At 39.0% G+C, this 72,089-nt stretch overlaps 1 protein-coding gene across 1 annotated transcript; it reads right to left on the bottom strand.

Moving 5' to 3' along the window:
* Positions 1-9,646: 9,646 nt before the first annotated feature.
* Positions 9,647-34,303, bottom strand: Gm21171 (predicted gene, 21171). The gene is made up of 7 exons (XM_017318801.2): positions 34,186-34,303; positions 28,782-28,848; positions 28,075-28,109; positions 13,062-13,179; positions 12,184-12,283; positions 10,036-10,134; positions 9,647-9,676 (listed from the first exon to the last, which is right to left on the bottom strand). The coding sequence occupies exons 1-7, from the start codon at positions 34,301-34,303 to the stop codon at positions 9,647-9,649; spliced, it is 567 nt and encodes a 188-aa protein (XP_017174290.1).
* Between the last annotated feature and the right edge of the window lie 37,786 nt (positions 34,304-72,089).

A 72,089-nucleotide genomic window follows, 5' to 3' on the forward strand; every position in this document is an offset into this window, starting at 1 on the left:
TGGTGCTGTGTTACCCAGGTACACTGTATGCCTACATCCTCCTCCCTTTCTATAATATTCCTTATCACCTGGAATTATGTCTAAACCCTAGTTAAATTTCTTACAGCCTTCTATCTCGTATAATTTATCTTTTTTCAGACTCTCTCTTTACTCTTTCTCTTTTTTCTTCTCCAGTCTCTCTCTTATAGTACACATTCTCTGTCTCCTTAACCAGATCTTTCAAAGATAATATTTGCAGACTCTATAGACACTGTAACCTTTTAATGTCAGAAGCAGACTGGCCAATGAAAGCCATGGCCATCGCTGCCTGCTGGCCCTCTGATGTAGGGTCAAAGTGAGTGTAAGGCCTGTATGGTTCTAAGAGGTGCTCAAAAAAAACACTGCTGGGTGCTACTTTTCCTCTTGTAGGATCCCTCTTACCTTGGCCAAATTAGTGGGGCACCTGCCAGCTCCTTTCAGCCCTGTTACTAGAGCCCAGAGGAAAACTGTCAACTGCCCCCTACTGTGAGGACTTTCAGGGTCCCAGTCAGGACTTGTCAGAGGCAAGCCTGCATCTATTTCATTCAGAAGATGTGACAGCCATTCATTGACCCCTAGCATGTTCTTTCTTGCCTCCAGCAGTATCTTTTTTTTCTCCTCTGTGGTGAAAAGAATGCTCAAATTCTGTTGACAGTTATCCCTAGTGGGCTGATGAGAGAACATGAGAGATTACATTAGATGAGTATGGCTAGAGGGATTTCCAGAAAAGGGGGCATGATATGCCTTCAAATTATAGGATCAATAGAGGAAAATGGCCAGTACTAAAGGGACTGCAGTTGTCTGGGTTCTGATGGAGGAGGGCCGTAAGTATATAAAGGCAGCACTGTGCAGTCTGTTTCCTCTAGGTTCCGAGCTCAACAGCCTCAGGTTCCAGCTGCTGGTCCCACCCCCACATCTCCAGCGGCACCTCAGACATGTTGAGAGGTCTGGGAGGGGACGAGTTGGGGATATCGTGGTAGGGTGTTATGCCATTGTGGAGGTTCTTCTAACTCTGGATATATCTTTGTGGGAGCCAGGGTTGCAGTTCAGACTCCACTATTTTTATCTCAGTTTTTTTTTTTTTTCTCTGAGTGGCAGAGAGTTAGGTCTCAGGAGTCTGGCTTTTTCCACTGAACTCAAGGTTTCAACAAGGATGGGGGGGATCCTTGGCTAATTTTTTTTAGATGAGATTCTATGGCACTTGATTTGGTTGAGACCCTGGTCCCCTCTGCCTAAACAACATTTTTAAGGGCAGAAATCACAATCAAATCAAGAGTGTCCTCTGGTGTTAAACCAACACCAAAAGCGTGCCATTCCCTAGAGCAGAAAGTTCTTCAAAATCTCTTTCTGACATCTACAGACGGGTTGTGAATCCTAGTCTTAATTTCAGTCCAAATCACAAGACTCATACGAGGGGAGTGCTAAGAGTCTGTCTCATTGTCAGAGTCACATTCAGGGAGACAAACAAGATATACACACAATAATTTACGATAACTGCAACCAGTACCCAATCAGACAGCCGAGTAAGCACACTCTTAACTTTGCACCCAGTAACAGAAACAGATGACTGAGTGAGCACACTCTCACTTGGCACCCAGTAACAGAAATGGATTGCTGAGTGAGCACCTTTCAATTGGCACACAGTAACAGAAACAGATGGTTGAGTGAGCACCACTCAATTAGCACCTAGTAACAGAAACAGACGGGTGAGTGAGCACAGTCTCAATTGGCTCCCCGATGGGAAATACCCAGGCATCCCTGGAGCTCCCTCAGACCTTCTGGGATGTCTTCCAGGTTGGCAGGCAGTTACTCCTGACACGTCTGTCAGTAACACTCCCCTCCATCCCAGACAGGGAATTTGTTGCTCTCATGTGCACAGGCTACTGTAAACTAAGAATACAAAATTCAAAAAAAGCCTGCAGACAAAGACATAGACAAAGACATAGACAAAGGCAGGATCTTACCTCTCAGCGGGGATTTCTGAGAACTGGGGTAGGCCACAAATCTCAGCAAATGAGCACCCACATGTAAGACCACCAAAAGCTGGGCCTCCACTCAAGTCCTAGGATGAGCTGGCCAGCACCCCAAAGACTCAAGAGAAAACCCCCCCTGATGCCAAATTCAAGAGTTTTTACTAAATCTAGCTGAGGACTGTCAGGATACTCTGGTGGAGTCAGCTTGTGAGGCAGAAATGCCAAAAAGCTGCTCATGAGAAATGAATTTCTAGGACTCTCCTGCTGGATATTCTGGCGAAAGCCAACTCTCCAGTTTGGATCGGTTTGTCAGGCAAAAAGCCTGGAAGCTGTTTCACGAGGATAAGAGTCCAGGGAAATTTTCCTCCCAGAGTTATGGCATCTCTTTCCCTAACCCATTATATTCAAATTTCCACCACATTAATCTAGTGTATAGATTCACGTGCACTCTATTAAGCATCACCTTATAGTAAATGCCTTTTAAGATTGTATTCTAACATAGCTAAAGCCTTTTCCCAGTGTTCTTAGATTCCAGATAGCAGCAAGGAACTTAACCCATTCAGTAAACAATTAAGCACTTGCCATTTTACTCAGCTGTTTACAGATAGAGACTAAAAGTCTCACTGAGATAGAAATCTTTTACTACAGGCTTCATTCCATGTCAAGTATAAGTTGATATACTACCCTGATAAGGAGAAACTCTCCAGACAAGATAAATTTTATTAGACCTAAGAATTTAGAGCTCTGTGATAGCACATTACTCTTAAGGCCTGTCAAGAGTTAACAACCCCCTGATGCTTTTAACCTTAAAGTGTGAAATTCTTGCCTGACATTAGGCTGATCCTAGACAGGGCTTGTTATCCCTAATATAAACATTTAATTAGTCCCTGTAAATTCCTTTCTGCTGTAACTGGTGAATTTCAGTGTATCTTGTCTTTTTGTAATTTGTATCCTCTGATAATTCGTTGTTATATAAGTCTAAAGCTCAACCAGTACAATACATTCAGATCCAACACCATTCTCCGTGTTCGACTGTCTGTCACTACATCTTATCTCTGCCCATCTACTCTAGAGACCCTTTCTTACGCAGGCACAAGAGACCAGAGGGCCTGTGGCAGAGGACAAACTCCTTCTGCCTTGCAGGGCAGGGGAGTTTGACCCTGAGCAGTAAGAACAGGGGGTTTTAACAGCTAGATGAAGAATTGGGAGGAGTTGGGAGGAGAGTTCAGAGGAGATGGGGAGAGTTGGGAGGAGTTGGGAGTAAACTTGGCTATGGGTGGGGAGTAGTCTGCATATCCTCTCTATCTCCATATCCCTATAGGTCTTCCTACAATTATCACATCTCTGGCTGTAAGGCACAGAAACAAAAAGGCTTTTTGCTGGCTATAGAGAACAAAGAGCTTCTTTCTGAATGTATTTTAGAGATTAGGGAAAACAAGGTTGGGGATTGTCCAGGGTTTTACCTTCCAGGGAGAAATGCTCTAAGCCTTGGCCTCATATTTCTCTTTTGTACCTCATCTTTCTGCATATGAGAGGGACTCTCAGCTTTTATTCCTTTCTCTGGCAGGGAGAAGCCTACTGACTTTTGTCAGTTTGAGGGACTCCTTGAAGCTCTTTGAAGGTGTTTGCCTTCCTGCTTAAAGAGCTTCCTGGATTTCTTTTGAGTTGTTTATCTCTCTGCTTAAGGAGCTTCCTGTAGGGTGGAAGGTTTCAATCCTCTGAGGATACTATTATACAAATGTATATTAAGGGCTTTTGGAGTTATAGTAGTAATAAATTCAATGTTTCTTGTATTGTACAGTTAATAATTTTATGTCACAAAATAATATTATACTAATAATTATTTAAACTGTGTCTTATACTGCTAATATGGTTTCACATATACATGGGAGTTTGGTAGCCTCAGGACTCTGTCCAGGTAGCTGGATCATGTTAATGAATTTTACACTCAGATTGCCATTCATTTTATTTTTAGTTGCCAATTTCAAGGGCACACCATTTACTTTGCGACTACCAGTACTTTAGATTTTTTTTTTTATTTTCATGACAGGGTTTCTGTGTATACCCCCAGCTGTCCTGAAACACACTTTGCACAGCAGCCTGGCCTCGAACTCAAAAATCTGCCTGCCTCTGCCTCCAAAGTGCTGGGATTAAAGTCGAGTGCCACCACCACCTGGCTAGTACTTTAGATTTCTAAATGGTCCCCTCTGGTAAGTTGGAACAGGAAGAAAATTGTACAGCTAGTCCCCAAAACACACAATCCTGATTAGGTGAGAAAAAGTATAATCGAGGCTGTGTACCCAACATATCCAGTATAGCCCACAAAGGGCATGGTACCTGATACCTGCATTGACATTTTTTTTCGGTCCTGTCAGAGATTAGAGAAACTAGACAAGGAATAGATGTTTTGTTCAAAGTGGTTTGGGAATCCACACCATTGAATTTCCCAAGTGACTGCTAAAGAATGTTTGGCCCAGGCATGTGGGGCTTCCAGCTGAAGTTTAAATCACCCTTCCATTAGGTAAGTCAGTTTTCCCCAACAACTTAAGTATTAGTTCAATTTTGGTTTTGGTTTTGTCCAGGATCTCATTATGTAGGTCAGAGTAATCTGGAACACACTGTGTAAACCAGGCTAGCCTCAAAATCACAGAGGATTCTGACTCTGGAGTGCTTAGGTTTAAACACATGTGCTATTACCACTCCTAGTCCCAATAATTGAAGTTTTAGTGAGTCAAGATTTGTAGCAGGACCGGGGAACCTTGTCTCATACAAAGGATTACAGGAATCCAGTTCTTTTTTTTTTTTTTTTTTATCTATCCAGGCCATAGTTCTTCCATGTTAGTTTTTTCACATGCATGGCCAAAATACACCCTTAGCTACTGGACTCTAGTGTCTACCAGGATGCCGCACATGCACACTGTAGTGAAGTCTGCTTGGCAGTCCAAGAGCCCTGGAAGCACTCATGAGTCAAAGAGTTTCAAAATGAACTCAACTCCTGGAGCTTTGGCATTCTCATAACCCACATATTCATACCCTATCCCCTTGTTAGTCTGGTGTACAGATCCATGTGCTCTCTTTTAGTAATATCTTATTATAAGTGCCTTTTAAGATTGATTTCTGACATAGCTAAGCCTTTGCCAGTGTTCCAATGTCCTAGAAAGTCCTTGAGCTGACCATGGGTTTGGAATTCAATGTTGCCTATTCAGTGACATTCAGAATTGCCTTTGGTATTACACTATCACTTAGAATAAAAGCCAAATCACTCCCACATACAGGAATTTACAATGGTTTAGGCAGTAGATCTGGCTGTGGTTTTAGGGTAATGAGATGGTTAGCTAGAGCCAAACTCCCTAATTAGAAATATGACTTGGGTGTGAAAGCCATTGCCCTAGGAGTGTAAGACCTCACACCTGGCTTCTAAGACTTTAGGTGACCTTAGATAGGGCTGACTTTGTCTCAGTTGTTTTATTGACCAGTTCCTGCCTGTCTTTGTGTTTACATTCCTCTGTTTTGTGTAAGAGCCATTAAGCACCCAGTAACCTCATTTGTACTTTGCCAATGTGTCACCTAACTTCCCTATTTTCTTGTGTATAAAAAGTTTGATGCTCAATTTGACAAATGACATTCAGATAGTACACAATCTCACGTGTTCATCTTTCTGTCATTCGCAGACTCTTTGCCCATCTCGGACTAGTGACTCTTTCCATGCAGAAAGAGGGACCCAGAGGGTCTGTGGCAACAGGACCAAAAACAGATTTCTTGCTATGGGAGCAATGAGAAATGGGCTAATTTTTATTTCCTCATGAAAAGAATGGAAGATCTGGATGTCACTTAATGCATGATAGAAACTCTCTTGACATTTAACACAGACCCTGTGATCGTGCCCTTTCCAATCTGCCAGCCAGTATTCTGTCAGGGGTTTCTTAAGTTAGTGATATTGAAATTAGAATGTTTCCAGGTCCCTAGTTGACAGTCTGATGCAGAAGGCTCCTTTTGAAGGAGCACCATTTTTGCACTTGTAGTGCCAGGTTGTTCATAAGATGTGCTTCCAGTAGGAAATGTAAAAATGGGCTTTAGGGGTACATCTGGCCAGAGTTGAAGGATGTTCACATATATAGTTATCATTTAGCCTGTATGCCCACTCTGAGTGCTACCACTGACTCAATGAAGTTGATCAGCCATAATCTAGGTTTGCAGAGACATATAAAATTATTGACACTGGTTGTCCTAGGTTAGAGAATAGTAACTTTTGGATCATTTGTCCCTGTCCTAAGGGATGGCTCTGGTCGTCTTGTCATTCCACTGTTGGGGAAAACTGCATATCAAAAAATAATGTCTCCCATGTTGGTAGATGGAGTATGTGATTTTTTTTTATACTTGAAAAGTGGATGTGACAAATGAAGCTGGGTCCAAGTAAATCCTTATCCCAAATGAGTCAGACAAATACAGTAGATAACAGAATTAGCAGGCTGGGCCCACAAAGCAGGGGAAGATCAGTCCAAGCAAGTAGTTAAAAAAAAAATCTGTTCATGCTGTAGGCAGCCAGCACCTAAAAGATGGTGCTGGTCTCCGGTACACCATCACAGTAAACAACACCACTGAGCAGGTGCTAGACCAAATCTGGCACCAACCCCTCCTGAGTGGGTGCATGCAAATTAACATGTCTGCAGACTGACCAACCCTAGCAGGACGCATAGCCCTCCCCAGTGCTGGGGTGTATTTAAGCAGTCCTCCCTGGGTTCCTGGGGTTCCTGTAGCATTGAGGCATTCCTGCTCTTAAGCTGTTGAAAAGAATTCAACTGTGTTGAATTCTCTTTACCAGGAAGAGGTAGGCGAAACATCACCCCAGCAATTGTGTTCCTCTTTTCTTGCCTTTGGGAGGGCCTCAGCAAAACTAGCACTTTCTGAGCTTCCTAAAACTTGGAAGTTTTATTTGCTTCTGAGTTGTAGGATCCTCCATCCTCCTTATAGGAAAAAATGTATGAGAATTTTGCTTCCTATAAAAACCCAGCAATGTTATATGTGTAGTTTTTTTTTTATTTTGTTTTGTTTTAATCTCATGTCTGTCCCCAGCTGCAGATAGTTTTTGTTTGAAATTCTAGTGATTCTTGAGAGTGAATAAAAGAAAGAGCTCCTGAGAGGACCTAGGGCAGATGCTGCTCCTGCTGCACCTGCTTTTGTTATCACAGGATTAAATGAGCAATGCTCTTGTCAATGGAGCAAGTTTGTGGATTTATTTGTGTCAAAGGGCACTGATGGACATACATTGTTGCAAGGAGAAAAACAAGTGCATAATTTAGCATTCTTAGTGATTAGGTAAGGTTAGGTTATCTGAATTTATCTGAAGGCCAAGCCAAATGAAATGTTGTTTTGATTCCTTTTTGGGAATACAAAAATCAATGTCTCAAACTAATATTTATAGATTTTGTCAGTTGCTTTTAATGTGTTAGTGTTATGAAATATTACATGGCAAGGGAATACATTTGCTGGACCCATGCATGTTGTGACCTTCAGAAATTACACCACGGAACAGACCTGGTATAAAGGGAATGATTGGGAGAGGGTAGAGGAGTGAGGAAATGGGGGAGGTATAGAGACATAGAGGCAGAAACAAAACCATTAGGTCAGAAAAATGTGGGGCAAAGAACAGATAGAGGGGTAGCTGAAAACAAAGAGAGAGACAGAGCTATAGAAACAAGAACAATGGGAACAGAGAGGTTGGGCCTAGAACAGAGAGAGGGGGCTAATCAGTCCTTTTATCCTGCCTTGAAGTTAGCAGTTTAGTTTCTTTCAAGAAAGAAATATACTTTCTATGAATTTTGTAAGTTAACAGGAAATATTTTCATCTCTGAGAGCAATGTTAATTTTAAAGTGTTTATAGGAAATTTTTGTGGGACTACTTTCTTAAGAACAATATAAGCCAGGTATGTTGTCACATACCTGTAGTAATACCTACATGGAATGCTGAGATCACCTGGAACCTAAACATTCTAGAACTTCTTGGACAATACACAACATACTATGTGCCTATTTCAAAAATGAAATGAAGTGAAATAAAATCAACCCAATGTACCTTCTTTATTTGTATCTCTTACCTTTGGAAACTAATAAGATAATGAATCAAAAAATAAATAAATTTCAATTATCTGTATGAATGAAAACAATTTTAAATGTTAAGAAGGTTAAAAAAATCACTACAGTGATGGGGAGGAAAGAGCCTGGGTGGGAAATGGGACAAGAAGGTGAACATGATCAGGTATTATGTGTGTGGGGAACATAACTGAAGTGCTGAGGAAAAGCAAAAAGAATGGAAACAGGCAACTTTTTGAGGTAGGAGGTGAGAAAACCCTCGGTTATATCAGAGACCTGGGAGGTGAGAGACCCTAAGGACTCAAAGGGAGGGACCTTAGAAGAAATGCCCTACAGTGGGGAGAGGGAACTTGTAGAGTCCTCCTCCAGTGGAGGGACAGGACATCAAGTGGAAAGATTGAGTTACCATCCCACAGTAAAAAGCTCTAACCCAGAATTGTTCCTGTCTGAAAGAACTGCAAGGAAAAAAACATGGAGAAAAGCCTAAAGAAAAGGAGATTCAGTGACAAGACCAAATTGTGATAAAGCTCAAGGAGAGGCATCAAGGCCTGACACTATTACTGATGCTATTCTGTGCTCACAAAAAATGGGCTTATCATGACTGCTCTCTGAAAGACCAAACCAGCAGGTGAAAGAGTCAGATGCTCAAATTTATATGCAACAAATAGACAGAAGCTGGGAACCCCTGTGGATGAATTGGGGAAAAGCTGGAAGAAGCTGAGGAAGAGGTCTACCCGGTAGGAGGACCAACAATCTCAAATAACCTGGACCTCCCAGGATGTCTCAGACACTGAGCCAGCAACCAGGCTTCATACACCAGATGATATAAAGCCACCAACACATATACAGAAAAGGACTGCCAGGTCTGGACTCAGTCAGATGAGGTCCATCTAATCCTCAAGGGACTTCAGGCCCCAGGGAGCAGGGAGGTCTGGTGGAGAGGGGACAGGATGGTGGTGTCATACTCTTGGAGATGGGGATTGTGGGCTTGGGGCCCTGGGAGCATGGGGGCATATAGGCAGGAGATATGGGGTGTGGAACAGTAAGAGGGGGAACTAGGAGAAGAATAAAATCTCGACTTTAAAAAAAGTATAAGAATAAATTATAAATGATTCAACTATATTAGTGTGTGGAATTTCAGTCCACGGGACTATATACCATTCACATATTCATTTAGATTTCCTTTGGAAGTTAATATAAAGATGCACTTATACTTAAACAAGAAAATGATTAAAGATATTTAAAAATAAAGAAGTTCTATTTTAACTCTAAAGGTATAACTGCTAGTTAACTTTGTAATCACATCACTGGGATTAACTTCCTTCTCAGAATCATCAGAATAACAAGGATTAAAGAAACTTTAAAACTCTGTTTCATAGGAAACAAAAAAGTTAGAGATTTTTTTATTTGTTTTATATATATATACCAGCAAGTGAAAATTTTTCATGCTTCATTTTTCTGAAGATGGGAAAGTAGAAGAGAACTTCAGATTATTCTCCATGATGGCTCTTTCAAACATAGACATTTTTTTTTCTCAGTTCACCATCTACACCAAAAAGCATATCTTAGTACTTGGTCCCCAAGTTCATCAAAACCTAAAACAGAAAAGTACCTCTTATTAAATAAATTCCCAAGGATACAAATATGAAAGATTCTGTGCAGATGATGTATAGGGTAAAGGTTAAGGTCAGGATTAGGATTAGGGTTAGTGTTAGGGTTATGTTTAATAAAGCAGGATAATTATAGTGTTATTAAAGTATGAGGTACATCTGAGGTCAAATTCCCATTTTATCATTTCATAACTTTAATAATTCATACAAAGCCATTAGGATTTTATGGATAATAGCAGTCATTTCAGTAAGAAATAATTCAAAATAATAAGTAGTTAAAACTTTATGATTATTAAAACATATTTAGATTCCTAAGGTCATTTTATGGACCATGTGCAACATACCTCCATGGACTTCTCATGCATTTCTTTAACTGCTTCCAGGGTCTGGTTCTGACTACATTTGGACAGTTTCAATGCTTGTTGTTCTTTTTGACAACTATTCTACAAATGTAAAAGGAAAACCTTAGTATAACAATTCTGTTTATTTTTGTTGTTACTGCCATGCAACATGCATGTTAGTCTAACAATAAAACACTAAATGTATATCTAATACTAAAACATTTATGTGAGCAAAAATAATTCTATATGAAAGTTAAAAGGTATAGTTTTCCAACTGATTTAAAATTTTAACAACTATTTTGACTAAATATATATATATATTTACAATAATATGAAATAACATTATGCTACCAATTGTGGGGTAGGAATTTTTTTTTAATGTGAAAGAGTTTTTCATAATGCACAGACTGGCCTTAGCCTCCCAAGTTCTTATGTTTATAGGCATGCACCATGTATACATGAACTCGGTAAAATCCTAGTCTTGGAAGCTTAGATTGGTTTTCTCTAGATTCCAATCTCAAGCAACACATAGAAGTAGTAACATAAAGTTCTCATTGTATTCTTTAGGGTTGCGCACAACCATGATAATTTGCATTTAAAAAAAAATTAAGACAAGCCCTTTACACCTTTTCACCTTGGGCTACTACAATCCTGTTTTGCCCTTTATTCACTGTGATCAATTTTTTACCTCACATTTGTACTCAAATCATCATAATTAAGTAAAATTACCTCTAATTTGCAATGCTTATCTTTAAAAAAAGTGCACCTGCATACATTTGGAGACAAAGGGTTAATATTGGGTGTCATCTTTGATTTCACAGTACTGTTTCAGAGACAGAATCTCACTAAACCTAGAGCTCATCATTTATGCTACACCTGGTGGCTACAAAGATCTGGAGATCTTCTTTTCTCTGAACTAAATCTGAGATTGGTTGTTTTAAAATGCTCACAACCACACCAACTTTTTTTTGTTGTTGTGGTGGTGGTTTGTTTTTAGTGTTGCTAGTTTGTTGTTGTTTATTTTGTTGTTGGTGGTGGTGGTGTGGGCATTCATCCCAATGCAGGGAATATAAGCTGGGGTCTCCATGCCTACACGGGAGAAAGATTACCAATTAAACCATCTTCCAGCCCTGTAAATCAATCTTATTGGGCCCACATGCAGCATATGACACATTTAGGGATCTTTTCTTCTTTAAAACTTTCCTTCACTCATGGTAGTTTTCTTTCTACCAGTGGTTCTCTTCCTTTACTGGCTCCCTCTCACCAGCTGCCATATGCAGAATTACAAATCTTGAAGTACCCTGCTGTTCTGTCTTTAGACTCCTTATTTACAGGGATGATCACTTTCCCTTGAAATGTCATCCAGAGTCCAATGTTTAAAAACTGTCTTCAATTGGAGTATTTATTATTTATCTTTAGTTCCTATCTCTTTCCAGAACTGACTCATAATGGCAGGTTCCTCAATGCCTTCTGAGGCAAGAATGAATTTGCTGTTCCTTTCAAATTGAATACTTTCCAAACTATTAACCAGTAAATAAAATAAAATGGTTAATATGATTATCGTTGTCTCAGATCTTACTTGGAAACCAGGTGATGACTCTACAGGTAGAGTAATGGAGACGTGATCTAAAATTGTTTGCTGATATTCTTCCACAGGAAAATTCTTCCAGGGCTGTTGAGATTGTTTGTTTCCATCCTCTGTTATTACTAAATCTTTACTAAATTTAGGACTGTAAGAACTGATTTACCAAATTGAGTTGGTTTTTTAATATAAACAACAGAGTCCAGGTGAAACCAATAAATAAGCTTTCTCTCTTCTTTGAACTCTGATATATTGTGGTTTTTTTTGTTTTTTGTTTTTTTTTTGTTTTATTTTTTTTTTTTTTTTGTAGTCACTGGTAATCATCTCTTGATCTTTCTGCAAATGTCTGCCTCTTGAAAACTTATGATCTGGTATACCATAAAATGCCTAGTCGTTTTCATTGATATAGTATGCAATCAATAGTTTATATCTCAGTAAGACTAGAACAGAAGCAAGGATAGATAGATAATGGAACTTAATTTAGTTTCATATGCTCAACTCAAGGCTAGTTGTTCCATTCCTACTTAGTAATACTAGGTTAAATATTAAGTTTTTTTTATGGTACCAACCACTGATTTTTCTTTTTCTTCATTGAATTTCTGTACATCCATATCAGACTTCTGAAATGTAGTTATATACTGCTCACAAAATTTGTTGTTGATGTTCTTCCTGTAAAGCACAGTAACAAAAGCAGGCACATTTCATACCAATATGAAAAAGAACACTCAGAACAAATTCAATTGAACATTTCATACTATAAAAAGAAAAATAGCAGTATAAAATATCTAATGGGAAATCATTATAGATTTTTCCCCTAACATATTATCAGAGAGGTTTTCATTTACGTTTTAGCTTTTCAAAATTAAAGAAATATAAACACACACAACACACACGTAACACACACACACACACACACACACACACACACACACACACACATATATATATATATATATATATATATACATGTACAAAATTTAATTATATTTCAATGTGTTTTTTTTTCATTATTTTCTACCAAATATAAGTTCTAATTTATTTTTCATACATTGCCTTAGTAAAGACAGTGCAAAACATGTCAAATAAAATATACAAATTGTCTGCATATGTAATTGTAGTTGTTCCTTTTGAATATTGTTAAACATAATAATCCATAAATTACATTCCTAAGACTATGTGCAAGACTTCTGTATTTCCACAATGAATGTAAATTAAAATTTAAATCTCATTAACATTGACTTAAAGCAGAAAATAAAATTTTCATAGATTTCTATGAATTAGATTTAGTTTGCTTGAAGGCATGATGTTATAGGGTTAACTGTTTAGACAAAATCAAAGCCACACATTTTTACTAAAGAATCAGACATGATATAATTTTTTTTAAACTTCAGCCACATATAATTTTTAAAATGATACACATTTGACCCTACAAATATAACAACTCTACCTCTCTCGTTCGTTCGTTTTGCAAAATCTTTCTAATTTCTGGTTGCTGCATTTGAAAGATTCTTTGACATAAGTTTCCATCCATTTTCTCTTTATGTGAAGCGTCTTATAAATGTCATCTATATTAAAAATAAAGAGTCATTTTGAAGAAAAATTAGATGATTCCATGTATTCAAGTAAAAATAGATATAGATAAATTTCATTCAATAATGCTATGGAAACTTAAAATTAAATGATAGATATCACAAACATGCTTCATACTTTAGAATACTTAGGGTTTGGTATGTTCAGATGAAGGATGTTCAACCTGTAAAGTCTACAGAAATGTTCCACAACATAGAAAAAAACAGTCCATGTATTTTGGATAAGAAATATCTAATCTTATCTGAATTTTAATTTCTGTAAGGAAAATAATTTTGAGCTTCAAGAACAGTTTTCAAAAGAACAAATGCACAAAAAAAAGGATCAAAAGTATACTTAATTCTTCATAGGGAAACACTTTTAATAAAGGCTAATTCTTTTCCAAATCTAAAAAAGATGATGCAACTGAAAGAACAAACTTGACTGTAGAACTGTTAGACCCATTGTTTAAAATATTCAATTAAAATAAGAGGGCAACCGGTCATATTGGTTCCCATGTTAATCCTAGTATTCTGGAGGAAAAGGCAGAGAGATATTTGTGTGTTCCAGGTTAACCTGGTCAACATACTGAGTTCCAGGACAGTCAGAGCTACAAATGAGACCCTGTCAGAATCAAACCTGCGTTTGATTCCTAGCACCTACATAATGTGCACAAATATCTCCAACTCCAGTTCCAGGGGATGTGATGCCCTGTTCTAAATTCTGCATGCACCAGGTACATATGTATATGACTCACAGACATACTTATAGGCAAAATACCTATATAAATAAAAATAGATAAAAATGTTAAAATCTATGTTTAAAACAATGATCTCCAAGTTTTTTTTAATCAAAATAAAATTATTTCTAAAGTGAATTGGTAATTATATTTCAGAACATATCCTTTAAAAAAACACTTGAAGAAAATTATGGTAGGAACTTTTGATCAGTAACTGCTGCAGTTCATGAAAATTGTAATGCTTCAGAAAATGTTTAGTACCTTTCTAGCATGCACAGTTAGCTTTCACTAACTAGGATGAAGCTATATTTCGGTGTACATGTTTAATATTCTCACCATACATAGTACTAGACAAAATCAGATTATTAAATGATTATTCTGCCTCCTCTAAATAGAGCAAATCCTTCAGTTGAAAAAAAATAATTTGGTAAAATGGGTAACTTGAAAGAAGCAAAATATTATTTTTTAAAAATATAATATTGTTTCATGGGGGTAGAGATATGGCTCAGCAGTTAAGAGTACTTCCTGTTCTTTGCAAAGGACATAGGTTTGGTGTCTAGCACTCATATGGTGGCTCACAACTATCTGACTCCAGTTCCAGGTATCTGAAATAATCAACTGATATCTGAACAACAGGTACACATGTGGTGCACATATATAACTGTAAGCAAAACACTAATACACATAAATAAGTCCAAAAATAGGTATTAGGAGCATTGTTTAGTAAGCCATGTAAAGATGTTTTTTTTTTGTGTGTATGATCCTAGTATTGGAAGCTTAAGCAGGAGATTTCCAGTGTAAAGACTGCATAGGTTAAATAGGAAAATGCAGGCCAGCCTGAACTACATAATGACACCATATCTCAAAGACAAGTTACTGTCTTCTGAGAAAGCTCACTTAGCATTCAGTTACATATAATTTAAAACAGATACTTTAGAATCTGAGTATCATTCTCTCATTGTTTAGTAAGTTGTCTTCCACTTACAGTTACATAATTCATTTCATAAAAAGAAAAAAAAAACAATGAAGGGATTGGAGAGATGATTCAGCAGTTAAGAGCACTGGTTCCCTTCCAGCTTTCTGAGATTGGAGTACCAAAACCCACAAGGTGGCTCACTACCTATAACTTCAGTTTCAGGGGATTCAAGGCCTTCATCTGGCTTCCTCAGGTACAAGACACACTAGTTGTGCACATACACACGTGAAAGAAAAAAAAAAACAATAACCATAACATAAAATTTAAAAATAAGTTATAAGGGTTACATTAAAGAATTCAGTTTTGCACTGTGCCATATAAAGAAGGAAGCACAGAAGACTCCTAGAAAAGAAACTGACTTAATATAAAATTAGCACTGGATCAATGAAAATATGTTTCATGTACAGAATTTTGTATACATATCACTTAGCTATGAGTACATGGAACTGTGAAATTGTTTACATCTATTTTTTTTTCCTTTTAAAATTCCTTCAAAGCTGTTACAAAAAAAGCCTCAGTAGTCAAGAGGGCCTACTGTGAAAAGAGGAGGTTCACAAAGTACTTTTTTTTGTTTTTTAAGGTAAGTAATGTTACTTCATGCTTATCAAAGGATAATTCATCAAAGATGAACTCACAATTCTGAATATCTATGCTCCAAATACAAGGGCAACCAAATTCATAAAGAAATTTTACTAGAACTCAAAGTACATATTGTACCCCATATAATAATAGTGAGAAACTTCAACACCCCACTCTGAGCAACGCAGAGGTCCTGGAAAAAAAAGAAATGAAAAAGAGACACTGTGAAACTAATGAGAAGTTATGAAACAATCGGATTCATCAGATACATATATATGTATCTGTCACACACACACAGACACACACATCCAAACATGCACACATATATTGAAGCAAATTCACACACAGTTCTCACTAGATGAAGAGAAATTATTTGAAAAAAATTCAACAAACCTTCATGATAATAGTCTTGGATAGATTAAGAATTTTAAGCACATACCTAAATATAGAAGCAAACCAGAAGCCAACATCAAATTAAATGGAAAGAAACTTGATGCAATTCCACTAAAATAAGACAAGACAGGACTAGACAAGGCTTCTTACTTTTTCCCTACCAATTCACTATAGTACTACAAGTTCTAGACAGAGCAACTAGAAAACAAAAATTGGTCAAAGGAATAAAAATTGGAAAGGAATAAATCAAAATATCACTATTAGCAGATAATAAAATAGTATACTTAAGTGACCACAAAAATTCCATCAGAGAACCCATAAACCTGAAAAACAACTTCAGCAAAGTGGCTAGATATACAATTAACTCAAACAAAACAGTACCTTTCTTCTACTCAAAAGATAAACAGGATGAAAGGCAATTATGGAAACAACACCTTTCAAAAGTCACAAATTATAGTTCCTTGATGTGACTCAAACCAAGCAGGTGAAAGATTTCTATGACAAGAACTTCAAGTCTCTGAAGAAAGAAACTGAAAAATCTCAGAAGATGGAAAGGTCTCCCATGGTCATAGATTAAGTTAGTAAAAATGGCTGTCTTCCCAAAAGCAATCTACAGATTCCATGCACTCTCCATCAAAATTGAAACTCAATTCTTCGTAGAGACAGAAAGAGCAATATGCAAAACCATTCGGAATATCAAAACTCCAGAATATCCCAAAACTATTCTCAACAATAAAAGAACTTCAGGGGGAATCATCCCTGACCTTAAGCTGTATTATGCAGAAATAGTGATACAAAAATGTATGGTAATGGTACAGAGACAATGCCTTCATGAAATGGAGAGATCTAAAATATATCATCCTGTGTGATCTCAAAGGAAAAAAAAACATGGTATGCACTCACTGATAAGTGGATATTACCCTAAAAGCTCAGAATACCCAAAATGTAATTCACAGACCACATGAAGCTGAAGAAGAAGGAAGACAAAAGTGTAGGTGTTTCAGTCCTTCTTAGAATGGGGAACATAATATTCCTGATAGGAAATGTGGAGATCAGGGCAGAGACTTAAGGAATGACCATCCAGATTCTGTCCAACCTTTGGATCCATCCCATATACAGAAACCAGGCACAGTCACTATTGTGGATACCAACAAGTGCTTGCTGATAGGAGCATAATATGACTGTCTCCTGAGAGGCTCTGCCAGGGCTTGGCAAGAACAGAGGCTGATGCTCACAGCCAACAATCAGACTGATCATGGGGTCCCCAGGGGAGCAGTTAGAGGAAGAACTGAAGGAGCTGAAGGGGTTTGCAACCTTACAGGAAGAACAACAATATGAACCGAGCAGACAGACCAGAGCACTCAGGGACTAAGCCACCAAACAAAGAGGGGCACCCATGACTCTAGCGGCATATAGAGCAGAGGATGGTATTGTCAGACATCAGTGGGAGGAGAGGTCCTTGGTCCTGTGAAAGCTCCATGCCCCAGTGTAGGCAAATGCCAGGGTAGGGAGGTGGAGTATGTGGGTGAGGGAACAGGCTCATAGAAACAAAGCAAGTGTCAAATGGAATAGGGATTTCCTGGGATTAAACCAGGAAATGGCTGATATTTGAAATGTAAATAAATACATACACACTCACACACACACACACACACACACACACACACACACACACACACACACAGATGGCTTTAACTGTGTCTTCAGGTGGGTTTACATCTAATCACAGGATGATCTAAATTTTTCCCATTCCTGCTAGTTTTTTGATAAATTAGAGTAAATGTGTCTGCATCTCAATCTCCAAATAAAACCATAGTTGCTCTTATCACAACCAAGCTCCTCAACCTTTTTCATCACAATACAAATCTAAGACAAATCTTAAATATAAAATTCTTCCTGGCTGGACAAATATTTTACTGCTACAGCAAGAAGCTCTGGTTTCAATCTTCAGGAATGAAAAATAAAAACCCCCAAAATTTAGATATAAAAAATAAAGAAGGCATGATTCCTCGGGCCCCATTACATTTCTGAGGCTGAGGACTTCAGGTACAAGGCCAGTCCAGGCTGCAATTGAGGTTTCAGACAATCCTGAGATATAGAGCTAGAGGTTACTTTCCTAAACCAAAACAACAAATAAATAAAGACAGCCTGGTCTGAATTATGTCTGAATTCCCAGCACTTCTGAGGCTGAGAGAAGCCTCTAGTATTTGAGGCAGTTTGGAACCTATATATAGAAATTTCGGCAATGTGGCATTTTCACAACACGTTAAAATGTAGACTGGTCTTCAGTTTCTTTTTAATAAATTCCTGGTGGGAAGCAGTTGCACAGAAGAGGGTTTTGTCTGTTTCATCCACTAAGTGAAGTCCAGTTTACTCACACCTCACATCCCCAGTCCCCAAGAATACTTTCAGGGTCTCCATTTCCTTGGCCTTCCTGATTTCTGCTAGGAGCTAGTCTGTTCAAACTCTTGCACTTACAGTGAAGTTCTCAGTTTTTCTCAGCAGAGGCCTAAGTGGGAAAGGTCGATTGTGAACCTGGAAGTAGCAACTTCCTGAGTCCAGTGAGGGTCACCTAATCTCATTACTCCTGAAGAAACACCTCCAAAACTCCACCTTCATCCCCACCCAGACCCCTAGCTGAACCAGGATTAACCAACAGACAATTGACTACCTCCACTGAGACTTCATCCTACCATGATTCCTCAAGAATTTTGCTTCCTCAAGAACTCTTTGTAGCCACCATACTGGGTAACAGGGTTTGAACAGCAGGAAAATAATCTCAGCCAAGCCCATTGCTGATTGGCTGTGTTTGCACATGAGTACTAAGGGTAAGAGAGGCTCTTTCAGTCATCTGTGATTAAAGCTTCAAAAAGCGGGTAGTATTTTAACTTCCACTACTACCCAGAGGCTTTCCATTTTCTAAGTTTGCAATACTAACTTGAAAGTTAAAATAAAATGAACTCCAAAGACGACTCTCCTACTTTGTTTCAGATGAAGGGACTGTTCTATGTAACTCTACATTGTTTTTTGGTTTGTTTGTTTGTTTTGTTTTTTTGTTTCTTTTTTTTTTTTTGGTTTTTTTTTTAAACTAAAGTGTTTTTGCATGTTTGTATTTATATAACATGTATGACTAGTTCCCCTAGAAACTAGAATAGGATGCCAAAATCCCTGGATCTAGAATTAAAATGATTTTGAGAATTATGTGGGTTCTAGGAACTAAACCTTGGTTCTGTACAAAAGCAACAAGTGTTCTTAATTTCTAAGCCATCTTTCCATTCCTATCCTGTGTGTGTTTTAAGGTGTGCTGGACCATTTCTCACGATAGATGTTTAATTTTACTATATAATGGAGAGTATAAAAAATGACTTTGTTAATGTTGTCTATTTCCAGAAACAGAAAAACAAACAAACAAACAAACAAAACAGCAACAAAAAAAACATAATTTTAATGGATTGTGTAAATCATAAATAGTTTCAGGATAAAAATGGAGTGTATACATTTCAGTATATGGGTGCATAAGGAGGCCAGATATAGACATCTGTTTTATTCTCAATTATATTCCAAATTTCTTTTTCATTTTCAGTTTTTTTTTTTCAAGTCAGGGTTTATCTGTATAGCTCTGGTTAACCAGGAACTCACCCTGTATACCTTGGTGGCATCAAAATCAAAAATCTCCCTGCCTCTGCCTCCCAACGTCTGGGATTAAGGCATGTGCCACCACTGACTGACCCAACTTAAAACTTGAGATAGGTTCTCTCTGAATATGCAGCTAACCAATGCCACTACCTCGGCTAGCCAGCAAGCTGTCTCCACCTACTCAGCACTGGTTGGCAGCCTGCATTTTAGAAGTGGATTCTAGGCCCCCACTTTTATTTTCAAGAAAAACATTTTACTAAAACAGCCATCTCTCTAGCCACTCTTCAAGGTTTGTTCTGTTGCTATAGACACTGCAATTTTTTGTTTGTTTGTTTTTTGTTTGTTTGGTTTCTTTTTCTATTTCTCTAATCATGCCTAAGTTTAGGCTCCAAAAATGCTTAGTGGTGGTTTTGCTTGTTTCCTTACAACAGCAAATTGGTTTTCTTGCTCACTTTACAATTTGCAGCTAATTTGGCACACTGGACGAACTGACATTTCATTTACTAGTCTTATTGCTGTGTTTTGTTTCTCTGGTGCTTTTTTTTTTTTTTTTTTTTTTTTTTAATTTGCTGGGTTTGTTTTTTTTTGCTGGTTTTTTGTTTTTGTTTTTGTTTTCACCACTGAAGATGAAATTTATAACTTTTAATGGTGCTTTACCACTGAGCTACATCTTTAGTTAATCTTTAGTTTTGAATGTTGGATGAGAAGTTATCTGTGTGTATTTTTTAACGAAAACTATAATTTCTGTGAAGCCTACAATTATCCCCCTATGCTATAGGTTCTATAGAGATCTGTTTCCCTCGTTTGGCCTCTTCAAGAAACAGGGAAATATTTCTAAAACACATACCTCCAGATTTATCCAACATACTGCCTACTTCATGTCTGTGAAGACAGAACAATAAAAAATTAAAGCAAGAAATATAGTAGACTGGTAGGCCATTTTTTTTACCACACACAAAACTTTACACAGAACCTTCTTTAATTTTTTATAATAAATATATAATGTTTGGTTTGGAACAAATGTCATATGCATATAAAATATATGGTGGACTACCAACTTAAACTTGGATTATTTACTTTTAACAATTCATAGGTTTACACCCCACAAGGAGTTTATTCATAACTCTCCCACAATTGCCAAGACCCTTTTTTCCCCCAGATAGTCCCCTACTTATTTTTATGATGTTTCTCCTTTTCTTTGAGTGTGTCAAAGATCACATGCAGGTGGTCCTATTGTATGAGTTCCTATGTGTTTGTGATCACAAAGTCTAAAGGATCCCAAGCTGGGCTTGAACTTAACATATATCAGCATCTGACATTGAAATGCTGATCTTCCTGAATCTAGTTTTCCAGTGAAGGTAACACAAACACTACTTTTGAAGTACTCTATTGAACTGGCAAAAAAAAAAAAAAAGAAAGAAAGAAAAAAGAGAAAAAAAGAAAAAGAATTGAAAATATTACCCCATGTCTTCATCTCCTTTTACTTGAGGCGATATATTTTCATCTTTACCAATTGCTGGATTATTTACTGTATTGACAATAGAAAATGTAAACATTTGAAAGTATGCAATATTAGTAATAGTTAATAAAGTACTATCAATTTGAATTTCTTTGGAAAAACTGCCCATTTTGAGTTTTTGAAACAGATTTTAAAAATTAAGTAAAATTAAGTACATCCAGGAAATCTAGGACACAAGGAGAAGAAAAAACATAAGGATAACAGGTGTAGATGAGAAGTAAGATTTCCAAATTATAGGGCCAGTGAATATCTTCAACAAAACTATAAAAGAAACCTTTCCTAACCTAATGAAAGAGATGTCCATGAACATACAAGAAGCATGCAGAACTCCAAATAGTTTGGACCAGAAAAACAACAACAAAAACAAAAATCCCTGCCATCATATATTAATCAAAGCACCAAATGAACAAAACAAAGAAAGAATATTAAAAGCAGTAAGGTAAAATGGTCAAGTAACATATACAGGAATTCCTATCAGAATTACACCTAACTTCTCCCCAGAGACTATGAAAGCCATAAGATCCACGGTAGATATCATACAGACACTAAGAGAGCAGAAATAAGAGCCAAAGCTATAATATGCAGTAAAACTATTTTACCATAGATTGAGAAAACAAGGTATTCCGTGAAAAAACAATATTTACACAATACCTTTGAACAAACCAAACCCTTCAAGGGATAATAAAGGGAAAACTCCAATATAAGGAGGGAAATCACATGCTAGCAAAAGCAAGATATTAATCTTGAAGTAAACCTAAAAGAAGATAGCTACATGAACAAAATTCCAACAAAAATAACAGGAAGAAACAAAGACTTTGTCTTAGTATCTCTTAATATCACCATATTCTATTCACCAATTAGAAAGAAATAGACAAACAGACTGGATGTGTAAGCAAGACCCAGCATACCAGAAACAAACCTCAGGGACAAAGACAGACATTTCCTTACAGTAAAAGGCTGGAAAACAATTTTCTAAGCAAATGTTCCAAAGAAACAAATTTGGAGTAGCCATTCTAATATCAAATAAATTTGACTTTCAACCCAATGTTATCAAAAAAGACAAGGAGTGACACTTCATATTCATCAAAGTTAAAATTTACCAAGATGAATTTTCAATTCTAAACATTTATAGTCCAAATGCAATGGCATCCATATTCATATAAGAAACTTTAGTACAGCTCAAAATGCACATTGCACCACACACAATAATAGCAGAAGACTTCAACAACCCTCCTCATCAATGGAAAGATCCTGGAAAGAAAAATTTAAAAAAAGACACAGTTAAACTAACAGAAGTTATGAAACAAATACATTAGTTGATATCTATAGAACATTTTATTCTAGAACAAAAATTGTCCATTCTGCTCAGCACCTCATGACGCCTTCTCCAAAATTAACAATATAATCAGTCACAAAACATGCCTCAACAGATATAAAAATATCCAAATAATCTCATACATCCTATCTAATCACCAAGGACTAAGGCTGATCTGAAATAATAATATAAATAATTGAAAACCCATGTACACGTAGAAGGTGAACAAAAATCCAGTCAGTGATAAATCAGGTAGGGAAGAAATAAAAAAAAAATAAATGTAAGACTTTTTAGAGTTTAAAAAAAAATGAAGTTACTACATACTGAAAGTTGTGGAACACAACTAAAGCAGTGTTAAAGGGAATCTCATAGCTCTGAATGCCTCTAAATAGAAACTGGAGAGAAGATACAGTAGTAGGTTGACAGCACACCTAAAACCCCTTGAATAACAGGAAGGAAATTCACCCAAGAGGAGTTGAAGGCAGGAACTAATCACACTCAGGGCTGAAATCAAACAAGTGGAAACAAAGGAACTATAACATAAAATCAAACAAACTAGGAGCTGGACCTTTGAGAAAGTCAACAAGATAGATAAAACATAAGCCAGACTAATTACAGGGCACAGGGAAAATATCAACATTAACAAAACCAGTAATGAAAAGGGAGACATAACAACAGATACTTAGTAAATCCAAAAAAATCATCAGATCCTACTATATAAGCCTGTAACTTAGCAAAAGTGGAAAATCTGGATGAATTGGACAATTATCTAGACAGATGTCAGGTACTAAATTTCAATCAGGTTGAGATAAACCCTGTAAACTCTCCCATAATCCCCAAAGAAATAGAAGCAGTCATTAAGAGCTCCCCCCTCAAAAAAAAAAAAAAAAGCCCCGTATCTGATGGGTTTAGTACAGATTTCTATCAGGCTTTCAATGAAACACCAATACCAACAATCTTCAATCTATTATGCAAAAACAAAAGAAAATGAACACTACTTAATTTGTTCTATGAAGCCACATTTACTCTTATACCCAAACCATACAAAAACCCAATGAAGACAGGATACTTTAGACCAATTTAACTAAATAAATATTGATGCAAAAATACTCAATAACATCCTGTTAAACACAATCCAAGAACACATCAAAATGATCATCCTTCATGATCAAGCGGCTTCATCCCAGGGATACAGGAATGGTTCAATATATGGGAATCCATCAATGTAATCCAATATGTAAAGAATCTCAAGGAAAAAAACACAGTATTATCTCATTAGACGCTGAGGAATCATTTAAAAAAAAATCAACACACCTTCATGATGAAGTCTTGGATAGATTCAGAAAGCAAGGCCCATAACTAAACATAGTAGCAAACCAGGATCCAACATCAAAATAAATGGAGAGAAACTCGATGCAATCCCACTAATATATGACAAGGCTTCCCACTCTCTCCCTACCTATTCACTATAGTACTAGAAGTTCTAGCCAGATTAAATAGACAACAAAAAGAGGTCAAAAAGTTAAAAATTGGAAAAGAACAAATGAAAATATCACTATTAATAGGTAATAAGATAGTATATTTAGTGACCCCAAAAAAATCCTCTAAAGAACCCTTAAGCCTGAGAAACAACTTTAGCAAAGTGATTGGATATACAATTAACTCAAATAGATCAGTAGCCTTCCTCTACTCAAAGGATAAACAGGCTGAAAAGGAAGTTATGGAAGCAACACTCTTCACAATAGTCTCATATTTTAATACCTTGGTGTGACACGAAAAAAGCAAGTCAAAGTTCTGTAGGACAAGAACTTCATGTCTCTGAAGATAGAATTGAAATTCTCAGAAGATGGAAAGATCTCCCATGGCCATAGATTGGTGTCCCAAATAATTTAGTAAAAATGTCTATCTTGCCATAAGTAAGCTCTGATTCCATGCCCTCTCCATCAATATTCAAACTTAATTCTTTATAAAGATAGAAAGAGCAATATGCAAAATCATTTGGAATAACGAAAATCCAGGATATTGTAAAACTATTCACAACAATAAAAGAACTTCAGGGGGAATCATCCCTGACCTCAAGCTGTATTATAGAGAAATAGTGATAAAAATGTATAGTGACCATAAAGAAAAAATGACTTCAGGAAGTTCACACGCAAACGGATATGTCTAAAGTATATCATCCTGTATGAGGTAACACAATCCCAAAGGAAAAAATATGGTATGCACTCACTGATAAGTGGATATTATCCTAAAAGTTCAGAATACCCAAAATGTAATTCACAGACCACATAAACCTTAAGAAGGAAGAAAAAAGTGTGCATGTTTCCGTCCTTCTCAGAATGGGGAACAAAATACTACTGGGAGGAAATATGGAGACAAAGTGCAGGGCAGAGACTGAAGGAACTACCATTCAGAATCTGCCCCACCTGTGGATCCATCCCGTATATAAACACCAGACCCTGTCACTATTGTGGATACCAACAAATGATTGCTGAAAGGAGCCTAATAAGGCTGTGTCCTTAGGGGCTCTGCCAGAGGTTGGCAAAAACAGAGGCTCATGCTCACAGCCAACAATCAGACTGATTATGGGGTCCACAGTGGAGGAGTTAGAGGAAGGACTGAAGGAGCTGAAGGGGTTTGTAATCTTACAGGAAGAACAATAATATGAACCAAGCAGACCACCCCCCTCCCCCCAGAGCACTCAGGGACGAAGCCAGCAAACAAAGAGGGGGACCATGGCTCCAGCTAAATACATAGCAGAGGATGTCCTTGTCAAACATCAGTGAGAGGAGAGGTCCTTGGTCATGTGAAGTTTGGTGTCCCAGTGTAGGCAAATACCAGAGCAGGGACATGGGTGTTGGTGGGTGGGGGAACATGCTCATAGAAGCAGAGGGAGGGTGGAATGGTAAAGGGAATTTCTGGGGTGAAACCAGGAAATGACTAATATTTGAAATGTAAATAAACACACACACACACACACACACACACACACACACACACACACACACACACACATAATATGATGGCTTTAACTGTGACTTCAAGTGGGTTTACATGCAATCACAGGATGATCTAAATTTTGGTCCCATTGTTGCTAGGGTTTTGATAAATTAGAGTAAATGTGTTTGCATCTCAATCTCCAAATGAAATCATGGTTGCTTTTATCATAACCAAGCTCCTCAATTTTTTTCATCATAATACAAATCTAAAGCAGATCTAAAATATAAAGTTTTTCTGGCTGGAAAAATATTTTACTGCTACAGCAAGAAGCTCTGGTTTCAATCTTCAACAAGGAAAAAAGGAATAAAAACAAACAAACAAACAAACAAACAAACAAACAAAAATTTAAATATAAAAAATAAAGAACACATATTTCCTCAGGCCCAGGTACATTTGTAAGGCTGGGGACTTCAGTTTCAAGGCCAGTCAAAGCTGCAGGTGAGGTTTCAGACAATCCTGAGATATAGAGTTAGAGCTTACTGTCCTAAACCAAAACAACAAATAAATAACAACAACCTGGCCTGAATTATGTCTGAAGTCCCAGCACTTCTGAGGCTGAGAGGAGCCTCTGTATTTTGAGGCAATTGGAGCCTATACATAGAAATTTCGGGAATCTGCCCTTTTAACAACAGGTAGAGGTAAATGAAGACTGGTTTTCAGTTCGTTTTTAATGAATTCCTGGCAGGCAGCAGCAGCTAAAAGAAGGTTTTAGTCTGTTGGCTCCACTAACTGACTTCCAATTTACTCACTCCTCACCTCCCCAAGCCCCAAGAAGACTTCCAGGGTCTCCAATTCCCTGGCCTTCCTGCTTTCTGTTAGAAGATAATTCTGTTCAAACCCCTGCCCTTAGCGAAGTTCTCTGTTTTTCTCAGCAGAGAACTAAGTGGGAAAAGTTGATTGTGAGCCTGGAAGCAGTACCTTCCTGAGTCCAGTGAGGGTCACCTCCTCTCCTTACTCCTAAAGTAACACCTCCACCCCTCCACCTTCTTCCCCACACAGGCCCCCAGCTCAAACAGTATTAATCATCTTTCAACAGACAATTGACTACCTCTACTGAGACTTCTCCCTACCATGCTTCCTCAAGAACCTTGCTTCCACAAGAACTCGGCTTGATGACTACCACAAAGCATACTGGGTAACAGGGTTTGGATAGCGGGAAAACAATCTCAGCCAAGGCCCTTGCTGATTGGCAGTGTTTGCACATGTGTACTAAGGGTGAGAAAGGCTCAATCAGTCATCTGTCATTGAAGAGCAAAAAGGAGGTAGTATTTTAGCTGCCACTACTACCCAGAGGCTTTCCATTTTCCAAGTTTACAATACTAACTTGAAAGCTAAAATAAAACGGATCCCAAACAAGACTCTCCTACTTTGTTTCAGATGAAGGTGCTGTTGTTTGTAATTTTCAATTGTTTTATTTATTTAAGTAATTTGTTTTTGCATGTTTGTGTTTATAAACATGCATGTGTGGTGCACATAGAAACTAGAAGAGAATTCCAAAACCCATGGATATAGAATTAAAAATGGTTTTGAGCCATTGTGTGGGTCCTAGGAACTAAAACTTGGTTCTGTCCAAGAACAACAAGTGCTCTTAATTTCTAAGCCATCTTTCCATCCCTGACTTTGTGTCTCTTAAGGTGTGCTGATCATTTTTCTTGAAAGATGTTTATTTGTACTATACAGTGGAGATTACAAAATTATAACACTTTCTTAATATTGACAATTTGCTCATAGAGAAAAAACAAAAAGACAAAAACCATCATTTTAATGGATTGTGTAAATCAGATAAAGAGTATTGTAAAAAACTGATGCATATACATTCCAGTATAAGTATGCATAAGAGGGCGACAAATAGACATTTGCTGCATTCTCAATCACATTCCAACTTCCTTTTTTTTTTTTTTTTTTTTTTTTTTTTCAAGGCAGGGTTGTAGTCCTGGACCTCACCCTGGTTACCAACTGCTGGGATTATGGCATGAACCACCTCTGACTACCCAAATTTAAAACATGAGACAGATTCTCTCTGAATCTGCAGCTCACCAATGCCACTAGCCTGGCTAGCCAGCAAGCTGTCTCCAACTACTTTTCACTGGGTTGCAGCCTGCATTTTTAAAGCCGATTTAAGACCCCCTCCTTAATTTATATACTTTCAAATAAAGCACGTTACCAAAACAGCCATCTCTCTAGCCCCTCTGAGAGGTTTGTTCTCTTGTGGTAGCCACTGTATATTTTTTTTTTCTTCTCTAATCATGCCTAAGTTTAGGCTCCTAAAATGCTTATTGCTGGTTTTGCTTGTTTCCTTACAAGAGCAAACTGGGTTTCTTGCTCATTTTACAATTTGCAGTTAATTTGGCAAACTGGACAACCTAAAATTTCATTTGCAAGACTTATAACTGTGTTTTGCTTGTTTGGTAGGATTTTTGTTAATTTGGTGCATTTGTTGGTTTGTTTGGGGTTTTTATTGTTATTGTTTTGTTTTGTTTCTTTGTTTGTTTTTGTTTGTTTATTTTTGCCACTGAAGATGAAACTCATCACTTTTAAATGGTGATTTACCACTGAGCTACATCTTCAGCTAATCTTGCATTCTGAATGTTTGCTGAGAAGTTATCTCATATGTGTTTTAAAGGAAACTACAATTACTGTGAACCCAAAATTATCCCCTTTTGCTATACAGTCTAGAAATCTGATGCCCTCTTCTGACCTCTTTATAAAACAGGCAAATACCTCCAAAAACACATACCTTCAGATTTATCCAACATACTGTCTACTTCATCTCTGTGAAGAAAGGAAAATAAAAAATTAATGCAAGAAATATAGTGGACTGGTAGGCATTTTTCTTACCCACACAAAACTTTAAAAAGAACTTTCTTTTAATTATTTATAATAAATATATAATGTTTGGTTAAGAACAAATGTCATATATATATATATATATATATATACATATATATATATATACATATATATATATGTATATGTATGTATATATATATATGTATGTATATATATACATATGTATATGTATGTATATATATATGTGTATGTATATATATATATGTATATATTACATGGTGGAGTATCAAAGTGATCTTGTATCCTTTACTTTTACCAATTCATACATTTACACCCACAGTAGTTTATTCATTACTCTCCCACTCTTGCTGAGACCCTTCTTCTTGCCAGATGGTCCCCCTCTTATTTTCATGATTTTTCTCCTTTTCTTTGTGTGTATATCTTGGAAGATCTCAGGCAGGTGGTCATATTATACTAGTTGCTATGTGTTTGTTATCACAAGGTCTGAAGGACCTCAAGCTGGGCTTGAACTCAACATATAGCAGTGTCTGATTTGTATTGCTATCTTCCTGAATCTACTTCTCCAGTGAAGGTAATACAAACACTACTTATGAAGTAATCTATTGAGCTGGCAAAAAATATTGAAAATGTTACCCCATATCTTCATCTGCTTCTGCTTGAGGCGATATATTCTCATTTTTATCAAATGCTGGGCTCTTTACTGTATTAACAATAGAAAACAGAAACATTTGAAAGGATTCTATATAAGTAATAGTTAATAAAGTACTATCGATTTGAATTTATCTGGAAAAACTCTCCATGTAAATTTTTGGAAGAGATTTTAGAAAGGAAATATTTACACCGAGAAAATCCAGGACACAAGGAGATGACAAAACTTAAGGATAATAGGTATCAATGACAAGTAAGTTTTTCAAATTTAGGGACAGTGAATATATTCAACAAAATTATAGAAGAAAACTTCCCTAACCTAAAGAAAGAGTTGCCTATGAATATACAAGTAGCCTACAAAACTCCAAATAGTTTGGACCACAAGAGAAATTTCTTCCATCATATAGAAATCAAAACTCCAAATGCATAATAAAAAAAAAAGAAAAGAAAAAGAAGAATATTAAAAGCACTAAGGGAAAATGGTCAAGTGACTTATAAAGGAAATCCTATCAAAACTATACCTAACTTATCCCCAGAGATTATGAAAGCCATAATATCCAGGGCAGATGTCATACAGACCCTAAGGGAAAAGAAATGCCAGACAAGGCTACTAGACGCATCAAAAAATTTTACAATAGATTGAGAAAACAAGGTATTCTGTGAAAAAAAACGATATCTACACAATATGCTCGAACAAATCCAGCCCATCAAGTGGATAATAATGGGAAAACTCCAATATAAGGAGGGAAATTACACTCTAGAAAAACCAAGAAATTGATCTTGAAGCAAACCTAAAAGAAGAAAGCTACATGAATCACATTCCAACTCTAACAACAAAAATAACAGGAAGCAACAACTACTTTTCCTTAATATCTCATAATATCAGCGGACACAATTCACCAATAAAAAGACATAGAATAACAGACAGGATGTGTAAGCAAGACCAAGCATACTAGAAACAAATCTCAGGGACAAATACAGATATTACCTTAGAGTAAAAGGCTGGAAAACAATTATCCAAGGAAATGTTACAAAGAAACAAGTTGGAGTAGCCATTCTAATATCAAATAAATTCGACTTTCAACCCAAAGTTATCAAAAAAAAAAAAAAAAAGAGGAGGGACACTTCATATTCATCAATGTTAAAATTTGCCAAAATGAATTCCCAATTCTGAACATTTATACGCCAAATGCAATGTCATCCACACTCATAAAAGAAACTTTAGTAAAGCTCAAAAACACACATGAATAGAGCATTAAAAGAAACCTTGACTAAATTGGTTTTAGAGACCTGCAGAAAAGATTATGCAGCTCTTTTTCCCTTCACCTTGTTCTGAGTATGGAACACCACAGGGAAATTTAAACTTACACCATTCGAACTCCTCAACTGGGGACCCCCCCCCCCTTTAACAGAAGCAGGTGGAATGTTTGACCCTCATGTTTCTTTTTCAGAACTCCCACTAGCTCACTTGAAGGACCTACAACTGGTCAGAAAAGATGCCTTGGAAATGTTGAAACACAATAAAAAACTTAAACAAAAACAAAAAAAAACAAAAAACTTACGAACCAGAAACCATCTTGGTGCCACATAAATTTCAAACAGGAGTACCTGTCCTGGTCTGGTGCCACCATTCTGGCAAACTTGAACTCAGATCAAAAGGACTTTCCCTGATGATTCTCACAAGCCCTGCTGCCACACCTCCAGCATGTGCCCAGTTCTGGCATCCAGCCTGCCATGGCCCACTGGCCTGGCACTGCTCACACACAGTGGGCACTGCACAGGAACCTCCCTCCCTCCCTCCTCCCAATGGCAAGAGGCTCTTTTGTCTCATTCAATGGGCTTCTGAGGTTCTCAATCTTACATATCCTAAAGCTGTGACCTCATGTTGGCTTTGTTTGGCAGCTGGGCCAGAGGTTTAATTTTCTAACTTATAAGATCAGAACTATGTACTAGAAGGAGTGGGAAATGTGAGACCACAACTTAGAGCGTTTCTCCCTGGAAGGTAAAGCACCTGGACATTCTCCAAGATTGTTTTCCCTGATTTATAAAAATACAGCCAGAAAGAGACTCTATGTTCTCTACAGCCACCAAAAATCCTTTTGGTTTCTGAGCCTTACAGCTAGAGATTCAAAATTGGAGTTTTGACAAGGACATCTGGGCAGAGAAGAACACTCCTCCCATCTCTTCCCAACTCCTCCAAACTCTCCTCCCAACTCATCCCAATTCCTCAGCTAGCTAATAAAAACCTTCTTCTGTCACATCTCAGAGTCATACGCCCCTGCCCTGCACAGTGGAAGGAGTTTGTCCTTAGCTAGCTGATAATAAAACCTCTTGCAGTTTGCATCAGGTGTGGATTTCTCTCAAGTCATTGGGGTGCTGGCCAGCTCATCCCGGGACTTTACTGGACTTGAGAGGAGGTCCATCTTCGGGGTCTTACACATGGAGACCTAATACCAAAACTCTTCAAACTATTATGCAAAATCAAAAGAGAAGGAACACTATTGAATTTGTTCTATGAAGCCAGATTACAATTATATTCAAACCATACAAAAACACAATGAAGAAAGGAAACTTCAGACCATTTTCCCTTATGAATTTCGAAGCAAAAATACTCAATAAAATCACTGCAAACCAAATAAAAGAATACATCAAAACGATCATCCATCATGGTCAAGTAGACTTCATCCCTGTAATGCAGGGATGGTTTAATATATGGAAATTTGTCAACTTAATCCACTATAGAAACAAACTCAAAGACGAAACCAACATGATCACCTCATTAGATGCTGAGAAAGCATTTGACAAAACACAACACCCATTCATAATAAAAGTCCAGGAAAGGTCAGGAATTCAAGGCCCATATCTAAACATAAAAAAAAAATACAATAGACAGCAAACGAGTAGGAAACATTAAACTAAATGAAACAATCTCATTAAAATCAGGGACTAGACAAGGCTGCCCACTTTCTTCATACCTATTGAATATAGTAGTTGAAGTCCTAACCAGAGCAATTAGACAACAAAAGGAAAACAAATGAATACAAATTGGAAAGGAAGAAGTCAAAATATCACTATTTCCAGAATATATGATAGCATGTATCAGTGACCCAAAAATGCACCAGAGAAATCGTAACCATATATATGACTTCAGTGCAGTAGGTGAATATAAAATTAACTCAAACATATCAGTGGCCTTTCTCTACTCAAAGGAAAAAGAGGATGAGAAAGAAATTTGGGAAAACTCACCCTTCACAATACTCACAAATAATATAAAATAGCTTGGTGTGACTCTAACTTAGAAAGTGAAAGATATATATGATAAAAACTTCATGTCTCTGAAGAAAGAAATGAAACAAGATCTCAGAACATGGAAAGAACTCCCATGCTCATGGATTGGAAGGATTAATATAGTAAAAATGGCTGTTCTGCCAAAAGTAGTTTATAGATTCAATATAATCCCCATCAAAATTCCAACTCAATTCTTTACTGAGTTAGAAAGGGCAATTTACAAATTCTCCTGGAATTTGAAAAAAACAAACAAGCAACAACAACAACAACAACAAAAAACCAACAACAACAACAACAACAAAAAACAAAAACCTGGTATAGGAAAAACTATTCCCAACAATAAAAGAACCTCTTGTGGAATCACCATGCCTGACCTCAAAGTGCACTACAAAGCAATTGTGATAAACACTACATGGTACAGGTATAGTGGTAGACAGGTAGATAAATGAAATAGAACTGAAGTCAGAGAAATAAACCTTTAGTCACTTGATCTTTGACAAAGGAGCTAAAACCATCTAGTGGAAAGGAGACAGCATTTTCAACAAATGGTGTTGGTTCAATTGGCAGTTCGCATGTAGGAGAATGTAAATTGATCTATTCTCATCCCCTGTGCAATGCTCAAGTCTAAGTCGATCAAGGGACTGCACATAAAACCAGAGACACTGAAACTTATAGAGGAGAAAGTGGGGAATAGCCTGGAATACATGGGCAAAGGGGGGATATTCTTGAAAAAAAATACTACCAATATCTTGTGCTATAAGATTAAAAATGGACAAATGGGACCTCATAAACTGATAAGGTTATACCCAGAAGTTCAAACTTGTAATAAGGAAACATGCTTCACTTTGTCCATAGCAGCCTTTTGTATAATAACAAGAAGCTGAAATGAACCCAGATGACTCTCTTTAGAGGAATGTATATAGAAAATATGGCACATTTACTTAATGAATTACTACACAGCTATTAAAAACAATGAATTCATGAAATTTTTATACAAATGGATGGATCTGGATGATATCTTCCTAAGAGAGTTAACCCAATCACAAAAAACACACATGATATTCACACATTGATGAGTGGATATTATCCCTGAAGCTCAGAATAACCAAGGTAAAATGTGCAAAACCCATGAAACTGAAGAAGGAAGACCAAAGTGTGGATATGCCGTTCCTTCTTAGAATGGGGAACCAAATTATCATGGAGGGAGTTACAGAGACAAAGATTGGAGCTGAGAATAAAAGAATACAGAGACTGCCTCACTTGGGGATCCATCCCATATACAACCACCAAATCTACTGAAGATGCCAACAAGGGATTGGGTGCAGGAGAATGATATAGTTGTCTCCTGAGAGGATCTGCTAATGCCTGACAAATAAAAAAGTGGATGTTCACAGACATCCTTTGGACTTAGCACAGGGTCCCCAATTATGGAGCTGGAGAAAATACCTAAGGAGCTTAAGGAGTTTGCAGGCCCATAAAAGAAAAAACAACATGAACTAACAAGTACCCCACAATTCCATGGGATTAAACCACCAATCAATGAAAACAAATAATGGGATATATGATTCCAGCTTCTTATGTAGCAGAGGATGGACTAGTCAGGCATCAATGGGAGGAGAGACACTTGTTCCTGTAAAGATCCTATGCCCCAGTATGGGGGAATACCTGGGTTAGGAATTGGTAGATGATGTGTTGGGGAGATGGGGGAGAGGGGAGAGGACAGGAGATTTTTTGGAGTGGAAACTAGAAACGGGGATAATATTTGAAATGTAAATAAGGAAAAGTTATAATAGAAAAAGAAAGGAAATAATTTATTTGCAAGTTTTATGAAATAAATTCATGTTTGGCAAACATATTATACGAACAATGTTCATGTCTTTTCTTGAGGCGAAATCAAGAAAGTTCTTCTCTCTCAACATATGCTGATATAGTTCCAAGAGTAGGTTTATGTGCTGCAAAACCTTGTATATAGGAATAGAGAGATATAGGTAAAATTAGAAATGAAGTATATGTAAACTCTTAACAAAGACTTCTTCCATTTCAGGTGACTAGGTAAAGTCTAATGAACTGCAGGACACAATTAATACTGGAAATGCGATACCTTCCGAAAGAGCCTCCTCTGAAACTTTTATGTCATCGTCCTCATCATCAAAGTCCAAAAGTAATAAGTAACCTTCCTTTGGTATCACCTTCAATTTCTTAAGAGCCATTCTTCTCATAAGAACACAGTAGTCTTCTTAGTTTAAAAAAAAAACAATAAAAATAAAAAGGAAAAAAAAGAACTTAGTTACCTGATTAAAAATTATCATTTAAAAAATTAAAAATAACAAAAAATCAAATAATAATTTTAGCTCAATGAAAGATCATTTCTTTTTTTACTTAACATGTATATTTTTAATCAATTGCCTTTATCAGAGAGTTCTGTGTACATATTCAATATGGTGATGCATATATATATACACTTACCCGTACCATTTCCTCCGTGTATCCCATTTATCATGTCCCTCTCCCTCACAACTTGTTTTAAAAACTTCTTTAACTCACTTCTTTAAAAACCTCCTTTAGAACCTAAATTATTAGTCTGCAATTTCTCAGTTTAAAAAGAGACAAAAACTGGCCAACCTTCAACCTATGAGTCCTCCCCTCCTCCCAAAAAACGATGAGCAACATCCTTTAACCTTTGAGGTATCTGAATTTTGGTCCTATCTCCCACAGAATATTTTTAAACAAAACATCAGCAATTCTGTTTACCAGTTTATCTCAGTCTAACGTAAACTCACAGTTCTATCCAGAAAGATAAAGAACATGGTAACTGTATATTCATATCAAAAAGATCCACCACTAAGTCTACAAAAAAACATGAACTACCACCACCACCCACACAGAAAGACCTTATATTGGAGAAATTAGGGATTTGGGGAAGCCGAGGATTTCAAACATCTGAAGATTGTAAGTTCAAGGCCAGGCCAAGCCGGGCCAGCTGAAACTACAAAGATAGATCCCATCCTACAGAAACTAAACTGAGAGAAAAAGCTGAACTTGGTGGTGCAAGTCTTTAATCCCAATACATGGGAGACTGAGACAGAAAGATCTGTGGTCAGAATCCATCCCCAATGACTTATGAATCTCTTACAATTATCTCCTCTTCTTCTTTTCATTCATCTTCCTATGCCATTCTACTGTCTGCAATGTTCATACAGTCTATACCAAAGGAACACACCATAGAGAAGACAATGAGGAGGGACGAATCCTCAGTGTGTTTCTAAGGGATCCTGAATATCACACAGGACAATCGCCAAGGCATCTCACCAATGGCTCCCTGTTCCCTGACCCACAGTCCTGCAGCTGGTTCTCTGATCCTATCCCCAGGCCCCAAGCTTTTCTCTTCCAAGGGTTCCCAATTCTCTATGGCCCTGACCTGTTCGATCCTCTTCCATGAATACGGTCCTCCACCTTCCATTCACCCTCAGATTCCACAGAAAATGGCGATCAGGAGGCTTTTCCTCACATAGTGGCCTCCTGGGCCTGAGATTCCCCACCCTGTCACACCTCGATTAACTGTCCAACAACCCTGATCAGGGCAGACTATCACTTAAAGCTCATCTAAGAGGAGAACACCTTCCAAACCGCACCCTTCTGTGCTTAGCTCCTCAATGGCAAAAAAAAAAAAAAAAAAAAAAAAAAAAAAAAAAAAAAAAAAAAAAAACCGTTGTCAGGGGCCACACCCAGACAGAAGCCTCAGAGGATCCTTTGTGATGCCAGCTGGAGCAAATAGGTCTCACCAAAGGACTGTGCTGATTGGCTGAATACACCCTGCGCATGCGTTCACGGAATACCAAGTACTTTGAAGGGAGTTTTTAGAAGGTGGGAGTAATCTACTGGCTTTAAGACAAATGATTTCCAGTTTGTTGGTTGACAAGTGCTTACAAACTTGAAAATCCAGAACAAATATGTAACATATGAAATACAGCAAATGGCTCTACTTAATTTCAGCTGTAGAGGCTCTTGTAAGCATTTTTGGTTTTTTATTTATTTATGTGCATAAACATTTAATAATGTGGACTTCTGCATGTACACACGCACACCAGAAGAGTCTATGCTGCCCTAAGAGTTCAGAAGGGAACATGCAGATTTCCTACAACCCCTGGTACTCTCCTTTCTCTACTTTCCTAGTCCTCAGCTTGATAGAAGAGTGTGCTAGGCAGTGCAGGCCCTCTCTCTCTCACTTATGTGCTTGGCCACTCAGGCCCACTCTCTCACTTAGGAGTTAGGCTGGGCAGGTCCTCTCTCTCTCTCTCTCTCTCTCTCTCTCTCTCTCTCTCTCTCTCTCTCTCTCTCTCTCTCTCTCTCTCTCTCTCTCTCTCTCTCTCTCTCTTAGGTGCTAGGCTTCACATGTCCTCTCTCTCTCTTATGTGCTAGACTGCCCAGGGCCCTTCTCTCTCTTATGTGCTAGGCTTCCCAGGACCTCTCTCTCACTTAGATGTTAGTCCTTGCAGGCCCTCTTTTTCACTTATGTGCTAGGCTGGGCAGGGCCTCTCTCTCACTTATATGCTTGGCTGCACAGGTCCCCTCTCTCACTTATGTGCTAGGCTGAGCAGCCCCTCTCTCTCATGCCTCTGTTGCCTACAGACGCTGCAAGAGAGCACTGTTTCTCTGAAACTGTGATTGTGCATATGTTATGAGCCACAATGTGGGTGCTTTGTGCCTGGTCCTCTGCATAGAATAGGTGCTTTTATTATTATTATTATTATTATTATTATTATTATTATTATTATTATTATTATTATTATTATTACTAAATTTCAAGACAGGGTTTTTCAGTGTAGCACTGTCTGTCCTGGAACTTACACCAGGCTGATTTTGAACTCAAAAATCCTTGTCCTCTGCCTCCCAAGTGCTGTGATTGAAGGCATGAACCACCACTGCCTAACCAAAAGTTGCCCTTAACAGCTAGTTTTTCCATTTTTTCAAATAGTCTAGTGTGTATTTCATGTACCCAAGAGCATTCCGCCCATTAACTTGCAGTGTTTTCCTACTTGTGCATTAGATTTCCAAGGCTGGTTTGGTGGAAAGAAATGAAAGGAAGTAGTTAGACACTTTAATAATAATAATAATAATAATAATAATAATAATAATAATAATAATAATAATAATAATAATAATAGAAACATTTTAATGTGTTTAAGTCTATCATTTTTAAAATGTATGAGTCCTCTTTTTATGGGTTCACCTTCATGAAAGAAGGGGTCATCAGATCACTTTATATATGGTAGTAAGCCACCATGTTGTTGCTGGGAATTGAACTCAGGAACTGTAAAAAATAGCCCGTTCTCATAACTGCTGAGCAATCCCACCAGTTCTAGAAATATATTTTGATTTAATTTTTATTGCATTATGATAAGAAAATATACATAATTTCAATTTATCTGAATTTGTTAACATCTAAAAACATATTTTGAGTAAACAGACTTACATCACATTCTTCTTTTTATTTTGTACCCCAACTCCTCCAGCTGATGCCCACTCAAAACCTATCAAACCTTCCATTTTTTATCATGTTCCTTAATATTTATAAAATATTGTAACAATAAAAATGAATATTAAAAATGTTGTTTGATAGAAACAACAATCAATTTATATATTTGTCTGCAGCAATACTGAAAATACTATTTTCTCATAAATTATAAATAACTCCAAATATATTAACTGTATGATATATTAAAATAATATATCACTATTAGTTTTTTTGGTGAACATAAATAGTCTTTTGGTTTGTTTGTTGTTTATTTGTTTGTTTGTTTGTTGTGTTTTTAGGAGATCTTAAAATTCTTGACTTACAGATTATGCTAACAGGACCCTGAAGTTGTCTTGTGTGAGGATAGTCCAGTGACTGGCAAATACAGAAGTGGATGCTCACAATCATCTATTGGATGGAACACAGGACTCCCAATGGAGGAGCTAGAGAAAGTACCCAAGGAACTGAGATGGTTTGAAACCCTAAATAAGAACAACAATATTAACTAACCAGTACCTCCAGAGCTCATGTCTCTAGTTGAATGTGTAGCAGGAGATGGCCTGGTAGGCCATTTGTGGGGGGAGAGGCCTATGGTTTTGTGAAGGTTATATGCCTCAGCTCAGGGTACTGCTAGGGAATGTAGGTGGGAGTAGGTATGTTGGGGATCAAGGAGAGGTAAGGGGGGAGGCGGGAGGGGACTTTTGGAATGTAAACAAAGAAAGTATATAATAATTGTAAAATTAAAAAAAAATCTTGGCTTACTGTGATACAAAAAAAAAAAAAGAAAAGAAAAAAAGAAGAACAATTTATGGACACTGGATTTCATTGTAATAAGGCTGTACTTGAATGTCCCTCACATCACCAAAGTATTTTACCTCCATAGTACTAAGGGTAGAGTTGACATATCTGCTGTGGCAAGGAATGAACTGTAGGCATGATTTTTGGATACTAATTTCCTGCTATGTTCAAAGCTATTTGATTTGAGTGATTGTTGTCATTCTCAGGCCACATGTAACAGGGTACATTCACTTATGGAATGGGTGTTTATTAAGATGGTCTATCCATGAAGTCATTGATCAACTGTTTCAATGAAGAATTGTTCTGCTTGGAGAGTGTCACAGAAGTTAGTTGATGATAGAATTCAGTTTTATTGGATGTGATGTTTTTTCAAAAGCATTCACCTTAGAATAATAGTAACTTATAAAGTCCTCTTCAGAATTTATACAATAATAATAAATATCAAGCAAAGCCTTTAGTCTCACTCTTTGCTGTTCTCTTATAAGCCACCTCCCAAATTAATTGTCTACATTTATTTTGGTTTATAAAGAGTTTTGAAAAATTTAAGCTGTTCTGAAAACCATAGTATAGTGTAAAAATATCAAATAAACAATCCTACTAATACAGAGGCTGAGATAGGGGAACCATGTTTTCAAGACCATTATGTGGCACACAGCAATACAGTGTTATGTATAAACAAGAAGAAAGACTATATGGATTATACAATATTGGACTTATTAATCCTATTTACCAAATTAGGAACAACATAATGAAAAACGGACAATTTCTAATTCCTCATATTTTGAATTTCATTCAATTAGGTTATGATGGTAATATTAATTTTCATATTAATAGATATTAAGGTAAAGTGATTGTTACTTTCTATTAGTTTTATTCTTAGAGGTGGAAGCATGTTTTTGTGGATTTGTTGTAAGATTACTTTCTTGTTTCTTCTATGGTGTAGTTTCACTCCCTGTGTTGTTGTATTCCACCTATTATTCTTTGTAGGGCTGGATTTAAGGAAAGATTATGTGTAAAATTGGCTTTGTCGTTGTATATATTGTTTTCTCCGTCTATGGTGATTGAGAGTTTTGTTAGGTATAGGAGCCTAGGCTGGCATTCATGTTCTCTAGAGGTGGAATAGATGCTGGGATTAATATCTTTTTTATGAAAATACATCCATGAGTTGAGAGAGGAGGACTTCCACTGGCCTTTGTACCCTAGTGCCATGTTCTAGGTGCTGCTAGTGAATGGGGAAATAAGTGACACCCCAGTGACAACAGAAACCACCTCTTTCAGAATCCAACCTAAGAATGTCAGGCAGAGTTTATTTTGGCTGACTCATGGTAAACAGATCTTATATAGAGAGGTTGGGACTCATGTATCACTTCAGAAAATGCTTTTAAGTTTAGTCTTATATATTTTACAGAGAAGGAAAAGAGAGAAATAACTTCATGAAGGATAACACCCAAGAAAGCAAATGATCAAGGCAGCTTTATAGCAACACACAAATCTGCCCAACAGTAGTGTTTACGAGTGGTTTGTTGGTGTTAAAAAGCCATGGAGGCTACTGGACCATAGAGGGGCTGGAGAAAGTCAGATTGCTTTTTTTTATTGTTTTATTTTATTTTAACATTTCCCTTTTGAATTCAGGCAGTCTCATTTTAGATTTTTCCTGCTGCTAAGACCACTAGTGTTCTCTGGTACATTCAACCTTACTTATCTCCAGGCGACTAGACTTGTCAGGATCAGAGTGGAAACTGGATATTTTACAACCAATTATCTGGTCCACTTGCCTACCTCTGGTTATCCCAGTTTCTCCACCTAAATTCGTTACTGATAATTTCCTCAGTATGCAGCCTGCCATGATTCACAGACAGGTACAACAACTGCTTCTGACTCAGTATTAAATTCAAGTCCTTTCTCTTCTTCAGGAATGTTAATATTTGACGATATACAAATTTATTTATCTGAGGTAGAATGGGCTATGCTAACCCATGGAAGAAGACACTCTACAGTGTTGTAATGCTGGCCATCTACAAGCTAACCACCTGACTAGTTTAACTGGTTAACTATAACTCCTTTCCTTTGTGTATACATTGTGTAACCTGGACTGTAACAGTGAAAAATATACTCTGGGAGATATTGCCTTTTGGATTATAATTGATTTAGATTGCTTCCTCACTGTTGAATCAGGAACTGCTACAGAAAAATAAAATATTTTCTATGTTATTTTTTGTTTTGGGGTTGTTTGTTTTCTTTGTTTTTTTAACATACAAGTTCTCTGCATAACCCTGGCTGTCCTCAAGATCAATCTGTACAGCAGGTTTACCACAAACTCACCTGCCTTTGTGTCCCAAGTTCTGGGTTTAAAACACACACCACCACCATCCAGCTCAGCTGTTTGTTTTTTGAGAGAGGGTTTCTCTGTGTAGACCTGGCTGTCTTGGAACACACTCTGTATACCAAGCTGGTCTCAGACTCAGACATTCTTGGCCTCTGCCAACCAAGTGATGAGAATAAAGACATAAAGCACCACTGCCCAAACAACAGTTGCTCTTATCAGCTAATTTTCCACTTTTCAACTAATCTAGTGTGTACTTCATGTATCTTTAGGGCATTTCTCCCATTTAATTTCAAGGTGGAGGGTGTTTCCACCAGAACAGGGACCCAAAGTGGGATCCGTGGCACCATGGCATGGGTGTTTATTGTTACATGCCAACATTGAGAAATCCATCAAGAATCATTGGAACAGACTTCAAATGAATCACGTGAAAGAATATAAACAAGAAAGGGGGTAAACACAGACTGGGGGAGATGTATAATTAATCTGGTTTACCAAAGTTTTATTGAACCCAGTGATCTCTACTCTGATATTAGTATGTCCATAAGAATCCTGGGAGGCATCATGTATTCCCCAGTGCTGAGCAAATCTTGAGATGCCAGTAAAAGAAGCCTTTACAACTGCTCCTCCCTGGATAAAAATCAAAGGATTGAAATCTGTACAATTGCCATTGACTCCTCAAAGCACCCACTTGTGAAAGGAATGCATTCTAAAGTCCTGAATGAAAAATCTCTTTTTCATAAAAAATTCATTCTTTGGGTCATCTGTCATGTTGGAAGAAAAGGAAAATGTTTTACTCTGATCTGCCCAACAAGTGATGGAGGATCGACAATCAGACCAAGGCAGGATCAGACCTTCATCTTCCAAGACACAATGAGGGGCTATTTTTGGGTGGTGGGGACGTTCTTTGTCTGAAAAGTTAGGTGGTACAAATGTACCATTAACCCAAATTGCATCCTGCCAAAAGGTCCGATTTGTAAAGGTTATATCTACATTAGAAGTATCTTAGGTTGTGCTCACCCAACCTCCTCGGTGCTCATTAAACCTCCCTAAAGCTCAGGCTGGGAGGTTGATACAATGTCCTTGTCCATTAATTTGAAAACATAAAAAACCCTGTTCTAGTAAGGAGTGATTTTCTCCTAATGATAATAACGAGTTGGATCATAGGGTAAATATGGCAAATCTACTGTTTGATTAGTAGTAAAGAATTTTGGAAAAACTATAGTATCATGGCGAACTGACATTGGTTTAGGGAAAGTCGAGAGAATAGCACATATCTGTTCACCCATTATACTAGGAACCTGAGACAAGTTCAGCATTGTCAGGATCAGGAACAGTCCTCAGGAGGTCAGCATTTTTGCACCATCCTTGATGAATATCCTGCTGGTGAGTCAATCCGGCAGCAAAAATGGGTTGTCTTCACTCTGTGGAAAAACACAAACAGCTCCCCGGGATCTGATTAAGATAGGATCCGGGCCTTTCCAGAGACTAGTTAAAACATCCTTCCGTTTGACCATTTCTTTTGGTCTATCAGGGTCTGAGCTATGTCTCTCAGCTGCAGAACGTCCCTGCTCATCAAGATTCAAAAAATTAAGTGTAAAGAGTGACATAGATACTGCTACTCTTGGCACTGAGGGCAGAGTCTCATCAACTCCCCCTTTTTGTTTTATAAGACAAGACTTGAGTGTGTGGTGGGCACATTCCACAATGCCTTGTCCTTGAGGATTATAAGGAAGGCCAGTCAAGTGAGTGACATCCATTTAATGACAAAATTGTTGAAATTTAGTAGAAGTATATGCTACTCCATTAACCGTTTTAAGAATTGTGGCCTTGCCCCAGCACTCCACACTTCTAGGCAGTGCTGTATAACATGAGAGGCTTTTTCCCCTGTTAAAGGTGTGGCAAACATTACAGCATTGCAGGTGTCAAAGGAAACATGTAAGTACTGATTTCTCCCAAAGGAGGAAATATGAGTGTCATCCATTTGCCAGACTTGTAATGGCCTGATGCCTCGAGTGTTTACCCCTACATGAGGTGTAGGCAAAAATTGACAACTACCTATGCACATAAGGCAGAGGTTCACTAGGACACTGAAGCCAACAATCCCGAGACCGAGCAGCAAGCTGGCTTTCACCAGTCGTTGTTGGACTTTTTCTGCACTGAGTAGCTTGTATTTTATCTTGCAGGTACCTTTCTCCCTTATAATGAACTGCTTCCTCCTCCAAGTCCGTTTCTTCAGAGGAGCTAAGCCCTTCATCAGATTCTGAGCTACTAAGAGCTAGCTGCTTAAACTCATCTAGTGGCAGGTAGAGGCTCCTTTCCTTATGTGCCTCTCCACCTGGATCTCCCTTCTTCTCTCCCTTTCCATCCCTTTTCTAATCTCTCCCAAGGCATTCTTTTCTTTTTATATCTTTTCCTCGGGATCAAGGCTCATGAAAAGGCCTAAATGACCCTAAGCAAGCATACCATGGTGCCACATTGTCTATCTCCCTGACAAATCCCTCTAAGGTATTAGTGGCACATTTTAGGCCACACTGCTTCCGGACCGAGTGTAAGGCCACTATTATAGAATGCGAGATTCTCATACTGCCGCTATACAGTCCTGACTGTGACTGAAAATGGATGCTGTCCAGGCACTGTCCAGTCCTGACCGTGACTGAAACTGGTCGCTGTCCAGGCGCTATCCAGGCCTGACCGTGACTAAGAACCAGTCAGCAGTGGAAGCAGTGGAAGAAAAACGAAACTGAAAGGAAAAGTGCAATCGCTGTGCAAACAATCAAAAGGGTGTCTAACTCTGGAGAAATTTCAAAACTGTATGTACCTTACAGAGCCTTTCATCCCGCAGTTCTGATTCCGCCCCGCGAACAAGGGATCTTCCTTGCACTGGTGTGATGGTATAAAGTTCCCGGGTTCCTCGGTGCCACTTATTGCATCCCACTCGACCGGCAAGAAAGAAGCAACAAACCGGAATCTTCTGTGGCAAAAGATTTATTGCTTACTTATCAGGAAGACCATGATCCGGGAAAATGGCGCTGCTTATATAGCCAACAGCATGACGTTTCAGCACCTGATGTGACGTGACAGCTCCTGATTCGTTGCTTGGCCATCACCCCACTATTATGCCCCGAGAATGGACAGTGACTAGGAGTGAGTTCACTCTTGCACCTGCGTACAAGGCTTGTTTACTAGTTAGGCACAGGGGAGGCCATCACCATCTTATAATGGCGATTGCTTGTGGCACACACGGCTCTTCTCAGTGATTGCTTGCGGCATGCACGCGATTTCTCAGGGCATGGCACTACACAGCCGTCTATATAAAAATGAAAATGTAATTAAGGATAAAAGTGATACAGGAGAAATGGGTAACAATTCAAGGAGGAGAAGATAGGGATGAATTTGCTAAAACTCATTTATGTGTATGTAGAAAGTTCTTACCCAACAAATTTAAAACAAAGTAAGTAAGTAAGTAAGTAAGTAAGTAAGTAAGTAAGTAAGTAAGTAGGTAAGTAAGTAAATAAATAGACAAATATATATGTATGCACGTGCATATCCGATTGGTATGTGTGTGTGTGTGTGTGTGTGTGTGTGTGTGTGTGTGTTCATATAAGCTTGTAGGTATGTCGCACCTGTGACTAGAGGAATGCAATCATGCAGTATCTTTCTTTATGTCCTATGACGCAGTGTGTTGATTAGAATATCTTTTGCCCATGGTATGTGGCATTATTACAAGGTGTTGGCTTGTTAGAGGAAGTGTATCATTGTGTAGGCTTGCTTTTGTGTAGTGCTCAATCTCTGCTCAGAGACAAAAATCGATCCTCTTCCTTGCTACCTGTGGCCACAAGCTTCCTTCTGGTAGCCTTCAGACTAAGATATAGACCACTTAGTTCCTTCCCCAGCACCTCCTCTACCGGGGTGCTGCCATGCTTCCTACCAAGATAATAATGTACTGACCCTCTGAAACTGTAAGACAACCTCATTTAAATTTTCCTTATAAGAGTTGCCTGAGTCATGATGTCTCCTCACATCAATGAAACCCTATGGAACATAGGCAGTATGTTAGACTGATTTTTAATGCTTACAAGATAATTGCAACCAGCCTGCAAGCACAAAGTAAAGATGATGAATGAGTTGCTGTATTTTTTTTCTCCATCTACCCAAGGGACTTCAGACACTCCCAGATATGCTGGACTGCACCTGAATCTTACTACATCACTAGAGGTGTCCCCATCATCTTTGAGATCTGAGCAAGGAACTGTGGGACCTTTCTCATCTAAAGCAACTAAATCCTAAGGAAACAACTGTAGGGTTTTCTGCATCTGCTCAGGGTACTAGGGGGCATTCCTTATCTGCACAAGACAATGTAGGAAAGCCAATGTCTGCAAAGCAGTCTGTGGGAACTTTGCCTCCCACTCCAGGACCTTTAGGGTCCACCCAAATCACTCGGATCTGATCAGAAGCCTCTGGGAATTTCTTCCTCTTCACCAGGAACTCTAGGCTCTTCTTCTTCCATAGAGCCTTCTGGACATTGCCTTTCTGACCAAGCGTCTTTAAATCTGTCCACAACTAGGCAAGGGAGTGTACAAACTGTGCCGTCTTCTCCAAAGACTGTGCAACATCCAACTTATTGCCAGAAATGTATGAGGTTTTCTCCCCTTTCTGAACCTTCTGGACAAAGATCCCCAGCTTCCTCAAGGGATATTGGGCCGTTACTACCTAGCCAGAAATCTCAAACATCCATTTCATATTCACCAGCAGATGGGAATCACTCACCATTTGTACTAGGATCTCAGGAGCATCCTCTATCTAGTAAAGACTCTCAAGGATATGTGCTATCCTCTCAAAAGTGTAAGGACTTTTCCACAGCTGCAGAGGGGATTTTGCCTTTGCAAAGTTCTTTGTCATCCACACAAAGGAATCTAGAACCTTCCGTAGATTCCACAGGGATATTGCTCATGGGACAATGTAAACACACAGAGACTACCTCGGGTCCTTTGCCTCTAGTGAGGGAGAATACTGAATCTTCTACATATGCTTTGCCTACCCTAGGACCTTTGCCACCATCACCTCGAGAACCTGGTACACATTCATCTTTTACTCAAGGAGGTGCAGAAACATTCCCATCTAGTCCCGGGAACCTAGCACATTTGCAATCATCCCAGGGGCCTCTGACACATTCCATCTCAGCCCAGGCAATGACTCATATCTCTGGATCTGCTGAAGGGGCTCTACTGCATTCAGCTCCTTCCCCAGCAGTTTCAGAAACAAATGAATATTCTCCTTCTACCTGAGGGACTTCAGACACTTCCAGATGTGCTGAACTGCACCTGGATCATACTACATTATTACAGGTGTCACCATCATCTTTGAGATCTGAGCAAGGATCTCTGGGACCTTGCATACCTGAAGGGACTAAATCTAAGGAAACAACTGTAGGGTTTTATGCATCTTCTCAGGGCACTAAGGGTCATTCCTTATTGGCACAAGCCAAAACAGGGAAGTCCATGTCTGCAAGGTAGACAGTGGGAACTTTGCCTCCCACTCCAGGACATTTAGGGTCCACCCAAATCACTCGGGTGGTCTCAGAGTCTTTTCCATCTGATCAGAAGCCTCTGGGAATTTCTTCCTCTTTACCAGGAACTCTAAGCTCTTCATCTTCCATAGAGGCTTCTGGAAATTCCCTTTCTGACCAAGGGTCTCTAAAACTGTCCACAACTAAGCAAGGGAGTGTAAAAACTGTGCCATTTTCTCCAAAGACTGTGCAACATCCAACTTATTGCCAGAAAGGTATGAGATTTTCTCCCCTTTCTGAACCTTCTAGACAAAGATCCCAACTTTCCTCAAGGGAATTTGGGACATTACTACCTAGCCAGAAATCTCAAAAATCCATTCCATATTCACCAGCATATGTAACACATTCATCATCTGTACTAGGTTCTCAGGAGCATCCTCTATCTAGTAAAGACTCTCAAGGATATGTGCTAACCTCTCAAAAGTGTAAGGACTTTTCCACAGCTGCAGAGGGGACTTTGCCTGTGCTAAGTTCTTTGTCATCCACCCGAAGGAATCTAGAACCTTCGGCAGATTCCTCAGGAATATTGGGCTTGGGGCAATGTAATCACACAGAGACTACCTCGGGCCCTTTGCCTCTAGTGAGGGAGAATTCTGAATCTTCTACATATGCTTTGTCTACTCTAGGACCTTTGCTACCATCACCTTGAGAACCTGGTACACATTCATCTTTTACTCAAGGAGGTGCAGAAACATTCCCATCTGGTCCTGGGAACCTAGCACATTTGCAATCAGCCCAGGGGCCTCTGACACTTTCAAGCTCAGCCCAGGCAATGACCCATATTCTGGATATGCTGAAGGGGCTCTACTGCAATCAACTCCTTCCCCAACAGTTTCAGAAACAAATGAATGTTCTCCATCTTCCCAAGGGACTTCAGACACTTTCAGATATGCTGAACTGCCCCTGGATCTTACTACATCACTACAGTTGTCACCATCATCTTTGAGATCTGAGCAAGGAACTCTAGGACCTTGTTCAACTGAAGAATGCCATCTAGAAGTGACTAAATCTAAAGAAACAACTCTAGGGTCTTCCACATCTGCTCAGGGCACTGAGGGGATTTTTTTATCTGCAGAAGCCACAGTAGGAAAGTCCCTGTCTGCAAAGGAGACTGTGGGAGCTTTGCTTCCCACTCCAGGACATCTGGGGTCTACCCAAAATACTCAGGTGCGACCAGAATCTGTGTCATCTGAGCAGATGTCTCTGGGAATTTGTTTATCTTCACAAGGAACCCTAGGTTCTTCATCTTTCCAAGATGCTTTCGGACATTTCTGTTTTTCCCAAGGGTATCTAAAAGCCCAATTTTAAACAGGGGAATACACAAAGTGTTTCATTTGCTCAAGATACTTTGCATCCTCCAACTTCTTGTCAGACAGAAGTAGAATTTTCTCCAACTACCCATCATTTTGCACAAAGATCCCCAGGTTTCCCAAGGGACACTCGATCTTTCCTACCTAGCCAGAAATCTCAAGAAACCTTTTATCCTACACCATCAGTACTGGGTGTTCAGGAACATCTTGTATCTACTCCAGAGGTTCTAGAAGCTTTGTCATCTTTTCAAAAACACAAGAAATTTTCCAGGGCACAAGAGGGAACTTTGCTCATGCAAAGTTCATTTTTCCCCAAACAAAGAAATCGAGAAAATTCAACAGATGCCACAGGGATATTTGCACAATATGAAGAGTCACACAGTGCTTTAGGCCTTTTTTCACAAGTGAGGCAGGCTGTAGCATCTTCTCAGTCTACTTCAGCAAATCTAGGAACATTGCCATCATCATCGCCAACACCTGGTAGACATTCCTGTTCTGACCAAGGAGGTTCAAAGACTTTCCCATTTGGTCAAGGGTATCTAGCACCTTTGCAATCTGCCCAGGGGCCTCTGAAACTTTCTATCTCAGCCCAGGCAATGATGAATACATCACAATGCTATGAATGTTCTCATAATCCTCTGGGTCTTTCATCCTCAGAACAAAGGACTCCAGGATCTTCTGATTCTGCTCAAGGAGGTGTGAGTCTCAGTCTCTGCACAAGGGGACCATACATCTGTCCACATGTCCACAAAGGTCTACCCAACATTCTACATCTTCCAAAAGGTTTTCAAGTCCTTCTTTACATACACAAGGTATAGGAACTCACTCCACATCTACACACTACACAGTAGCAGACTCACCATCTTTACCAGTGTGTCAGGGATATAACCACCCTGCTCAAAATACAGCAAGGATTTTGAGATCTGACCAGGGATCTCTGAGGATTTCAGCAAATACACAGGCTCTGTAGAAACATTGCTGCCTCCCCAGGGGGCTCTAGGATATTCATCATTTGCATGAGGAGCACAAAAATTTTCAACAGCTACCCCAGTACATGTGATATCCAATGACTCACCTCTGGAACTTGCAATTTCTGCCCAACTTAGATCCTCACTTTCTTCCCTAAGCCTTTTGGATCTTCCCTTTCCACAGAAGAGCCTTTTGACCTCTCTAAAGCTACAGAGGGACCTTTAACTTCATTCCAGGGACCAAATGAGTCTTTGAATTCTCTACAAGGGGTTCAACAAACAGATCCATCTGCTTCAGATCCTTCAGGATCTATGCATTCTTCCAAAGGACCCATGGTAATTTCTTTATCTGATCGAGGAACACTAGGATCTATATCATCTGCCCTAGAGCCTTTGACATTGTCCCTATCTGCTCAAGGGAATCCAGGACATTTGTTATCTGTTCAAGAAGCTGGAGGCTCTTGGCTGTCTTTATAGCGGAACCTGGAAGTTTGTACCTGTACACATGGCAATCCAGGAATATCCAATGCTTCATCACGAGCTTTGGAAATTTCAGCATCTACCATAGTGAGTCTAGGACCTTCTCCATCTGTCCAATTGGATTTGAAAGAGTAACATTCTGTCTTAATGTCTTGGAGACCTTCCATGTCTGCCCAAGGTGTACTAGAAACATCAATATCTTCCCAAGGGCTTACAGAAACTTCCTTGTTACCTCAAGAGCCTCCAGGACACTGGTTGGAAAAGGAGGCTTTAGGATATTTACCATCCAATCCAGAAGATCTTGGACTTTCTGATTCTTCCCAGGACACACTAGAAATATGGGCATGTATGCAAAATAGTACAGAAATACCATGTCACCCAAGAGGTCATAGAATCTTTGTCAGCCACACAAGATTCTCCCAAATTACCAGCTCCTTCACCACTTAGTCCAGAGACAGAAGAACCTCTGACATATACACAATCCATTTCTAAGAGTTCAGAATCTGTGCCAGGGACTCCAGAAGCTTTGGCATCTGTGTTAGGGTCTCTGTGTCTTTTGAAACCCAATGAAGGTGCTCTGGGCCCTTTAGTATCTGAACAAGGGATCCTGAGAACACCAGCATTTCCCCAGGAAAGTCTAGAACTTTCTCAACCTACCCAGGGGCCTCTAAAACCTGTGACATCTCACCAAGAAACCGTCGATACTTCCTTTTCAACAGAGTTTCAGGGACTGTCCCTTTGTGCAGAAGGGGATATTATTCCTACCCCTCCTCGTGAAGATGGATGGAGAAATTTCTCTTATCTCAAAAAGAACCCTAGACGTTTGAAATTTAACCAAAGGATATTGAAACATGTCCCAATTCCTGAAAGGGATATCAGATACTGCCTTTCAGAACTTGTTGCCTTAAAATGTATCTCTTCTGCCGTAAGTAGCCTCACATCTTCCAAGTATGCAGAAAAGGAATCCAGTCCTACCTCTACTCCTCAAAGGAGCATCTCCCCCTTAAAATCATCTCAATTGAGTTTCAGATCTAGTATTCTTTGTAAAAAAGGTCTCAGTCATTCTCCTCCTCCAGGAGATTGCCCCACACCTTCTAAATTGAGGAAAACAAGACCAAGCCCTTCCTCTGTAGATCAAGAGGGCCTGAAATATGAGCGCTCAAAACATGCGGGCTGGAAACACTGCCATTCTTCCAAAATTTGGGTAAGAGTTTGCAAATTTAAGAAAGAGGTGTAAAGCTTAAAACTATGACTAACATAAACTTCACCACTTCTGATTCTGCTAAAGGAGCCTGCAGATGCTCACCATCTCATGAGGTGGGCCTCAGAAGTCCCCTACCAAGCCAAGGCATTCACAGACCATCTAAGTCTACAGAAACCCCATCAGAAAAAGCCCCTTCTGACCAATGGGACACCAAAGCTTCCAATTCAGAGCATGAGGTTGATAAGCCATCCTCCATCCTTACAGAAGTGTGCATGCGAACCACTCTTTCTCATGAAGACAGCCTCAGGCATCCCACCTTCCTCATGAGATTCCCAGACATGCTACTTCTACCAAGAGAAAACAGAGGAAAGCCTCTGTTACCCAAGGAGCCCTGCAAGCTTCCCCTACAGATCAAGAATGCATTGAGTCATCTCCAGATGGAGACAGTCCCCATAGAGGTGTGCAACACTCATCATCACCCCAAGAGGATATCAGCCTTTCTTTTTCTACTAAGGAGGACTCAAAACATATTCCTAATGTCCAAGAGGGAGAGAAAACTTCCAGAATTGCCAAACGGGAGCCCATAGCTTTTGTGCCTATCCTATGGGCATTCATACCTCCAAAAGCGAGTACCAAATTCCCTTTTGGAACATTCCCTGTTATGCGAAGATATGACAAACATACAATATCTCAAGCAGAGGATGTGGTACCTGCTCTCTCCTGTCCTTGGAGAGACCCATCATTACAATATGAATTTGGGTTCCCCCTTTGTGACCTAGAAGGCCACAAATATACACATCATTTGAAAATCAATCTCAACAGGATCGCACTGCAAAAGGGGAGTTGTAGTTCTTTCCTCTTCCCTAAAGGAGGTGTCGGACCTTCTCAATCAGACCAATGTGGACTCAGACTTTCCAGTTCTCACCAAAGGGACACTGGCTTTGTGATCCCTGTTTCAGAAAGGCACAGAATGCTTCAGGCTGAAATAGGTGGCCCCTCAAATGCTCCATCTAAGAAACTGGGCCTCACCGGTGCTTTTTATGACAAAAGAGATATCGAAAATGCTCTAGGAGGCTTACGACTTACTCCTTGCTTCTGACTTCCTCCTTCTGCCCAGGGACACACCAGAGCTCCCCAGCCTGCCAAACGGAACCTGTAAGGCAGTCCATTTCAAGAGGGTGGCCTGGGCCCTACTCTCTCTTACTCTGGCATTTTCAGTTCTTTTTTGATACAGAAGCTGCCCTCATATTTTCCCTTTCTATGCCCCTTATGAACAACATGAATTTAGAACTTTTTCTTTTCATCAACTGTATATCGAACTTACAATTTCCACTCCTAGCTGCCTCAGATGCACATTGAAGCCTCATCTATGCCCCTGTGACTAAAAGCAGGACAAGAATCCCCTTTCTGATTAAGATTAGCTCACAATTGTATCCAGAAGAATGTGCTATATAATTTTCACCTCATGGAGAGTATTATGTGATTCTCCTGAACATTGAGGACCTAGACCTACCTACTAGATCTGATCTAGTCCATGAAAAATCCACTCCCTTGATCTAAGGTGCACCAAGTGCTTCTTATTCTGATCCTCTGACCTAATTACCCCTGTCCAAGGATCAGGACCCGGGTTCCTGAAGTCTCAGAGCTTAAGAGTAGCCAGCACGTTAATGAACCCAGGACATAGACATTAAGCTGACCAGCAAAAATGAGAAAGCCTTGCCATTTTTAGAAGTAGGCAGCAGATTTATCAGGAGAACTAGCTGGGAAATGTCTCCTAGCACACTGGAGATTGATTAAGCTGTTGCATGGCCTGCATGATTTGTGTGTTCTAGCTTCCCAGGAAGTCTCAATCATGAAATATTCAGGCCTTCTCTCCTCTCCACATCGACCCTTGATCTTGTACAGATACAATAGTCTTTGGCATTTCTACTTTCCCCAACATGGTGTGAACCTTTCTGCCTCTAAAGGATGGCATCCTTTATAGATTGTTTGTGGATACATCAACATTATCACTCTGTCAATGGGTCCTCCAAGTCCTGTTTCTGACACACAAACCTCAGAATTATCCCTTCAGCACCAAGAAGACTCACACTGTCCCCCCATGCTTGAAGTGGAGCTTAAATCACTCTCAGTGGCTCAAGGAGTCATCAGGTACACTTTGTCTAAATTAGGAATTCAAAAACACTCCAGGCATTCTTCTCTGGTAAGGTTCAGACCTACAGCTTAAGAACCACAGATCTTCTAAACTACTGTATGGACCAAGGGAACTTCGGATATGCCCATTCTGAACCAGGGATTCTCAGATCATCCCCAATAGCCTAAGTGACCTTCATCTTACCTGTCTAGAACCAATGTGCTGGGCCTGGAGAGATGGCTCAGCAGTTAAAAGCACTGACTTCTCTTCCACAGGTCCTGAGTTCAATTCTCAGCAATCACTTCTTGTACTACAACCATCTGTCATGTGACCTGATGCCACCTAATGGTGTGTCTGAAGACAATGACAGTATACCCACATACATGAAATAGAACCTATGTGACTCACAACTTACACCAATAACTCAAGGGGGATTCAGATGTAACCCCCAAAATCAAATATGTTAGAAACTCCCCAGTATTGAAGGCAGCATTATCATATGAGAACCAGAAACCTCAGAATTTCGTTAATTTCCCTCAGAATTACCACTTCAGAACAAAGGTGTCACATAGGTCCTAATAACTGAAGATGCCCTGATACATATGACATGATAAGCAAAGGACTTATCAACAGACCCCAACAACATTTTAAGAAAGCCACAAAGTTGGCTCTTTTACTATCAGCATGCAATAGCATTGATGAAGTTACAATGGGGACTCAGATGTACCCTTCTAGACCCAGGATAATTTATACCTCCAGCATAAATATCAACTCCATCACGTCAGGCCCCCACAGATGTAAAGTATCCCATAACTTCAAGGGGGCTGACACCCAGTTGGTTTATCTTTTGAAGAGCACCTAAACCTTGCTTCCTCTAATCATAGTATCCCCTGACATTATGTGTGTGCCAAAGGGGTCAGCTGACCTTGAGTAAAACTCTTTATTCTTCCTCCTTCTGCACTGGAAGGGTCTGAGACATGCCTCTCTGATGAAGCAAGGTATAGAACTGACCTTGTGAGTGAGAAGTTTATCTCAAATATTCAGGCTCAGCTCTAGTGTGCTTCAGGCTGAATCCTTGGTACCAAGAATACACAAGAGTTTCAGTCTTTGTTCATGGTGGAATCAGGTCTACCACTCAACTAAGAGCTTCTTCCTCAGACCTTATTGGTTAGGGAATACACTTTTGACCACCAAAAACAAACAAACAAACAAAACAAACCTCACAGAACTCCAGAGTCAAGTCCCATGGCCAATGTATAAAAACCTCAGCCTGGATCCAAGGCTCTCTTTAAGCTGGTCATCAGAAAGGTAACTGTACACTACATCCACACCTGTGTGCTTTGTTGTAAGTTTAATAGACAACAAATCCAGGTACTTTGAGCCAACTTGTCAGAAGAAACCTCAGATTGCTGTCAAATCTTCATGGAGTCCTAAGAGATAAGAATTTTTTAGAGTTCTCTGAAGATGTGGAGGCCTGGAGTGCCTGGAACAAACTCCTCTACAGAAGGTGAACAGGGCAACTCCCCTACTGTCCAACAGGGTTGAGGGACTTTCTACTTTCCAAACCTATAGTATTTTCCTTCCTGTGATGATCAAGGTCATAAAATGTACACCTTTGATGCAATGGGCAATCATAAAAATCCCTTCCGTTCAGGAACCCATGGGATATTTTACCTCTGACCAAGGAGAATTGCTCCCTCTGCTCAAAGTTCACAGAAATCAAGAGGAGGAGGCCAATCCTGGAACCTTATGCCACTTTCTTGAGTATAGTCACATGACATTGTGTGAAATCATCATTATAACTCAGTTCTGGTTGGTTGAACATAATTCTTAGGAGGCAATCATGCTGAGGATACAATCCGAAGCTTTTCATGAATCATGGTATCTATATTTGGTGCCTTGCTAATTCAGCTAAGGATATGGATACCCCAGGCTGTGAAGAACTGTCAAAAGTTGTGGCAATGCTAGGACCTCATGAGCTAAGGTAAGCAATTTAATTTTTGCTCAAAATATTATGGGGAATTTTATACTCTGATCATCTCTCCTGTTACAAGGATATCAGCAACTCCTTTCTCCCCAGGGCTACTCACTCCTTCTACCTTTACTTAAGGAGGCATCACATATTCCCACTGAAGCAAAGGGAGCCTCAGATCATACCAGTTTGTCCAAAGCAGGCTTGGACATACATTTAGGTTGAGGAATCCCACAGAGCTTGCTGATATTATGGACTGAACCTTAGATGTTTTTCCTAATGTTTCTGAGACTTTTCCTTCAGTTCAAGGTAAACTCTAGGTTCAAAAAGGTTTCAATGAAGAATCTTTGACATAGATACTCTGTCAAGGAAGAATCTTTGATTTTATCTTTGAATTAGGGAAATATAGACTCACCCTTAAATTTGACCGGGGATTAATACAAATTCTGCTGCTTATGGAGCCTACAGAAAAGCCACTGACATGAAAAACTCAAGCCAATGTTCTTTTTTATTTTTTTTTTCCTCAAGGAAACTTTAAATCAACTTCTCTTGACTATGCTTACCTCAGAAAATCCACTTTTATCCATAGAACCATGAGGTCTATTCCTCTAGGAGGTCCTAAAGTTTCCCTTCAGACCTGGATGGCCAGGCATGCTCAAATAAAAGAAGGGATGCCAAACACTCTGAAATGATGTCCTGGGACATGACAGTAATTATATGAACCCTAATCTAATTTTTAATTTTAAGCCTGTCACTTGAAATGGATCAATTCCATTTTGGTGCCTATGCCTGGGATGCTGCTGTACAGCTTATGGAGAACATAGAGCTAGAGTTTACCAAACAATTTGAAAGAAAACTGCTCTGATTGTTGGCAAGCAAAACTCAAAGTCTCAGAACACATGGGTATTCTGGACTATGAGGACATTTGCACTTGATAAGTTATTTTTGACATCTTCCAATTCCCAAGGTAAACTTTTGTCTGAGGGATTCTGTGACCTTCCTTCTCTTCCTTATCCACCCAACACGTTCTCTTTCTCAAAAATGTCATTCAAATATATGAAGTATATATGTGAATGTATACTTCAAAGTAGTTTTATACCTAGCTGGTCAGCCATATTTCCAAAAGTGACTCCTTCTGTAAACAATGTACCCTAGACCATTCTGGTTTGAGGTCCCATAGTCCAAGTTACAAATCAGAGCAAAGTACCTGTGCCATCTGCCTTTAGGCAAGTCAATAGAAATGTAATAACTTCATTAATTCTGCCTAGACCTGGATAGATGAATAAAGTCAAAGAAGTATACTAGCCAGCAACAGTCATTGAAAGCCTTTGGAAGAAAAAAAAATATATATTGCTGCCATGTCTCTCATGAATGAACACAAACTATGAAAATAAAAACACTGAATAAGAATTGGAAACTTATGATCATGCCTGGAAACATTCTCCACTCTATAAGGTACCAGGGACCTTTACCTTTGACAGAGGTGTATATGGCAATTTCACATTCTGCCTCAAGAGGAGTCTGCCCTCCTCTTTCAGGAGGGCCTTCGAGATTTCCTTTTTTACATGGGGCCCACATTTCCCCATGGTAACTCATTTTTTTCTCACTACACTGAATAGAATGTCAGAACTCTCCTAGGGCTAACATTGCCTTAGACCCTATTGGTCAAATGTCGCCTAAAACATGTATTATGCCTTATAAGGAATATTCCTAATCCTACCAAGTAGCTTTGAATCATTTTTCCTTAAAGGGATGTCAGACCATAAGAGACTTATACCACTCATTCTACATAAAAGAGAATCTAACATTCCCTGTCTTCCCAGTAGGAATCTGGGCCTATTGTCTACTTCAATTCACCAAGTGGATTTTAGAACTTCAGTTTCTACAAAGGGGGTCCTGGGAAATCAAAGACTATTGAAAGGGCTCTCAGAACTAGCTCCTGTGTCAAAGGGGCATTTCATACACCTACTCTCTGTACTAAGACACTTCAGGTCCATCTGTGCAATTATTGAACCACCAGAGATTCTCTTCTGGCTGTGCCTCGCAAATACCCCTATTAACTAAGTTTGCTTTAAACATATCCATACAATACATACACGACCAATGACACCTCACATTTTCTATCCTTTTAGATCATAGGACAGAAAATAGAAATCTGAAATTGGCTCTCATATCCTGTGCCTCAAAAATGGTCATCAAAATGCACCATTCCTATCTCTTATTCACAGATGTGTGCAGCTGAACACAGCCTCGAGGAAACATCAATGCTTGCATAACTACTTATGCTGGGAGATTGTTGTGACCATTGACTGGACTCTCAAAGATGTTACACAGGGTATGCATATGGGGGAAATACTTGGAAGCTAGTGAGGCAGAGTCTGAACATTCCTCCAGTACCCAATGAAGCCTAGAAACTTACCCTGTTGACCATGGGTGAACTGGATATTTCTGACCTGCAAAATATGACTGGGGACCTCTACTTTAGGTACTAAGACATTCACGATTTCTTCTCTGTTGAAGGTGGTCTTGGAACTTACCATTCTGAGAAGAGGTTCTCATAACTCCTATGTTCCACAGATTCCTCTCACACTCCTTGTTTTTTGAAGTAGCCAAGAGAACTAACCTGGGTGAGGCTGAGTGAGGTTCAGTCTTTTCCTTCCCTCAAAATATGGCCTTGGATCTTGTCCATTTCTGCAAGGGAGGGGGGCATTAACCACTGTGTTTGACCAAAGGAAGGTCACACTATTCTTTATTCCTAAAATGCCATTAGATATGCTCTTTTGAATAATAATGCATGGTGCCTTGTATCCTCAAGCATTCACTTATGACTTTGAACTATATCAAATGTATATTCTCTAATTAAGTAAGATTCAAGCCTTTCCCTTTTATAAGGATGACAGGGGAAATATATTGTTTTTCTCTGGTTTGTGGTTCCAGGTCATATATATATATATAAGTATTGACTGGATCCTATGTTATGCTTTGCAATCCAATTGAATTGTTGTTGCCTATATATGTACATATTAAGACAAACTGAAGGTGGCAACCTAGCCAGGGACAGACATCCAGGCTGTTTGAAAAGGCTTGGAATGTTATCTGAACTCCCCCAGACTAAACACAGGATGTGGAACTTTTACCAACTAAGGAAGATTTGGAAGCTGAAGAGCAGTGGAGGGACTTCCTTTACTGATCAAGGTAAAAGGGACATTCATACATAACAGGATGTTGCATGGCACTTACCCCCTCTCCAAGGTTTTTCTAATGCATGCCATTGTACCAACCAGGTCTCATTATTTTCTCTTACTCCTAAGTGCCCAGTACTTCCTCTCTTCCCAAGTTACCTCAGTTCTTTGTTTTGTTTTGTTTTTCACTGAAGAGAATGTCAGACATTCCTCCTATGACTAAGCCTCCTGCAGACCTTCTCTATTTGCCCAAGATTGTCTAAAGTACTCATTTAGTAGAAATACCCTCAAACTTTCAGTTTCGTTGAATGTGGGACTCAGTCATTTCTCTTGTGACAAAAGATGTCCCAAACCACTGCCTGCCAAATACAAAAGTGGATGCCACAGTCATCCATTGGACAGAGCATAAGGTCCTCAATGAAGGAGCCAGAGAAATACCCAGGGACATGAAGGGGACTGAAGCCCCATAGAAGGAACATCAATATGAACTAACTAGTACCCCTCCCCCAGAGCTCCTTGGAACTATGCCACCAATCAAAGAAAACACATGGTGGAACTTGTGGCTCTAACCACAAGTGGAGCATAGGATGGCCTAGGAGTTCATCAATGGGAAGAGAGGACCTTGGTCCTGTGAAGGCTCTATTCCCCATTATAGGCAAATGCCAGGGCCAGGAAGCAGGAGTAGGTAGGTTGGGGAGCGGGGGGAGGGAGAAGGCACAGGAAATTTTCAGAAGGCAATCTAGGAAAGTAGATAATATTTGAAATGTAATTGAAAATATCTAATAAAAAAAAAAGATGCCCCAGACTAAGTAAGCTTTATGCCATTCCCACAAAAAAAGTAGAATGATGTCCACTCACATGCAGTTCATTGTAGTACAAAAGGGGGCTATAATTACCTCCTTCAACCTCAAGGAACATAGACATCTAATTGCTTGCCAAGGGTGTATGTGTCATGGAGCAATGATGACAGAGACCTCAGGTTTGGATCCTATGGCCAAGAGGGTCTCATTTATTATACCTGTAGTCATAGGAGTTTCAGATATAGCCTCTTGGGATGCCCAAGAGTATTCTTTCCAAGGGCACCTTAAACTTGACTTAAACTCATATTACCTCAGTGCCACTCTCTATTAGAAAGATTGCAAGGCAAACACAATTGCAACTTCTCAGTGGGCTCTCACATGTTTCTTAGTGTAGGGCAGAGGGCAGAACATAGAAAGAAAACTAATATGCATGTGATCTTCCTAGAGTTAGGTGTCAGAAATGGTGTGTTCCTGTCTCTCAGTTATAGATAGGTACAGACAAATACAACCTCAGGTCAGACAACCACTCTCCCTGTTGGAAGAGTGTGCTGATTGTTCCTTGTATTCTTCCCCAACAGTATATACAATATATGGATAATGGAAGGTGGGGAGACTAGATGGAAGCAAACTATGCACTACCATTCTGTTCTCCCTCTACCCAAGATAAACTAGATTTTTCCCTTTTGCACAATGTGGTGACTTGATCCTGCTACTTGGTTAATCATGGCCTGAAACTAACTAACTTACTCTCTCTCTCTCTCTCTCTCTCTCTCTCTCTCTCTCTCTCTCTCTCTCTCTCTCTCTCTCTCTCTCTCTCTCCCTTCCTTCCTTCCTTTCTTTCTTTTTCTTTCGTTCTCTCTCTCTTTCTTACTTTCTTTCTTTCTTACTTTCTTCCCTCCCTCCTTCCCTCCCTCCTTCCTTTCTTTCTTTCTTTCTTTCTTTCTTTCTTTCTTTCTTTCTATCTTTCTTTCTTTCTTTCTTTCTTTCTTTCTTTCTTTCTTTCTTTCTTTCTTTCTTTCTTTTTTTTCACTCTCTCTTGCTTTCTGTCTCTTTCTTTCTATCTCTCTCTCTCTCTCTACCTCCTTCATTCTCTTTCTCTCCTTCTTTCTTTCTCTTTCTTTCTTTCTCTTTCTTTCTTTCATTCTTTCTTTCTTCCTTCCTTCATTTCTTCCCTCCTAAATTTCTTTCTCTTCTTTCCTTCTTCCTTCCTTCCTTCCTTCCTTCCTTCATTCCTTTGTTCCTTTCTTTTTTAAGTATTTATTTATTTATTATATATACAGTGTTCTCTATGCATGTGTGCCTGCACATTAGAAGATGGCACTGGATACCATTACAGATGTTTGTGAACTCAGGAGCCCTGGGAGAGCCGTCAGTGTTCTTAACCACTGAATCATCTCTCCAGCCCCAGGTTCTTTCTTTTTAAGCAAAATGGATCCGGAAGGTCATAGAAGTTGTAGGTATGAACACATGCTACTCAACCTGTTTTCAAGGTATCTCATACCATCACCTTTGGATGAAGGGTCATCAGAATTTCACTTGGGATAGGTGGCCTTCATGACCTACTGCTGTTACCAACAATACCCAAAACCTTCCATTTCTGCCCAAGGTCAGTTATAATTATGACTGTAGTTTACTATTGGAATCTCAGAATTTTCATTTTTCCCAAGGGTACCAAAATTCAGGTATCCTAAGAGCATCCTTACATACATATGAGCCTCAAATAAAACACTCCAATCATGAGCTTTAGATCATTTCCCTCCAACGATGGTCTCTAAGAAATTATACTTCACTTAATTCTGCCCTGCATTAACAGAGCCTGAAACTTAGGTCATCTATCCTTCGTACCATCCTTCATGCAAACACCCATATAACTGATGATAAGCTTCAAGAGTGCTTAGAGACTTACAGTCATGCCTGGTGCATAATACTTGTATTGCTGCCAGGCTTACCATGGTGTATGTGAAGATGGGAATCTTCTAAGTTGTGAAGCAGTCCTACCTCTCCTGCTTAAGGTAGGCTAGGCCACTTCCTTAACCCTAAAGAGGTTGGGGACATTAAGCAGACTCTAATTCTGCTTTAATCTTCTACTCCTAAACATCAATACTTAGACCACTAATTTGTGTCCATTATATATCAAATGCACCCTCTGTATACATGAGGGTCCAATATCTGTCTTGTAAGCCTGACAGGCCTGAGATCATCTCTGCCTGCCCCAGGCCCCAAACTTCACGTCCAGTCCAAAAGGTCTTCAATAATTACCCTCTCTGATCAGAAAGAATTCCAAACTATTCTCTATCTGATGGAGGGCAAAAATTTCCATTTAACTGTGTCTCACATCGAACTCCTCATTTGAAAGGGGCACCAGAATGACTCTTTTTGTTCCAGTGGTTCTCAAATTCACATCCTCTGTCGAAGAGGTCTATAAATGTCATCCAGTCATACCAGGGCTTCAGTGCCTCTCCCTCTCCCTATGGGAGCCTCAGACACACCACATCTAGTCATAAATATTTCCTCTTCTCCCTGTGTCTATTGGGCAACAAAGCCTTCTCGAATGCCCATATTTGACTGAAATATTTCCTTTTTTTTTCAGTGGTGGACACATACCTACACTCTCTTGTAAAGTGTAAATAGATCTTGTCTTATTGACTATGTGTGCCTGCTATATTACAACTGTCTAAGATTACTTCCAAACTTCTTCCTGTTACAAATATTCGGAGACATTCCTCCATTCAAGAAAAGTGGCCTTGCTCTTATGTCATCTGACTAAAGGTTTCATAGACCAAAAATAACCATCCAACCTGTTGGAATACTGAAACAATTGCTGCCTGCTTTCCACACACTACATAAAATATGTGGATATCCTAAATTCTACAAAAAAAGATTTGTAAGCAAATCAAGCAATACTGGGACTCCCTCTTCTCCAGAAGGTATTTGCATTTTCACCAATGTGAAATGGTATTTCTTATTTATTGAAAATAGCCAGAGATTTTACCCTTCTTACAAGTAGGTTTAGAATTTCACACTTGCAAAGTGTCACAGAAATGCTGCTTATGACCAGAATGCTTCAACTTCCTTATTCTCATGAAGTTTGCCACATTACCTCTTTGATGAAGGGCACAACCATCCTACTTCTGTGCAAAACTGCCCAAGCTCCTCCCCTATCTTCCTTTAGGAAGATTTAGACATTCACAACAGAGAGTGCTCCAACCTCTGTGGAGCACAGTGTGTTTGAGGAAATCCCCCAGATTCTCCATCTTCCCAGTGTATGTCCTACGTATAACTTCTAATTTCCGTGGTCTGGGAAGCACTGTTCTGACCTAAGAGATTTCTGAACACTCTGGACTGAAATCCCAAACAGAAGAGTATCAAGGTAAGGGTAAATCAGTTTACTATCTTTGTTTTGTTACCTTAGACAGAGACATCCTGGCCTCCATGCAGAAGAATGTGTGGATGGACATATATTTAAGGAAGACACTAAACCAGAAAATACTACATTACACCCTCTTAAAAGACTTCTAAGATTGTTGTCATGCCTACCACTGACATTCAGATGATGTGTATTCTTGATTGTGATTTCATGTTTGGAGCTGATGAAGGTGTAAGTACCTGGAATGTCCTAGATTTCTCAAGGTATCAATCAGTGTTCAATTTCTGATCAATAGTGCTTCAGACATAGGAATAACAGGACAAAATTATTCTATACAATCCTATGAAGCTCCTATCACCATCCTCCTATTTTAGAGAATCTTAGATCTATCACCAATCCTGAGACGGGCAGAAACAATTCTTCTCCTGCACATAGGCATACTGCATATGTCTGTCCTTGCCCAAAGTATTCCAATTACTGTCTTTTTACTGAATTTGCTTTTAGACTATACCTGAAATATTCCACTTTTCACCAAAACATATACCAGCCCTCCCTGTTCTAATAGAGAGCTACCGTCCACCAATATCCAAAGGGTTCTCAGACATTCTAAATATGCCCCTGTGGGAGTAAACTTACTAAGTCTATTTAATTGGGCCTCAGATCCTTCTGCTTTGACCAAAAAGATTTCAATCTACTGACTCTGAGTTACCAGGGGCCTCAGATCTCATTTTCCCCAAGTGGTCATCAAATATGCCTTTCTGACCAATAATGACCTTGCAATGTTCTCCTCTAATGGAGACACTTAGTCACCCCCTCCTCTAATTTTAACTCCCAAATGGACCTCCAGACCACCCAAGCTTAAATTACCTGAGCCGAACATTAAGAAGTACAGCCCAGAACAAAAGCTCATTTCCTCAATGCAGAAACTAAAATGATGTATTCCTCACGATTCATACCTAGACCCAGGAGAAGAACATATGCCTGAGAAGAAGAACTAGTGTGGAATTGTCAGCCAGGTTTTTGGTGAGTGCTCAGACTGCTTCCTGATCCGGCACCACATTTACTACAGTGGACAGATGCTCTAGTCTCTGATGAGGAGTTGCTAGCTGTAAGGAAGTACCTGGAATGGGCTCCACTGCATGAGGTAGCCTGAGTCTTTGAGCTCATGTCAAGGAAAGAACATGCAAATTTAAACTCTACCCAACCAACATACTAGTTTACCTGTACAAAGGGGTTTTAGATTTCCAAATTCTCACAAAGATGCCCTCGTGTATTTCCCCTCTGACCATTGGGGTCCTATCTATTTTTCATGGCTCATAGGGTCTCATTTCTTCCCAATGTCCATTACCCACTCACCTCTGACCACTAGCCATACATCTCTGATTAGTGTTGGGGATGTTCTCGGTATGACAATAAGGCCTACAGTAGTGCCTACATGCCATTTTTGAATAATTGGATCTTAAATTCCACCTCTGTCCAAGGGTACTTCAGAAAGACCTTTCTCATTACATGGGGTCTCTATAGTAGCATCTTTATTCAACAGGCCTCTGGTTGTACCTTCTGGCCAAGCAGGTCTTACACTTCACTTAAAGAGATGCCACATTTACACAATGTAGACAAAAAGGATTTGAGCATTCTCATACTCATCAATATAACATTCCTCCCCTCAGGTTTGAAGTCTCCAGAGCAGCAAGGAGAGTGGGGAGTAGAACTCATCATCTTTAGGTCACTCATCCCCGATGGATTGTTCGCAACCTTAGTATACAGACATGGATAGTTGAACACAAACGTGTCAGGCTGACAACGCAATAGACATCTACTAAAGTCCTTGGAACCATGTTCAGAGTGCTGCACATCCTCCTGAAGATGCCACGGATGACATGGTTCCTTGTGATTGTTGTTCTCTTCTTGTTGTTGCTGTTTTCTTTTAACTTTTGAAGAGGATACATTATTAGTCTGTTGCTATTTTAGTCATCTCCTGGCATTAGAAACCAACATGCCACTGCTTAAATGTTTTACATTTCCTACTCTTTTTGGAAAGCACAATGTATGCACATCATTTTTTCCTATTGTTTCAAAGACATATCACTATGTAATTCAACTTTACAATTGTAATCATTTTGACCAATATTCACATGAATATAAATTTTATGTGTAAACTTCTTCCTGTGCTGTGTTATTTTCCACCAGGTGACAGTTTCATTTCAGGTCATTTGGAAGATCGTTTCTTACTATGTGTCTTTAAAAGATATATTTTGGAGCTGAGGGGTATGACTGAATATCTTCAGCACAATAAATACCTTCTGTAACGTTACTATCTAGTGGATTATAAGTATCAGGTTGTACACGGTAGTAACTAAAATAATGGACAAGTTTGAGAAAGATTTTAGGGTGTAATCTCTCATAATATACACAAAAAAGAAAATCCTAGATATTATTCAAATCTATGCACACCAAATGAACATTGTGAGTTTTGTGGATTTGTTTTTATATGTCTTTGTAGTTCGAATGTCCAACCTTTATGTCTTAATTGAGGATTGTAAATAATGCTCAGGGTGTGTGTGTGTGAGTTAAAGGGCACCATGTCTTTAGTGTTTAGATTAATATCACATATCATTATCTGTCTATCCATCATCTATATATGTATGTATGTATGTATGAAGTAATGATTGAATGTATTTATATAGATATGTATGCAACTATTTCTCTATCATCTACCAATCACTCTTTCTCTTTCTATTTCTCTCACCCTCTTTCTCTGTTTATCTCTTATGCATGAATATATGTATGCATGTAGCTAGGTAGGTGTGGTAGTTTTAATGTAATTGGTTCCCATCGGCCCATAGGCTGTATTCGGATGAGTAACCTTGTTGGACTAGGTGTTTCCTTGTTGGAGGAAGGGTGTCACTGGAAGAGGTGGGTGGTCTCATACATGTTCAAGTTATGCCCAGTAGGGTTCTGTGTGTTTGCTGTCTGTTTGCCTTTCCAAGAGTAGCTGTGATAGAGTGTTCAATGATTCAAGGAGGGGATGTTGGTTAGATGGCATATAAAGCAGGCAAGACACATTTACATACATGGTAGAAGAAGCAAGCTTTAAGAAGCACAAACTATCAGACACGCACACACACACACACACACACACATTTGTTGGACAGTGCAAAGCTTCAACCACTTTCCATATATACTCACATTTGGTGGATAGAACAAAGCACCAACTTTATTTTTCTCACACTGCTTATATATCTCTGCACAATCTTTCAATTAGTATAAAATTTATACTGGTTACTTTCTATTTTCTTCTAGTGAATAATTATGAGAATATATAAGGAAAAGCATCTTCTCACTATACTTTTATGATGAGCTATTTATAAATTATGTTTATAAATATCCAATATTATCCCCAAGAACCAACACACATTTCTAACTAAAAAACTTGTTATAGATTAACAAGTTGTAAGCAAGTAAGGTATTTTTTTCAGCCAGTTTCTCTTACTGGTAGACTGAAATTTGCTGTTATACATAAAGGATTAGTTTTTATCTATCTCAAAAATTAATACTTCAAAAATCTTAAAAGAATCACAAAACTAAACTTTTATGTAAAAACCTATCATCCCTTTCTACTTTGAATTCTCAGGGTGCACATCTGTACATTAACCATGTTTTTCTTATATCATATCAGGAATCAGAGGGAGGAAATAGGTACAAAGAAATAATAATCATCTGAACACCAGCCTGAATTTTGAAAAAAAAAGGCATGCTTTTTGTAGTAATTCTTTCCAAGATCGTGGTTGAAGTATTAATCTGCATCAGCTGCAATCCTTGAGAAAGTTAGATCTAACTAACACTGTGGGTGGCAATGATATTGCCCAGTGAGGGGCTGGAACCCACCTTAAATTTTCATACAATCCATAGATTATGAGGGATGTGATGTGAGGGCAGCAAGTAGAGAGAAACTCTACAACAGCATGAGTGGTAACAGAGTGGTACCAGCTTTTAAGTGTTTAAGAGTGGTAAGAGCTTTTAAGTGGTTCACCTCACCAAGAATCCATGAAACCCCAGTATTTTGGAGGTAAAATGTACATTCCTGGGATCCCCTCTGCCATGCTTAATATTCTAGTAAAATTAAAAATAATATTAACTTCTCATTTAATAAACCCTGCTTACAGTCCCCCCAAATTTTACTCCCCACGGTTCTTTCACTACCTCCCATCCTCTTCAGTTCCTACAACTTTCGGGCATCATTCACCAAATTCTTCTCTTTCAAATATCTCTTCCTGCATTTCCTTATTCAACCCCATCTCCCTCCCCTATGCCACCTGATCTTCTCTTTCTTGTCCACCTTTGTCCACTAATAAAATCCATTCTATATCCCCATACCATGGGCATCAATGTATGCACCCAAGTCCTTCCTCTATACCTAACTTCACTGGATCTACAGATTGTAGACAGGCCATCACATATGTAATGTAGAATGTGTTAATCTTTGTATTGCTGTCACCAAAAACTATAACCCAAGCACAAGTTGGGGAGGGTAGGACTTATTTGGTTTACACTTCTTCATTGCTATTCATCATCTGAAGACAGACAAAACAGGAACTGAAATGGGCCAGGTACCTAGAGGCAGGAGCTAATACAGAGACCATGGATGGGTACTGCTGCCACGCACACCAGTCGAGTCAGCTTGACAGGCCGAGAGGCATGGAAGCACTCATGAGGCAAAGAGTTTCACGGAAGCTCACCTTCTGGAGTTTTGGCCTTCTCATTAACCCATATACTCATCCCCTATTCCCGCGTTAGTCTGGTGTATGGATCTTTATGCTCTCTTTAGTGTTATCTTATTATAAGTTATTTTTAAGATTGAATTCTGATATAGCTAAGCTTTCGCCAGTGTTCCAATATCCTAGAAAGTCCTTGAGCTGACCATGGGCTTGGAATTCAGTAAGAATGTTGCCTATTCAGTGGCATTCAGAATTGCCTCTGATATTATACTACCACTTTGAATAAAAGCTAAGTCACTGCCCTACACAAGAATTTATCATCATCTAGGATGAAGGAAGTTTGAGACCTAAGGAGGAAGCAGAGTACATACTTAGAACTATAGATAGCTGAGTTCCACCCATATACACGTATTTACAATGGCCTAGGGGGAAGGTGGTCTATACAATAGACTAAAATAGGAACTATAGCAAGGGCACGAAGCCCTTGACCCTGGCTTCTAAGATTATGTGGATATTTGGTGGAGCTCTTTTTGATCCCAGTTGTTAACAGTGAATTTTATCCCAGGTGTTTCCTGTGAGAACTTCTGAGTTTGTATTCCTCCGTTTTCTGTAAGAATCCAGTAACCTCTTTGTACCTTGCTTGTGTGTCACCCAACTTTCCTATTCTCTTCTGTATAAAAAGTTTGATACTCAATTTGACACATTACATTCAGATTCTACACAACCTCTTCTCTGTGTATCTATCTATCATTTCATCCAACGCTTTGCCCACCTGTGACTAGAGATCCGTTCCACGCAGACAAAGGGGCCCAGAGTGTCTGCAGCATTCTGCTTAGTGGTTAGTTCCCCATGGTTTCATGCTTTCTCATAGAGAACTCAGAACCACAAGCACATGGATGGCAGTATCAACAATTGGCAGAAATTCTACCCATCAATCATTAATTAAGAAACTGCCCTGCAGTCCTGCCTGCACAGACCAATCTTATGGAGACAATTTCTCAATTGAGATTCCCTACTCTCAGGGGACTTTACTTTGTGACAAGTTGACAAAAAACTATCCAGCCCAGTCAATATCAACATATAAATCAACACATAGCATATTTATCTTCCTGGGACTGGGATACGTTATTCAGGTTATGTTTTTGTTTTTAGTTTTTTTTTTTCTGTTTCCATCCATTTCATAACAGCTGAGTAATGTTCCATTGTATAAATATAACATATATGTTATACATTCTTCAGTTTATGGACATGTAGGTTGTTTCCAGTTGCAGATAATTATGAATACAGCAGCAATTAATATGGTTGAGCAAGTGTGCTTCTAGGAGGAAGAAGCACTTTGCGAAACATTCTGACCTATCAGGTGTCTGTTGTTATGTCCCCCCATTTAATATCTGATTTTGCTAATTTGGATATTATCTTTTTTATTTTAGTTAACTTGAATAATAGTTTGTTTATCTTAGTGATCTTGTCAAAGAACCAATATTTGTTCCAAAAATTTATTTGTATTTTTCTTTCTATTTTTTTTCCACCCTGAGTTTTACTATTTCCTGCCACCACATCTTTTGGGTGTCATTTCTTCTTTGTGTTTGAGATCTTTAGGATGTGCTGTTAACGTGCTAATATAAGGTTTTGCTAATATTTTTAACTCATTTTTTATTAGATATTTTTCTTCATTTACATTTCAAATGCTATCCTGAACGTTTCCTATACCTTCCCCTACCCTGCTTGCCAACTCACCCACTCCTGCTTCCTGGCCCTGGCATTCCCCTGTACTTGGGTATATAATCTTCACAAGACCAAGTGACTCTCCTCTCTTTGATGGCTGACTAGGCCATCCTCTGGCACATATGCAACTAGATACATAGTTCAGGGGGTTACTGGTTAGTCCATATTGTTGATCCTCCTTTAAGGTTGCAGACCCTTTAGCTCCTTGGGTACTTTCTCTAGATTCCACATTAAGGGCCTTGTGTACCATCCAATAGATGACTGTGAGTATCTAATTCTGTATTTGCCAGGAACTGGCATAGCCTCACAAGAGATAGCTATTCCAGTGTCCTGTCAAAAAATTTTGCTGGCATATGCAATATTGTCTGGGTTTGGTGGTTGTCTATGGGATGAATCACCAGGTGGAGCAGTCTCTGGATGGTCGTTTCTTTTTTCTCACCTCCAAAAAGTCTCTGTAACTCCTTCCATGGGTATTTTGTTCCCATTATAAGAACCAATGAAGTATCCACACTTTGGTCTTCCTTCATCTCGAGTTTCATGCGTTTTGGAAATTGTATCTTGAGTAGTCTGTTTGGGGGCTAATATTGGCTTATAAGTTAGTACATATCATATGTGTTCTTTTGTGATTGGATTACCATACTCAGGATGATATCCTCCAGATACATGCTTTTGCCTAAGAAATTCATAAGTTCATTGTTTTTAACTGCTGAATAGTACTCCATTGTTTAAATGTACCAGAATTTCTGTATCCATTCTGTATCATATATTCTTCTGTTGAGCAACATCTGAGTTTTTTCGAGCAAATGGCTATTATAAATAATGCTGGTGACTGCTTCCAATTCTAAGAAGGGGCAAAGTGTCCACAATTTGGTCTTCATTCTTCAGTTTCATGTGTTTTGCAAATTGTATCTTATATCTCGGGTATGCTAAGTTTCCGGGCTAATATCCACTTATCAGTGTGTAAATACCATTTGAGTTCTTTTGTGATTGTGTTACCTCACTCAGGATGATGGCCTCCACATCCATCCATTTGCCTAGGAATTTCATAAATTCATTTTTTAATAGCTAAGTAGTACTCCACTGTGTAAATGTACCACATTTTTTGTATCCATTCCAATGTTGAGGGGCATCTGAGTTCTTTCCAGCCTCTGGCTATTATAAATAAGGCTGTTATGAACATAGTGGAGAAGGTTTCCTTCTTGCTGGTTGGGACATCTTCTGGATATATGCCCAGGAGAGGTATTGTGGGATCCTCTAGCAGTACCATGTCCAATTTTCTGAGGAACCGCCAGACTGTTACAGAGACAAAGTTTGGAGCTGAGACAAAAGGATGGACCATCTAGAGACTGCCATGTCCAGAGATCCATCCCATAATTAGCCTCCAAACGATGAAACCGTTGCATAAACTAGCAAGATTTTGCTGAAAAGACCCGGATATAGCTGTCTCTTGTGAGACAAGGCTGGGGCATAGCAAATACTTAAGTAGATGCTCAAAGTCAGCTATTGGATGGAGCACAGGATTCTCAATGGAAGAGCTAGAGAAAGTATCCAAGGAGCTAAAGAGATCTGCAACGCTGTAGGTCCAATAACATTATGAACTAACCAGTACCCCGGAATTCTTGACTGCATATGTATCAAAAGATTGCCTAGTAGGCCATCACAGGAAAGAGAGGCCCGTTGGACATGCAAACTTTATATGCCACAGTACAGGGGAATGCCAGAGACAAGAAATGGAAATGCGTGGTTAGGGAAGTGGGGGGTACGGTATGGGGGATTTTCTAAATGTACATTCTAAATGTAATTGAGGAAAATACGTAATAATAAAAAATATTAACAAAATAAATAAATAAGGCTGGTATGAACATCATAGAGAATGAATCCTTATTACACATCGGAACATCTTCTGAGTATTTGCCCAGGAGAAGTGTTGCTGGATCTTCTGGTAGTACTATGTCAATTTTCTGAAGAAGCACAAGACTGGTCCAGGTCCCTGCCAAGTGTATTCTGCAAAGGCCCCAGACATCTGGACACTTTCCGTACCAGAGTAAAGGGGGTCCGCCTGGTGCAGAAGTGCTTTGCCTGAGCATCAGCAACAGACATCTTGGTTCTAGGACCCCACCGGGTGTATTCTGCACAGGTGAGAGTACGGAATACAGAAGCCAAAAGCTTCTGGGAGAGGTGGGAGCCAAAGAGCTTCTAAGGAAGCCCACTTTTCGGGCCCAGACAACTGGCAAATGTCCAGGCCAGAGGAAAGGGGTCTGACCAGTGCGGGACTGCTTTGAGTGAGCATCGGCAGCAGATATCTTGGTTCCGGGACCCAGCCGAGAGTATTCTGCACAGGCTTCAGACATCTGGCCACTTTCCCAGCCAGAGGAAAGGGGTCTGCCCAGTGCAGGAGTGCTTTGCCTGAGCATCAGCTGCAGACATCTTGGTTCCAGGATTCCACAGAGTGTATTCTGGACGTGTGAGAGTGTAGAATACAGAAGCTAACACCTTCTGGGACAGGCCAAAGCAACTCAGCTTCAGGACAGGTCCTGTTTTGGGCCTTCTTCTTCGGCCAGGAGGGGGGTCTTAAGGCCATATATCTGTGCACCTTTCCCGTGAGAGGAGAGCTCGCCTGCAGAGAGTCCTCTGACAACTGAAACTCAGAGCAGAGATGTAGTCTACCAGGTCTGCTGATAGAGGCTAACAGAATCACCTGAGGAACAAGCTCTAACCAGAGACAACTATAACAACTAGCTCCAGAGATTACCAGATGGCCAAAGGCAAATGTAAGAATTGTACTAACAGAAATCAAGAACACAGCACTCCCACTCCACCTAGTCATGTGCACCCCAACAAAACCGAAAAGCTAGACCCGGATTTAAAAGCATATCTCATGAAGATGGTAGAAGACATCAAGAAGGACTTTAATAATTCACTTAAAGAAATACAGGAGAACACTGCTAAAGTGTTACAAGTCCTTAAAGAAAAACAGGAAAACACAACCAAACAGGTAGAATTCCTTAAAGAAAAACAGGAAAACACATCCGAACAGGTGATGGAAATGAACAAAACCATACTAGACCTAAAAATGGAAGTAGACACAATAAAGAAAACCCAAAGTGAGGCAACGCTGGAGATAGAAACCCTAGGAAAGATATCTGGAACCATAGATGCAAGCATCAGCAACAGAATACAAGTGATGGAAGAGAGAATGTCAGGTGTAGAAGATTCCATAGAGAACATCAGCACAACAATCAAAGAAAATGCAAAATGCAAAAGGATCCTAACTCAAAACATCCAGGAAATACAGGACACAATGAGAAGACCAAACCTACAGATAATAGGAGTTGATGAGAATGAAAATTTTCAACTTAAAGGGGCAGCAAATATCTTCAAAATAATTATAGAAGAAAACTTTTCAAACCTAAAGAAAGAGATGCCCATGAACATAAAAAAAAGCCTACAGAACTCCAAATAGACTTGACCAGAAAAGAAATTCCTCCCAACACATAATAATCAGAAAAACACATTCACTAAAAAAAGATAGAACATTATAAGCAGTAAGGGAGAATGGTCAAGTAACATATAAAGGCAGGCCTATCAGAATTACACCAGACTTTTCACCAGAGACTAGGAAAGCCAGAAGAGCCTGAACAGATGTTATACAGACACTAAGAGAACTCAAATGCCAACCCAGGCTACTATACCTGGCCAAAATCTCAATAACTATATGTGGAGAAATCGATGTATTCTATTTCTCCTTCCCTGTGTAATTTGTTGACAACTTTCTGAAGTATTATAACTATCTATCCTAAAATTTAACATTTTTTGTTTCATATTATTAATCAGTAGTTTGAAATATGAACTTATTATGGCACTACCCAATGCAGGTAGAAAATATTCATAATTATTATTTTTTAAACAATATTGTGTATTTATGTTTAGGTAGGCATGA

Source organism: Mus musculus, chromosome Y (assembly GCF_000001635.26).
Source record: "Mus musculus strain C57BL/6J chromosome Y, GRCm38.p6 C57BL/6J".
Lineage (NCBI taxonomy): Eukaryota > Metazoa > Chordata > Mammalia > Rodentia > Muridae > Mus > Mus musculus.

What these genes read in the sequence shown, in the direction of transcription:
- Gm21171 (XM_017318801.2), bottom strand. Translation starts at nt 34,303, where the DNA reads ATGAGAAGAATGGCTCTTAAGAAATTGAAGGTGATACCAAAGGAAGGT. An exon ending in GAAGCAGATGAAGATATGGG is followed by an intron (nt 28,110 to 28,781) that starts GTAACATTTTCA and finishes CTTTCTTCACAG; the next exon opens with AGATGAAGTAGACAGTATGT. An exon ending in TATGTTGGATAAATCTGAAG is followed by an intron (nt 13,180 to 28,074) that starts GTATGTGTTTTT and finishes TTTTTAATATAG; the next exon opens with ATGACATTTATAAGACGCTT.